Here is a 72,089-nt window from a genome sequence, read left to right on the forward strand (position 1 = left end):
GTAAGTATTTTAAACATTAAGGATGTATTTGATTTTTTTTTCCGCCACGTCGACTACTAAACGTCTGTTAGTCAAAGTCATGGATGAAAGGCCTTTTTTGTTCGATTTAAAAACAATAATGATTTTTTTGTGCTCAAAAAAAATTTAAGGGGTGATTTGTATTTTTGAGGAAATTTTGGAGGGTTTTCCTTACCTTTTACCTTAAATTTTTGGGAGAAATTGAAAATTATTTAAAAAGGAAAAAGTAATCCCAAATATACGGAAATCTCAAATTTATTGGGGTCAATACGTGATTAACTTTCAAAAACTTTTTTAACACTTAATTATAAAAATCTTTCTCACCCAACACTTAATCAGTGTTTGAAAAAGAATATGAAGAAATAAAATAGAATTGGAAGACGGCGGTGGTGAAATGGGGCCGGAGAAGTTGGCGAGCTGGAGCTTAAGCAGTAGCAGGTGCATGGAGAAGAAGAACTGGTGTTGTTTTGGTCAAGTCGATGATCTTCTAACCAATTCTACTAGGCTGAATACATAGTTTGACCCCTGAACTTGTACCCTTTTACCCATCTAACCTCCAAATTTAACGTCTCACCTATCGAACCCCTGAACTTGTTAAATAGCCCGATTTGACCCCCAAACTTGATAAATACGTAAACATTTAACCCCTCCGTACACAATTTCTTCTAGAACGTTTCAAGTGACAGGTGGACACAAATGGTTCAATATTTACATATTTATCAAGTTCAGGGGTTAAATCGGATTATTTAACAACTTCAGAGGTTCGATAGGTGAGACGTTAAATTTAGGGGTTACATGAGTAAAAGGGTACAAGTTCAGGGATCAAACTATGTATTAAGCCAATTTTACTGTTGGTCCTGGTCATACTGCTACCGCCCTTGATGTCAAAAAAAAAATACAAGATAAAGAAGAAAAAAAGGACTAGCTAGGGTAGGAAGATGAAGAGTGCCAAAACTAAAAAAATAGCTAATTACTACTTTAATTAGTTGACATGTCAGTACACATTTATGCTTTACTAATAGGTGGGTGGCTAAAAGTGTTCTAATGAATTTCATTTGACACATGGATTTCATGCAATAAACTATATTTTTGACTTTTAAGTTACTGTAATAATTAATATATATTGTACTATTATCTTTTTACATTAATTCTTAAACAATCAAAATAAATAAAATTCAATTAATTTTTATGAAATACACACGAAAAATACACATAATATACCTCGAGTGTATTTATTATTCCTTATAAAACATACACAAAATATAATAAATAAAAAATACGCAAAATATACTTATTATTTTCTATAAAAAAATATTTATTATTTACCATAAATATATATAAATGTATCAAAACTAATTATTTTGACATTACAAAGTATACACAATGTATATATAAAGAATACTTATTATTTTTTATAAAGTATACACAAAAAGTACATAGAATATATCTATTATTTCTTATAAGAACATACACAAAGTATACACAAAATATATAAAAAATATATTTATTATTTTATAAAAAAAGTATATTTATTATTCAAATGTATCAAAACTAATTATGTTGATATTACAAAATATACATAAAATATATATAAAAAATACTTATTATTTTTTATAATATATATATAAAAAATACATAAAAATTCTTATTATTTTTTATAAAGTATACACAAACTATATATAAAGAATACTTATTATTTTCTAAAGAAAGTACAAGATTTATTCGAAAATATATTCTAATTAATTATTTTAAAATTAAAAAGTATTCACAAAATATATTTATTATTTTAAAATTTAGAAGTATACAAAAAATATATACAAAATATATACAAAATATATATATTATTTTAAAATTACAAAATATACACAATAAATTCACATAGTATATTTATTTTTTTAAAATTAAAAATATACAAAAAGTGTATACGAAGAATACACAGACTGGAGTTACAAAATATACACAAAGTATAAAATAAACTATAATTATTATTTTCTATAAAGTATACACAAAAAATACATAAAAAATATATAGAGTATAATTATTACTTTTTATAATGTATACATAAAATATACACAAAATGCACTTATTATTTTCTAAAAAAATATAATTTATACAAAATGTACAATCAATAGAGTATACTTATTATTTTTTATAAAGTATACACAAAATATACATAGAGTATATTTATTAGTATTTTTTTATAAAAATATATATAAAATATACATAAAATATACTTATTATTTTTCTTCATTTTTAATTATTAGATAAACATATTTGTGAGTAATTACATACTTACAAGCAACTCAAATTTAAAACTTTTTTAGCACAAGTAAAGACAATAAAGTATACAATAACAAAGTATTTATCATAATGGCAGCAATTCATAACAATCTCCCTAGAGAGACTCTTTATTTTTACAGAAGCCAATACATATATAGTCATAGGTCTCATAAACAAGAAAAACCATCAACAAGGAACCAAAACATAGTAAACAAGTTTAGGTCCATTTTATAATTAAAACTTAGTTTCCTTATAAGTAGTAGTGTGATGCTCATGACCGGCGACCTTATTCTTATCATCTTCATCATGATGAGCCATACCAAAAGCACTAACCTGTATTTAAACAAAAACTAATCATAAGTGAAAGAAAGAAAGGAGAAAAAAAAGATTCACTATTTGTTAAGCCTTTTTATCAAACACATCCACATAAGTTTAGTGATGCAGTTGAGAAGTAACTGTGTTAGCCCCCCTCAAACTAGACATGTATGCAACATTTGTAGCTTGATAAGAAAATAGTCTTGCAACAGTTTGTAGAACAATAAAAAGCAGCAGAGAAGCATAATAGTGAAGCAGATTTATAAATATCAATACAAGAAACACTAAACATCTTTTTGACTTTATATCCATTAAAAGTCAAATCAATTTAGCACCTGACTGAGCTCAAAATAATCAGCTCCATTTGCTTTCATGTCCTTATTCTAGAACATCCAACGAATCCGCAAAGTAAACCATAATTGTAATGCTACAACCTTGTAATTTTTGCTTCTTATACCATGACGTTAATAATATAGGCAATGATCACAATAAAGGTCACTTTCCACTAATATAACTCAACTCTTTCCTTACGTATAAAAAAGAAACAAGAATTATGGAAAAGCAGCACCTCTCTTGTTCAGTGAATGAAATAAAACTTCTAATATGCATAGCTAAGCTCAGTTCTTGCGAATCTCATTGAGTCATTCTTAGATTATTCTTGCACTGACAAGAATAATTTCACAAATGAATTCCTTTGAGGAATTTTATCGATGAGCGTGGAAAAAAAATGTTTCCATAAATCTGTTCACAACTTGTTTCTATTGTTAAACCAACAACATCCAAAACTCATATGACAACAAATTAATGCAGCAGAGATTTATTTAAGGATCAAAAAAGTAAATTTTGATTTTAAATTTGTCTTAAACTTTTAACGTTCTGTAATTAAGAATGGGTTGTGGAGCATCAGAATTTGACTCTGAAGATCTATCGTTACCTGCCAGAATCCAACCGATTCTCCGACGGAGATTTGAGATAGAGAGAAATAATGGAAGAGAACGGGAAAAAATGGAAGAGAACGGTCCCAAACATATCAAGTCTATCACGTGACAACACGTATCCTTGGAATTATTTTCAAAAATTACGTGTTATATTTAATTTCTTCAATTTAGAAAGTGTTGATCCCAATTAAAAGACTACTTAAGTGCAGAGTGTAATTATTTTAATTTTTTAAGTGTACCGTCTAATTTCCTCTAAATTTTTAATACAGTCCAGTATGAAAAGAGTCAACGGTCAGTAAATATTTTTAATTGATTTTTAAGTTAAGGTTTGGAGATCTCAGTGAACCCGTGGACAGTCCTAATGAAAACTAGTGAATGGTAACATTTTTATGAGGGCACGCCTTTTTGTGCCAATTGAATTTGGGCAATTATTGTTGTTTATATGAAAAGTTATTATTCTATTTACATCTTATTATTTAAAAAGCCCGTACGGGTTTGGTCTAGTGGTCTAACCCTCAGCCATTTGGACGCTAAAGGTTGTGGGTTCGAATCCCGGCTACGCCCTTTCTCAATATGGAGTGGTTGAGGTTGGATTGCTGGCCATTATAGTCCGGATTTACCAGGTATGTGGGCTGGCGGGCGGTCCACATCCCTGGATTTGACAATGATATTGAGTTTCGGCTCAGTAGAGTGAGTCCTCGTCACCAAAAAAAAATCACCCACCTATAATTATTTTTGCGTTTATATTCTGACTTAAAAAAAAATTCAGTTCTACCTTTATTTAGATTTTTATATTTCACCTCTATCCCGAAACATTAAATTGATCTCTTTTTATTTAAAAAAAAATTAAAATAATTCTTTAGTTTTAACATGTATTCTAATTAAACGTTAAAATTATGTCCAAATGGTAAGCGGCTTGGTATCGTTTAAGCAAGGTCTCAAGTTCGAGTCCTTGTGAATGCAGAAAATTCCCACTGGCAGACTCACCCACCATGCCAGGTACGCGACGCGGGTCGGATCTGGATTAATCAGGGCGAAGCCTTGGAAACCGGATGAGCTTACAAAAAAAAGGGTTATTATTAGTACAAAGAGCATTTTTTTCTCATAAAATTTAATAAATTATAATGATTTCTTTATTTAATTTATATTAATTTTTAATAAATATTTATTATTAAAAACCGTAAAATATATTTTTCAAAAAAAATATTAAAAAAATTAATTATTGAACGGACCATCAGAAGGAAGAGGAACAGCTCCTACTTCGAGGCTGTTCCCCCTTCCATGGAAGGAGAAGCTGCTCCTCCTTTTATAAAAAAGGAACAGATCTTTTCTCCTTTTTGGAGTAGGAACAGACATGTTCCTTCTTCTGTTCCTTCCCTTGAAGGAGGAATAAAATTTTCTCCTTCCATGGAACGAGGATGGCAGCAGCTTTGAGTAATTCTGGCGGCGGATCCGAGAAAGTCGGGTGGCGGGTCTAAGGAAGTCGAGCTGCGGGTCCAATAGAAATGTTTTATTTAAAGAAAAAAATAAATTAATTTTAAGACGTACTTAAATGTTTCTAAACATAAACAATTTATTTGTATTTTTTTTAGCAAAAAAAACATGAAATAAGTTTTGTATTTAGTTATTTTCAATAAATTATTTTTTTTTATAAAATTTGGTGTAGAGATAAAACATAAGAACCTAAATAAGAGTACAACTAATTTTTTTTAAAATTACGATATAAACCCAAAAAAATTAAAAGTGAGTGATTTTTAAATGAATTAAGGATCATTTTACCCCCTGAACTTGGCACAAAATATCAATAACGTCCAAATTGAGAAAATTGTATCACTTTTACCCTGAACTTGGCAAAATTGGTACAAAAAACCCCCTCCCCACTCTCACCTAAGAGAGTGAGACACACTCTCCGGTTTTGGTTGTGGTTTTTTTGTTCATAGGTTGTTTTTAATGACAAAAGGTTTAAAATAATCCTAAATTTTTTAACATTGTATAAATTAATCCATAATAATTAAAAAAATGCAATTTAATTTTAAAATATTACATATCAAAATTATATTAACTAAAAATATAAAGGAATTCTTTATATATTTTGCCAAAAAAATTGATTTTTTTTTTAAATTTATGATGAGCAGCTGCCAGAAATTTTTCCGACAGCCGCTCACCGTCAAAGACGAACTGGGTTCATCACAGAGACGAACCCAGTTCGTCTCTTCGTCTGAGAGACTCGTCTATCAGACGAACCCAGTTCGTCTCTCATCTTTCGTGTCTCAGCCGCTGTGATGAACTTCGTTCATGTCTCATCCGCTGCGGCGGTGTTCCGGTTGTGTCGGATGGGTATTGTGGTGGTGGTCGGTGGAGGTGGAGGGATAGTGGTGGATGAAGATGGATTTTAATATTTTATTTAATTAAGTTAATTAGAGTTAATTATTTTAAATTTAGAACCTCACTCTTCATTTAAGGTGCCAAATCAGCATATGGGTATTTTTGAAACGGTTTTACCAAATTTAGGATAAAAGTGATCCGGTTTTATTAATTTGGATGTTTTTGATACTTTATGCCAAGTTCGGGGATAAAGTGATCCTTTGTTCATTTTTAAATAATTAAACCTTCTGTTTATATACTATGTACTAGAAAAAGTGAGCTTGTGGGCTCGCTCTTTGCTCCATGAGCATGAGCATTGCTAGCTGTCTCTTTTTTTTTTTGAATTCATCAAATTTCATTAAATCGAATATGAAACAGTTACATTTGTAAGAAATTCGGGATAATTCGAAAACGAAACTCGATGACCTGACATGGAACAGACAACATGCTGTCTGATTCGCAGATTTTACTTACGAAAACAAAAATAAATTATTAATTGTTTCGCTAATTAAGTGTAGTGTTCAATCAATCTTCAATCACACTTCATCATTCACCCATCGTCCGCAAACTCACATCATCTGATTCAACCACCACTTGATAACTCCTTCATAAAAAAGAGACAGCAAACCTTCCATAGAGGAAGGACAATTAACAAACCTTTCACAAATAAAGGACAAAATAAAACATTCAGAAAAAAAAACAAACAATGAAAAATAAATAAATCTAATATAACTCATAAACGATTTCATTTTGTTGTTGATGATCTTCAACTTATCTTCGCTTCTTGGTAATTGAATTGCGCTTCGTTGATAAATCTTAATTCATCAAGAAAAAATGGAAAAGAATTGGCTATTTATTATATATATAAAATTAAATTAACATATATAAAATGATGGCTACCGTCAACAGCAAAATCAAACCATTGACAGCTGCCGGAGAAAAAAAAAAACTCTAGACGGCTAGGGTTTGCTTTGAGAGAGAAAAAAAAAACTTTTTTAGGTTTATTCAGCAACGATTATATCATATTATTTACATAATAAATTAATAAAATATTTCAATAAAAGCATTTGATTATAAAAGGCATAAGGTATAAAAAAATCTCGTAGTTTTTCTAAAAGGACAAATCAGCCCTTAAACTTTTTTTGGGTACAAAAAAACCCTTATAGTTTTTAAACTGAACAAATAAACCCTTTAAAATTTTAAATCGAACAAATAAACCCTTCCGTCAAATATGGCAGTTGACAGAGTTAGATCTGTTAGAAAAAAAGGTTAAAAAATGATCCTAATATTTTCATTATTTTGCAAATTAATCCTCCAGGTATTTGTTTATTAAAAAACATTAAAATATGGACCAAATTGACACTTATTAATTATTATTATTTTAAAATTTAAAAAAATCGACGAACCTGGGTTCGTCGGAAACTGGGAAAACCCTGTTCTCAAACGAGCTTCGTCTGAGAACTGGGTTCGCTCCAGTTCTCTCAGAACAGAGCTTCATCTGCTCTGTTCTGAGAGAGCAGACGAGCTTCGTCTGTTGACTCAGAATAGATGAAGCTTCGTCTGTTCACTCAGAATAGACGAGCTTTGTCTGTTTTGAGAAAATAGACGAAGCTCGTCTGCTCTGAGTGAACAGACGACTCTGTCTATTCTGAGATCCGTCGAACGTGGTGAGGGACGAGTCCGGCTTGTTGATGGAGGACGACGGCGGAGTTCTCTTGAAGGTGGAGGCCGGCTGTGATTTCCTTAAGATGTAATTAGGTTTGGTTCATTTTAATTAGCTTAATTTAGGTTGATTTGATTTCTTTAGGTTTAATTTAATTTTGATTGGTTTCTTTAGGTTTAGTTTAATTTTGATCGGTTTAATTCGGTTTTGATTGACTTAATTTGGTTTTAATTTGTTTAATTAAATTTAGTTGGATTTTAATATGTTTAATTAGATTTAAATCGGATTGCAATTGGTATCGATTGGTTTAATTAGGTTTAATTAATTGGATTTTAATTGATTTAATTAGGTTTATTTATATTTTGATTGATTTAATTATGTTTATTTAGGTTTTATTGATTGGATTTTGATTGGTTTAATTAGGTTATTTGATTTTTGATTAGTTTAATTCGATTTAATATAATTTTAATTGAGTTGGTTAGATTTAATTGAGTTTAGATTGCTTTAATTGATAACCATATTTTAGTAAATTTTAATTAAAAAAATTAATCAATTAAAGTCAATTAAGAAGAAGGGGGTGAAAAAGTGTTAAAAAATTTATAAATTTAAAATTGGTAAATGTTTCAAACAATAAAGTTATTATTGAACATTTTTCCTATCGCCACATCATCGATTAACTGCAGTTTATAACATTGATGGACGGAAGGGTTTATTTGTTCAATTTAAAAACTACAAGGGTTTTAAGGGCTGATTTGTTCTTTTGCGAAAACTACGAGGGTTTTTTTGTACCTTATGCCACTATAAAAATAAATATTTCTGAAATCTCATGAGAATTCCAGCACAAATGCACGAGAATTGACTTTAAGATGATTAGTTATATGTGTTACATATTTGTATAAACAAAAACTTCTGCCAACTAAAATCTGAAAATAAAAAATGAGTCCAAAAGAAAGAAAACGCGTAGCCCAAATGCAATTGAGTTGGTTGGTTCATGTTTGGCTTCGTACAATTTTGATTTTACAGCTAAGCTCACTCGTTTTGCTGCACTTTTTTTCTATATAAACCTACCACTGCCTCATATCTCCTCAAACAAACATTTCTCATCTTTCAAATCAAATGGCTTCTTCAACTCCAATACTACTTATTGTTCCTCTTCTCCTGATGGTTGTTGCTTCTGCTAGCAATTTCTATAACGATTTTGACATTACATGGGGTGACGGTCGTGCTCAGATACTCAACAACGGCGACCTTCTCACTCTCAATCTTGACAAGGCTTCTGGTTCTGGTTTTCAATCCAGAAATGAGTTTCTTTTCGGCAAGATCGACATGCAGCTCAAGCTTGTCCCCGGCAACTCCGCTGGAACCGTCACTGCCTATTATGTAAGTTCTACTGCGAATCCATGCATGTTTTTGCTCAATTAATGTTCTACTTTCTTCTAATACAAATATTTGAAAATGCAGTTATCATCGAAAGGGTCAACATGGGATGAGATAGACTTTGAGTTCTTGGGCAACTTGAGTGGCGATCCCTACATTCTCCACACTAACGTGTTTAGCCAAGGCAAAGGCAACAGAGAGCAACAATTCTACCTTTGGTTCGACCCAGCTGCTGATTTCCACACCTATTCCATTCTCTGGAATCCTCAACGCATCATGTAAGTAACATTATTTCAATTGTTTTATGCATATATTTCAATGTTTGACATTATCTTCAACTGTTTCAGATTCTCTGTGGATGGGACTCCTATCAGAGAGTTCAAGAACATGGAGAGCAACGGCGTGCCATTCCCAAAGAATCAGCCGATGAGAATTCACTCCAGTCTATGGAACGCTGATGACTGGGCTACCAGAGGCGGACTTGTGAAGACTGATTGGACTAATGCTCCCTTCACGGCTTCCTACAGAAACTTCAATGCAAATGCGTGTGTTGTCTCCAATGGCGCTTCTTCTTGTGGTTCAAATTCGTCACCTTCTACTTCCGGTGGCAAAGCATGGCTTGCAGAGGAACTTGATTCAACCAGTCAAGAGAGGCTCCAGTGGGTGAAAAACAACTACATGATCTATAATTACTGCACAGACACCAAACGATTTCCTCAAGGCTTGCCTACAGAATGCAATTCGCCCTGACATAGATTTAATAAGTTATTTCATTATATTCTTTCATTCTTTGTGACTCATACATATAAATTTTGTATGTAACTATGTTACTGTATTCATTACGATGTACCAATTTGTATCATTTGTTTGAATATATATATATATCACTCAATAAAAATCAAACTCAATTCTTTTAAACATGAACATACACTTTTCATTTTTGATTGCAAAATAATGTCAAAATTGGATCTGTTAACACTTTTTTCCCCAACTTAAATCAATAAATCCAAATGCTAATGCCTTTTTTTTTTTTAACCCTTGAGCATAGTACATTGGTGTTTGATCTGTTGTTGATATGGAAATATTTTATTATTTTGTATGTTAATTTTTATTCATTTTTTGAATCTATTGGTATTAGTTGGATCAGTGAGCCAGTAAGGCATACATATATATATGTAGTGATATGGTCTTCTAGTTGAGAAATCCTTAGGCCATCTCCAACAGCACACCAAATTGTCAATTTGGTGTGCAAATTTTTGCCAACAGTACTCTATATTCAACTCTATTATAGTGTACCTTATTTTTTTACTCTATATATAGAGTCACTCTATTATAGTGTTCCTTAAAATAGAGTACTGTTGGAGAACAAAATAGAACAACTCTATTTTACTTTTAGTTTTCTATTTTATTATAAATTTTATTATTAAATATTTGTTAGTTTTTGTTACGATATAATCCAAATTAAGAATGTTTGATTTAATCGGAAATTTAAATATGTAACATTAAATAATTTTTTTTTGGATTAATTAATTGAACACTTTATAAATAAAGTATATTTAATTTTTTTATTATTTAATTAATATTTTTAAAATTAGCAAATATAATTAAAAATACATATATAAACATATTTAGTAATATATTATTAAAATTAATAATATATTTTATTATAAATAAATATATGAATGTATTTTGTAAGTGTTAAATAGTTCATGGGTGTAAGTGTAAAATGTTTAAAATTTTATTATTTAGAAATATGCTGAGAATATTCTTTTAGAGTGAAAAATAGAGTTAGTTGTTGGAGATTAAACACTATAGCAGTGTAGTTTTAGTGTAAAATTAACACTATTTTGATGGTTATTGTTGGAGATGCCCTTAGTAGCCGAATACTATACTTATGTATTTTCTTTTTACGAGAATAATGATATATTCGATCAAATCTAAAAAGAGAACAATTGTAAGAAATTTAAAAAAAAATGGCTAAATCACTTTTCATGACCTGACATGGAACGGGAGCAAAATGTGTTAATACTTATGTAGTTATGTTAATGATTTGTTCTCTTATAATATTATGTTTTATTAGACATTTTGTAAAAAAAATGTCTGATTTTAATTTGTAAAATTTGATTAATTGATCAACACAAAGCTTAATTTTGAAATATTTATTAAGACATCAAATTTTTTTCCAAAAAAAATGACATTATATTAAGATTTAAGAAAAATACCTAATCGCGAGAAATATTAACCTTTTCGACTGTTAGCGCGACTGAAAATAAACAAAAAAAGAGAAAAATACAATCACACCAGATTTTACGTGATTCGATTAATGTGATTTACATCTACGGGTAAAGAGAGAATTTTATTATATATATTTGTAAAGTTAGCTTACAATAAGACTATTACTAATATTTATATTGAACACTTTATATACAATTTAATTCATAATCCATTAAGGAATTAAACTTCTAATCCTAACAGAAAACCAAATGTCAAATAAAAATCTATATCTATATCTATATCTATATGTATTATAATCTTAAACTCCAAAAGAGCTTTTACACAATTTTGCTAAGGGAAAATGGTCATTTATGCCCTTAAGGTTTGGCTTTAAGATCAAATAAGCCCTCAACGTACAAAAAGGTTCAAATATGCCCCTTACGTCTTAGAAAATAAACAATCAGGCCCCCGATTTGAACAATCAGGCCCCTAACGTTTCATTTATGAGTCAAATTTAGGGTCCTAGTTGTCAACACTTTAAGATGTTAGGGGTATATTTGAACCTTTCCGGACGTTGAGGGCTTAATTGATCCTGGAGATAAACCATAGGGGTATAAATGACTCTTTTCCCTTTTGCTAAATATCTTCCTATATTTCATCCACGTATACAACTATATTTAAATTTATTTTAATTCTTATTTATATAATTTAATTAACTATTTCTTAAACACACTATATATAAATTTATAGTTATGAAATTCAAAGAGTTTAATATAAGTTATAAAATTTGAAGAGTTTTGTTTAATTATTTACTTTTTTAAATTATGATATAAAATATATTTTAAAAAATAAATTTGAATAAAAACGTAATTTTAAATTTAAAAAATGAAGGTTTAAATCCATTGCATTTTAAAAAAATTAAAATTATGAAATTAAAATTTTAAAAAAGAAATTTTATTAAAAAGATAATTTTAAACTTAAAAAATGAAGGTTTTAAATCCATTGTGATATAAAAAAAATTAAATTTAAAGAGTTTTTTTTATACATCATTAATTTTACAAACTATGAAATCAATTATTATTTTTAATTAGTTATAAATTTAATTAATTGTAAGTTTTTAAAGTCATTTATTATGAAATTTTAAAAATCTTTTATATTATTAATATTTGTAAGTTATGAATATGGAAAGACTATTTTTCTATATATAAATGAGAAACATCAACCAAATTTCATATACATAATTTCTTATCTTGTATACATGTATGCACTTGGATACTAAAAAAAAGGTATCTATTTTTCATCTTTTCAAATGATAAAATATATTTAGTTAATTTTTTATTTTTTATGCTCAATTGATGTGTTTTTATTGTAAGAGAAAAAAAAAGCACGCATATTATTAATTTATAGTTAAAAAGCATATCCGAATGATATTATTTTTTTATTTGCTTGGTGGTGATGTGCATGAATCATATTCTACATGTGTTCTTAGCTTTACAACTATATATGAGCATGTAACGAAAGAATTATTTAACTTTTTTTATTCAAATTTTTCATGTATCAAATAAGATATTATAAAAAAAATTATTTATTGTAGACTTTATTATCAAACCCGCGCAACGCGCGGGCATCGACCTAGTATACTATAATTCTGAGCTCTCAATCAACTTTTAACATAATTTTGACAAGTGGCACTCTGTAATTCTGAAGTTTATTTAATTTAATTATTGGTTTATGAGGAGTATAATTAAATTGTAATTTACATGCGTTTTATATGTAAATAAATGTATTAATTATTATAGTTTAAAGTTATCAAAGTAACTTAAACTTGAATGAATTTTACGTATAGAATTTAAAGTTGATAAAGTAATTTAAACTAGAATGAATTTTACGTATATAGTTTAAAGTTACCAAATTAGTAACTTAAACTAGAATAAACTTTACATGTATAGTTTAAAGTTAACAAAGTAACTTATAATGTAATTTAATGATGAAAATACCATAATAATATATAATGTTTGACAATCGATAAAAATTAAGAATTTATTCAAAGATAGATTATTATTTTATGATTGTTGAACAATATTAAGATATATTATTATTTTGGTTAAATATATTTAATTATCCAAAGATGGTAAATATATTTAATTAAAATGTGATAATTATCCATTATGTTTATATACATATATAGAATTTAAAGTATGTTGTAGTGTCTATCCAAAGAAAACCTACTTTATGAATACATAGAATTTAAAAGTATGTTGTAGTGTCTATACAAAGGAGACCTACTTTATGAATACATAGAATTTAAAAGTATGTTGTAGTGTCTATTCAAAGGAGAACAACTTTATGAATTTTTCCGAATTTTTATTAATTGTGAGCTTTATGCTAGAAATTCGATTGTTGCAATTCATTCATATGCATCATCTATTACTGTTATTAATGGTACAAACTTCTCTGAATAATTACTTGAGCAAGTTGATTTCCACTTAGACTTCATGGATTTGAACTTAGCATTATTGGAAGTTAAACCCGCTACTATTATGCTTTAAATAGTAAGGTTGATAAGTTATACCTTAAGGCATGGGAACGCAGTAACAGATTATGCCTAAACTTTTTTCGAATGACAATTGCCAACAACATTAAGTCTAATATTCCACAAATAAAAAAAAATTATTATAACACTATAAAGAATAAATGTGATATAATGAATTGGATGGCTTGTTCAGGAGGAAACAAGATTAAAAACTCAAAGAAATCACATGATCAATCTTGTGGGTTAAGGAGCTGAAAAAAGAATGAAAGTAAAAATCAAAAAGTTTAAAAAAACCAAAAGGCCGACTAATGTTTCTCAGCCGAAGAAAAGAGATGTAAGATTGGTAGATATCATTTCTGTGAAAAAGAAGGACACTATCAGAAAGATTGCTTAAAATGCAAAGGTTGGTCCGAAAAGAAAGGCAACTTTCATTATGTTTTCCAACTTTTGAATTAAGTTTAACTGGAGTTTCTAATAGTATTTGTGGATTGATTCGCGTGCTACTACTCATGTGTCATATGATTTATTGTTAGTTAAACTACAAACGCAACTAGTGATTTTTTATTTATAGAAAATTGCATAAAGGCACCGATTGAAGGAACTGTGACTCATTGTCTAAATTAGAATAATGGTTATCAATCAGATTTATATGAAACCATTTATGTACCTTCAATAAGTAGAAATCTTATTTCTGTTTCTACATTAAACATTTGTAGTTTTAGTGGAAAAATTTGGATCTAATATTATTAGTTTGTTTAAGAATTCTAAAATTATTGATTCTGGTTTTCTTGTTAATGGTCTATACAAACTAAAATTTATTATTATGTTGAATTCTTGCTCACGAAATTCGAAAATCGTTTCTGTTTGGGTTACGGACAACTAGTTTAGTATCTAATCTTGATAGGAAACCACGTGGCAAATATGAGCCATATAATTCAAAGACTTTATTAAATATATCTCAATCCCTTAAAAAAGGTCTACTGCAAAAAAAACCCAACTTTTACGACTTGTTGCAATTTTATCAATTTTTTTTAATTTTTGCAATAATATCCAAATTGTAATTTTTTTGCAATAATAGTCAAATTGATGGCTAAACTTGTTGTTTTCAATTAAAATATTAAGCTATTATTATTTTTTAATGTATAATAATATGTATAATAATATAATAAAAGTCCCAAGAAATGGCAAAAACTCAAAATCAATTCACATAAAAAGTGCAATTTGGCTATTATTGCAACAAAATAATACAATTTGGATACTATTGCAAAAATTAAAAGGTTTGGATAAAATTACAACAAGTCGTAAAAGTTCGGATTTTTTTTTTCATTAGGCCTTTAAAAACGTCATTTTTATCTAATTTTGATGGGTACATTTCAAATGTAACTAATTAGGTAATTTGTCAAAAAACATTAAAAGCTAAACATTTTTTTTATGACCAATTTTTTTAATTTCGTTAATTGTAACCTAATTTTGATAAGTATCTTTATATTAAAAAATTATAAAAGAAAATGTTCGGTATTTATTTTTTAGATAAATGTACCTAATTCACTATAATTAAAGTATGTGTATGAAAATAACGCTAAAATCAATATTTTTAAAATATTAGAATATAATGGAAAAACAATTAAGTATTTGAGATATTATTTATCAATTATGATAAAAAAAAGGGATAATTAGCGAAACAAATTCCAACGTTTCACTTTTTTAGCGATTTAAGCCTGACGTTTAAAATTTTACGAAATAAATCCTAAATAAAGACTACAATTTGTAAAAATTGGAAAGATTAGGATTTATTTTGTAAAATTTTAAATATTAGACTTAAATCGCAAAAAAAATAAAACGTTAGAATTTATTTTACCAATAACCTAAAAGAAATATGTTGTGTACATAATTAAGTTAGTAAAATAAATAAAGACTTAATATTAAATTCACGGCTACACCTAATTTCTAATTTTATTTGACATGACAACATAATAGATTAAAAATAACCTCATGACAGTAGCTATCTTTTTATGATAATATTTAGATATATTAGTAAAATGAAAACTATACTTCAAATGAATTTTCAATAAGTGACGAAGAAAAAACTTGGTCTTTGTCTAATACAATATTCTATGCGCACTATACATTAAAAAATTACTGAGAGTTATAATAGGTGAGAATAAAAGTTGGAGGTGAGCTACAATAAAAATTAAAAGTTGAAGAAAATAAATTATTATTATTTCACCAACCGGAATAGCAAGAGTCTTTATGGTCAATTTAGTATAGTATTAAATCGACCAAATTTTGTAAAAGGGCGAAACATTTCATAAAAATTTCACAAAAGTCCTAACCTTTCAATTTTATCGATTTTGGCCAGAATTAGATTATTTGGTTTCAATTATGGTCAACTCTCAATTTGATTTCAATTTACCTATGTGCCGCCTACGTGGCATGCACATATACTGAAAGGTCAGGACTTTTGTGAAACCAAATAATTCATTTTTGGCCAAAATTAACAAAATTGAAAGGTCGGGATTTTTGTGAAACCAAATAATCAATTTTTGGCCAAAATCGACATAATTAAAAGGTCAAAATTTTTGTGAAATTTTTAGGTGTGAAATTTTTGTGAAAAATTTGGCCTTCTTATGACATTTGGCTTATTAAATTTGGTCCAAAAGTTGACGCAAAGTACTATTTATTAACCCAAACAAACAAGAAGAAGAAGAAAAAGAAAAGAAATGGCAGAGACTAAAACGATGATGATAGAGGAAGAATGCTTTGATGTTCTTACTGAAACCGGAGAGAAAACCGGTATTTCCAAGCCCAGGCAAGCCCAATAAAACTAACTCTATCTATAATTTATTTTGCTTTCAGTACAATCAATATGCATCAGTTTTGTTGAACTGAGTTGCCAAAAGAATATCAGGTCAGAAGTGCATAGAAATGGAGATTATCATAGGGCAGTACACGTGTGGATTTATGCGGAGAGTACAGGAGAGGTGCTTGTTCAAAAGAGAGCTGATGGTAAGGATTCATGGCCCGGGCTGTGGGATATATCCAGTGCTGGCCATATTTCTGCTGGTCATTCTTCCCTTATAACTGCTAGGTTAGCTTATACAGAATCAATCTAATCTTATGCATAATCTATTTTAGTTTTTGTATGCTAATGATTTACTTGCAGGAGGGAGCTTGAGGAAGAGCTGGGCATTACCCTTCCTAAAGATGCATTTGAATTGCTTTTTGTATATCTTCAGCAGTGGTTAGTTAGTGTATCAATTCCAAAACATGCATTTGAATTCCTAAATGATTCATCTTTTAAACTTTACAAGCACCATGCATGTCTTTTTTCCTATATAATCCATTTGAATTGCCTAAATTTTCTCTAGTTCTACTCCTTTTAGCCTATAACTAATTAGCTCTTATGCAGCGTCATAAATGATGGCAGTTTCATCAATAATGAGTACGATGATGTCTACCTCGTAACAACTCTACATCCAATTCCTTTGGAGGCTTTTACTCTTCAAGTGAGTTTTTTTTTGTTTTGTTACTTTCTATACATTAAGGGTCTGTGTGCTTGATACTTTTAAGTTTAAGGATTTATCGTCATTTGTTGCAAATTCTTGTTGATGCACAATGTGCTGAGCCATTTAATTACCATCATTATTCATGTAAAGCTTCTTGAATTGTTTTAGGCCTGAACTTAACTTTGTATTTGTAGAGCATGCAACATCTTAAATCTGCATCAATTTTCTTCTTAATTTAAATCTAATATATGTATGATTTTAAACATGCCTTATTCTAGGCTACGGTAGTATCAAGTCTTGTTTATAACAAGTTGCTACAGGGCATCCGATTCAGTATCTTGTTACTTTTATTAACACAGAGATGTAAAACTCTGCGTCACTAGCTAATTTTAAGTGCTTGTTATCAAATGGAAAAGTTGAGTTTTAAGTGCAATACTTGTTCAAACAATGTTTGCCACATTTCATACTTACTGTTCTTTATAAGCTGAATGCTTTCATGTTGTTAAAGTAAGAACCTGAATGCATTTTTATGCTTCATTTATATTAGGAAACAGAAGTATCTGCTGTAAAATATATTCCTTTTGAAGAATATAGAAGCTTACTTACCAAACAACATCCAGATTATGTCCTCTATGATGTCAATGGGCAATATGGTCAACTTTTTGACATAATTCAGCAAAGGTATGTCAAGCTCTGTACTGTGCTTGCTGCCATAGCAAAACTTTACTTGTTATTTTTTTGGCAAGGGAACATGATTTAACAGTCTATGTTGTCTTGACCTTTTATCAAAGATAAATAGCAGGTACATGCTATGAACTTCGCGGCATGGAAATTTGAGTAGTCTGACATAATCCTTTTTCTATTTACATCCAAAGGTATAAAGAGAACCCCACAGCACGCAGCTTGACGCTACAGAAGCAGCTGTATCGATATGCTCCTGTTTCTCTTAGTGCGGAGGTTGTCAACTTTAATCTACATTAATCTCTCTGATAATTTTATTGCTACAATATGTATTTGACTTATAACCATAAAGCTTTGTACTCACTCATATATTCTATGACATTCTGGTATATAATGTGCCCCATTTAGTTATTGAACCTATTGTAACTTGATTTAAAATTCTACACAAACTGTTGTATGCTCAGGGTTAAGATTTTTGTGAGGTGCAAAATCTGGTGCTTAATGTCTGAAACAGCATTAGCATATAAAATCATAGACAACTGTTTTGATGAAATTTTATCCTTGCAAGGCTATCTCCATGTAGTAGCTCAGAATTTTCTGAACTTGTCTAGAACTATGACATGAACATGCTAATTTACTTATGTGCATATAATTTTTTAAAGCATTTCTTTCTTTTACACTAGTGAGTGGCTTAAAATTTTGATAGAATTGAAATGGGATGCATGTCTTAACTTTTCTTGTATACAGAAGCTCATTCAGCTAGTGGCCATCAGAATTATGTCAAATGGTCCAAGAAGATGTTTAGAGTGAAGTTGAATAACTATCGATTAATTCTATTTCAAACTTTTAATTATTCTAAATTATGCTACTGATGGTGTGTTTACTGATAATACGTTGTTATTGTCATTTCTGTTGTAAATATTAGCAATTTTAGGTACTTCTGTTTTCTCTTTGCTGCAGTTGTCGGATCTATCAGATGGAGACAAGGAAGCGTTAGATTTTCTCATTAAGGCAGCAAAAATTGTGGATGAGATCTTCTACTTGCAGGTAAACTTGTCTATGTTGAATTATTTACATATATATGCACAGTTACTGGCTAACAAAAGCTTGCATTTTTCTTAAGCTGCCGGAGTCCGGGAACACGTTACAAACTAGTTGTGCTTGATCTTTACCATGTCGTTATAGTATTAAGGCTTGGTTTTCAGCAAGTATCTCTAGGATTTCAAATTTCCTAATTTATGAAAAAAATAAAAAACAATGCAATTTCCTTATAGAAAAAGCAGTAAACAAAATTCCATTTTTCATTTGCTGCTTTATCTGACAATATTCACTAATTGCTATCAGCCCCCTGTTCAATTGTTCTCCTCTTACTTAGGTTTGGTACAACAACCCCTCGCTAAGAGATTGGTTGAAAGAGCATGCTGATGCATCAGAATTGGACAAGATGAAATGGATGTATTATTTGATTAATAAAAGCCCATGGTAAGCCTTTCTAAGTCTTCCATTTCAGTTATCTATTTTGTAAGCTCTTTTTTTTTAACAGACAATATACTGTATAAAAGAATTATGCATTGATCATAGTTAATACCATCTCAACAGGTCATGTCTTGATGAAAATAAGGCATTTTTGACTACCGCTGATTCAGCTGTAAAGCTGCTTCCTGAAGCCACAAAGCCAGTTGGAGGATGGAAGGGTCTAGAATATAAGTCAGCGTTTCCTATTCGAAAACCACCTGGTGCAAATTTTTATCCACCAGACATGGATAAAAATGTATCGTAGGAAAAAACTCAGTGCACATACTGTGAAGGATATTTTAATAAGATCTACCTTATATTCGAATTGCCACAAAACTGGCTTACTGCAGTGTTCAAGATTTATAAGCACTTGTTTTTATTGTATGCAGACCAATAATTTCACATGTTTTACCAGGAATTTGAATTGTGGAAGAGCACTCTCACGGAGTCTCAACAGAAAGATGCAACAGGATTTTTCATTGCCATCAAAAGGCGTACCGAATTTAGTTCGGGCTCCTCTCAACTAAACCATACAGTTGGGAGTACAGATCATTTGGTTGGTAATCATGATCTATCTAGCATTCCCTATTCTGAAGAGTATAATTCTCTTCTCACAAAAGCAGCTGAGCTGTTGCATAAAGCTGGGAACTTGGCTAGTTCACCAAGGTATGCTGTTTTATTTTTGTTTCTGAAAGCTCATTTCTTAGACATCCTGCAAGTTTCTGTTCCATACACAAATATTTGTTGAATATGTTCTTCTACTATGTAGTTTGAAGAGGTTACTTCATAGCAAAGCTAATGCATTCCTTTCAAATGACTACTACGAATCAGATATAGCCTGGATGGAATTGGTCAGTATCAAGTAAACTTTCTTTTTTCACATTCATGAAGACGGTTCTCATTGTTGTATCCTGTAACTAGTACATAATAATAGGTTCAACTAGAAAGCCCCTCCTGTTGGAATCAGGCCCTTTTTATGGTAAAATTTGCTGGAGCTGTCATGCAGAAATAATTCAGTTTTACCAGATTTAATACCCCAAAGTCAAGGTTATATATTTGGGTATTAAACCCTTCTATGCAAAAATTAGTTTATTAAGTCGCTAACTCGATTTCTGAAATGCACATCTACATCACCATGTTTTCAAGCAAATTTTTAATCCTACCGTGCATAACCAATAAATCTGGGATTAAAGCTTAGCTGAGATTGTTTTCTTTACTATATGTCTCACTTATTCACTTTAATTTGTACTTCTCCAGTAATGTTTCAATATAGGAAGAAAGTGTTATAATCCAGTTACTCTGGTTTGAGTGATGTCACAAGTACGTCTCGCTGGACATTTATTTTATTTGATTTATGCACTTTGCATGAGGGAAAAAGAGTTAAAGGAACTTTATAAAAAAAGATGTAATGTGAATAACAGTAAGAGTTTAAAATGGAAATCTGATTAATCTAATCCGAAAGCATATGCATGCTCTTCTATAGTGGCGATTAAAAGGTTTATGTTGATCTCTGATCACTTGCAGGATTCTAAGTTGGATGTGACTATAGGTCCATATATGACATATGAAGATAGACTTTTTGGATATAAGGTAATATATTTGCATGCCATGTGTTTATTTCTTCAATTACAATGATGCCAGTTATAGCATAAAACCACGGTCATTAGTGAATATATGCTGCAAATAATTGCTTACCATGCATTTGGAATATTCATGAATTCTTTATCCCATATATTGCATTCTGAAGATCTAGAATCTTAATAACAAAATCTTAAGATCGTAAGAAGTGATTTTTCATATTTTGTTGCATGAAAGATAATATTTGAGTTGGAGTCTCTGAAAATGATATGGGTGAAAATATGGTATAAGTACTTTTTCTAAAGCTCAAATGATAGGATACGAGTAAAGACATAACCATTTAAGTTTCTTCATGTTGTTTGCTTCTGTGGAAAGATTGACAACAATGACTTTGATTTGTGACATTAATTGTGTCCATAGTGCCATAACTAGAGAATTATGGATGATTTAATTGGCATGCCCTTAGTCTGCCCCCTTTTACATTTGTTCACTAACACTGATGGTGGTGTGCTAATTTGACTCAATGCCGAGTTTATTTGTTAGGCCTATGCAAATTTTTGAAGTTATAATACCTCTATAGTCCTCAGACATACTTGTTGAAACTTGAAAGTGCTAAAACCAGTTTACCTGCAATAGGTGCATCTCGTTAGTACAGAGCATATCGCCTCATCTTTGTTACTGAAGTTATATTATATTAATATTTTACATGCCCCCTTACCCATTTTAGATACACTTTCTGTCAAATATATACGGTGTTCATGCCCTGGAGAGCAAATATTTTTGTGCTTGAGGGGCCTAAATATGTCTTAGAAATTTGGAATAGTTATCATGATAAATGGAGCTGTTAATAAGCCCAAATTTTAGCTATTATATTCTTCTTGCTTAAGCTGAGCATGAGGATTGCCATTGCTCTTACCAATATATTCCACCTCTCCTCTCGCAGTGTATTTCGCATGCCTTTTTTAGCTATGTGCAAGGACAGTTGTGCGTACATGTGATGTGTGTGCGTGTATGTGTATGCATATTCCGTATGTTTGATTAACACGATTGTGCAGATTGAAAACTGTTCATTAGAAATAAGTTTTGTAACCATGAATTCATTTTCTCTCTCTTAATTCTATCTTAGTAAGCACATATATTTCTCATGAATTGCATTATTTTAAAATCAGGCAACTTTTGGAGCATACATTGGACTCCGGGATGACAAAGCAACAGCTCAACTTAAGCTCTTCGGTGATAATCTGCAGGTACTTAGAGTTATCTACAGACAAAGTTATAGCACCTTTTCCCTTATGTTTTTCTTCTTTAACAAGGAATTCTTTCTCTACCCTATTTATCCCCGTTATTGATGGACAATTGTACTTGTAGGTTTTGGAGCAAAATCTTCCAATGGATAATGCTTACAAATCAGCTGATGTTAGTGCTGCTCCTATTCGTGTCATTCAACTTATCTTTAATGCAGGGGTGAGTTGGTTGAAATTAATGCTGAAAATTCCATAGTTTGTGGCAATTAAAGGTGGGTTTGGTGGACTATATACTATAGACTTCATACTCTATGAGTCATCTCTATCAAAGTGATCAAAATTTTCTGTTACAAATTCCTGGCTGTCCACTGATGGCTAGCTACTTTTCCCTTGAAAGTGATCTTTTACCTGCATAAGAAACAGAGGCTAACGGGTTTTTGTTTTATGTCAGGATGTAAAGGGTCCTCAAACTGTTGCTTTTAATTTACCCAATGATGAGCGTATACTTAAAGAAAGAGGAACTTCAATGGTCATGCTTAAGAATGTTTCGCAGGCTAAGTACTTGTTGGAGTTTTTTGTTGTCACTCTATCTTGTTTGTTTTGTTGCTTTCCTTCAGTTCACGATTTAGGAAATGTTTTAAATGTTGGACATGACTATCCCAACCAGGTTCAAGCATATTCTTCAGCCCATAGCCGATGTGTGTATTACCAAGGAACAGAAGGAACTTGTGGATTTTGAATCTTTCTTTACACACACCATCTGTCATGAATGCTGTCATGGTATTGGACCTCATGCAATTACACTTCCAAATGGTGAAAAATCTACTGTGAGAAAGGTTGGTTTAAATCTACTAGCTACTCCTTTATCATTATTAGATTTCAACAACAAAATGGAATCACCGTGTTATTGCCGATTACAAGATAGATAATCATATGATAAACTCATTATTTCTAGGGCTAGTAAACTAGTTATTTATTCAAATTTGATATGATACGGCAGTATAACAACTTCAAATGGCATTCAATCATTATTTTCATTTTAAATTTAGCATCAAAATCTTTAACTTCCGTGTTTTGATACAATAATGCAGGAGATGCAAGAACTCTACTCAGCTTTAGAAGAAGCAAAAGCTGATATAGTCGGCCTTTGGGCACTAAAGTTCTTAATCAACAAGGTTAGTGACCTACTTTACAGGAAAGTGACTATGCTCTACATATGTGATAATCTATACTTTCACCAGAGAGGTCAGTTTAGTTGCAAATCTATTCTGAACTTGCTAACCAAAGTATTGAAACTCTTATAAAAATAGAACCAATACTGAACCTGTTAGATTCCATCTTAAAACCAATTGGTGTTAAGTGGAGGTGTCCAACCAATATTTAAACACATGTCCATTCACACACACAAACAATGTGGGATTTCCCACTTCAACAGAACGAATTTAGGTGCCAAACCAATCTGAACTTAGCCGGATCAGTTGGTTAAGTTAGGCTGGTTCAGTGGTTAAATTGAAATTTTAGAAAAAGATATTCATTTTCTTTTTACAATTGCCAACACATCTAAAAATTAATAATTCAGATGTTAAACAAATAAAATCCTTGCAACCAATGGCAAGGTAAGAGATTTTAATGAAAGTTGCAGTTTAGTTCAAACCCTGAACTGAACCACTGGTTGCGTTTGGTTTTCGCATTCCTGTTAGGTATTGCTCCCCCGTATTTTCACCTGAAGGAAACTTAAATTCCAGTAATACATTTGTAAAGGTGCATTATATGATGAGGTTTTGGTGTGAGTGGCCAAATAGTAAAGATGAACCTTTTAAGTTGGTCCAACTTCGAGTGGCTTTTTATGCTATTCTTATGTAAACTTAGCTCCATAAGTTGTTTAATATAACTTGAGGGTTAAGTCATCAAGAAGCCAGGTCACACTCCCCCTTATTCAATTCAATTATGATAGAAGATCTTCTAATTCGATAAAAAGCAGTTGTATTGCACAATATCATAATAGCTTTTATGCTTAGTAATAATAAGTACGGAAATTCATTATATAATGAATGTACTAGGTAAAATTGTATTATCTGTTTGTCTATATAACTGTTTTTGTGTGTCTGTCTGACAACTGCAGGATATGCTTTCAAAGAGTTTGGTGGAGTCTATGTATGTCTCTTTTCTTGCTGGATGCTTTCGCTCAGTTCGATTTGGTTTAGAAGAAGCTCATGGGTAAGCAAGCTATTCAGCGTTCTTTTTCCTATTGCTGTTCTGCCAACTTTTTCTTATCATTCTGTATCTTTCGAGCATATTACAGAAAAGGACAAGCGGTGCAGTTCAACTGGTTGTTTGAGAAAGGAGCATTCATCCTGCACCCTGATGGAACTTTCTCCGTTGACTTTGCTAAGGTATACTCTTTCTAGCTACCCTTGTCAACTAGGTAGCACAGACACTTTTATTCAGTCAACATGTCCCGTTCCGGAAACGTGTAGGACACTTGATGTTTCGGACAAGAAACTTCATTATTACATACAAAACCTTAAAATAACACCATTTCGCCATATGTCCGTGTCCAAGTGTCCTGTTTCCCGTGTCCGTGCTACCTAGCTTGTCAATAAATTTCTCTTACTGAAATGTTAAGATCATAAATGCTGTTTTCTATTGAAAGGTTGAAGGGGCAGTGGAAAGCCTTAGTAGGGAAATTCTAACTATACAGGCAAAAGGTGATAAAGCAGCTGCAAGGTTGCTGCTTCAGCAATACTGTATAATGACAGAGCCATTAAAACTGGCATTAAACAAATTAGAGGCTCTTCAGGTAGGAGTCTAAAATTATTCTACGTTTTAATATATATGTGCATCCAGTGAGAATTGGATCATCAATAAAAATTCCCTACAGTATGTTTAATGATCTAATCTATCTCTGAGAAGATAATTTTGATTGCTGCTTCTTCCTGATGCAAACTGCATCGCTGAGGACTTTGTTTTCTCAAATCATGCAGACACGGGAACTTAAAATGTCTTCAGAAATGAGAAATCAACGTAGTAATTAGTTTACATCGTCTAGTATTGTGTTGTAGATTACTGTTTTAGGCATGCTTAAAGAAAATTTCTTGGTAAGAGCAATAATAGTCAGTAGGAATTTGATATCCAGCAAGTCTTATGTCCAAAAGGATGGATGTTTTAGAAAGATGGAGAAGAACTAGACTCGTATTTTCTTACATAGCGGTATTGCACCTCTAAATATTGTTAATTCTGGTTACTTTTTTCCTTATGAGTTTGTCTATATCTGCATTTTTCAGGTGCCCGTGGATATAGTTCCCACATTTCCCATAGCCCATGAAACATTGGAGTGAAGGAAATGTTATATTACAGTGTTCTAGCATGGAATTCGCACAGCTTTCTTGCCCATGCAGATCAAATAAATGGAAATAATTGGAATTTCGGCTTGTCTAGCCAATTACTGGGAAAATTGGACAATGGCATAATCATTTTCATTATTCACACTTTTTGGCAGTAAATGTAGCACTCTTGACAAGTATCTTCAATGTTTACAGAAATAAATCTAGAACAGTTGATGTTTTAGCAATGTCATTTTTTTCCGCATTCACAATTGACCATAAATGTGCAAATTACTTCAGCTTATCAAGTTTCTAGAATTACTATAAAAATAAATCTTGGATCATATTGTTTTTTTACGTAAATTAATATGCATGCTCAATTGTTTTCTCCCTTCTTTGATAATAATTAGTTGAAAAATTATTAGACGCAACCGTTGCGCCATGTCATTCGTGCAACAAGCCAATGATGCGTTGGCCATGTGGAAAAAGTGATAATAAAAAAATTAAATTATAATTAAAAGATTCCCTATCGCAAATGCTCATTGGCTTGTTGTAAATATGACATGGCACAATTTGACCTGTTTTATCGAGACTCATGAGCTCCAAAACGGTGCAAGCGATGACAAAGCATGCGCGGCCTCTCAAGTATCTATGCACACAAATAAAATAAAATAATAAGATTATTAAATAAGTTAAGTTAATATAAACTTTTATAATTTAAACTATTAAATTACTTTTACTAATTAAAAAATTTCTAAAATTATGCATCGTCTCATTTTTTTTTTTATCTTCTTTAATGATAATACGTGCACTTACAATTAAATGAAAATTTTTAACTTTTAAATTATTAAAATAAAATATAATTTAGACTATTTTACTATTGATATATGAGTTAAGTTGTATTAATTTATTTTTTCAATCATGATAAAATATTAATATAGGAAGTTTAGGGACTATAGTTTGAGGAGTATCTTTTGAAAAATAAAATAAAAAAGTAAAAATAGTTTAAATAATTTATACATGGCTTCCAATAAAATATAGAAAATTTATACATGACTTACAATAAAATATAGAAACTAAAATTGTAACTTTTTAGGTATATTAAATGGCATTAAGGTTGGCCACTCAACAAGTGTCATGTTAATTGCAAAATTATAAAAGCCTAATTACTTAAAAGTCATCCACCTTATAACTTTTTTTCATTTATACCATGACCTTGGAAAATTTTCAATTGTACCCTATTTTCGATTTTTATGTTTCATCTGTACCACAAAATTAAAAAATTTGGCAATTTAATTAATGTAAGAATGAAAATGTTAACAACAATTAAATAGAAGGATTATATCATATTTTTTCTATTTGAAAAAAATACAAATGAAGGGCTAATTTAAACTCCTTTTTAAAGGAAAATAAGTCAATTCAATTCATTAGGGTAGAGATGAAACATAAAAATTGAAAATAGGGTACAATTGAAATTTTTTCTAGGTCATGTTATAAATAAAAACAAATTAAAAGGTGAGTGGTTTTTAAGTAATTAGGCCAATTATAAAATATGAAGTTTTTCATTTTAAAAAAGGCAAGGAAAACAACATTTATATGGATTGAAGATCAATTGACTGTGTTTTTCAATCCAAAATGGACAATTTAAATCTAAAACTAAAAGAATTGAATCTATTCATAGAAACAAAATAAAGTGGGACATTAATTTGTTGGTAGGACTTTGATGGAATACATTAACACAGTTACATACAAGAGTTGCGGATCACAAAGAATAGAATCAAATAAGTAATTTAATCTTGAGGACAAATTGCATTCTGTGTTGGGGGAATCTTTTGGCGTCTGTGCAGTAATTGTAGATCATTGAATTGAAGTTCTTCTGCGACCCATGCTTTGTTATTGGAAGTAGAAGGTTGATGAATTTCAACCGCAAGAAGATGCGCCGTTCGAGACAACACGCATTTTTTTTATAATGAAAAAACACAATCCAGCCTAGCTTCTTGCACTTCCTCTAACATTTATCGTATAGATTAAAAAAATATGTCTTAATCTATATATATTCATAATCATATTAATTGTAATTATTTTTATATTTGATTAATCTTTTTAATTTCACTACATTATTTATTAGTATAGATCAACGTGAAAAAATAGTGACAAATACTTTCTTAATTGTATAAAGTGACAGAATGTTATGGTTTAAAAAAAAACTTCAAAAGTGACAAAATTATAGATCATAGAGAGTGATAATGAATAAGTTACTAGCAGATTTAATTGCTTTACAAATTATTAATTTTAATGTGTTTTGTAATTTTAATACGAATTTTTAATTTTGACAATTTAATATGTTGACTATCATTTTATTGACAATAAACATTTGTGTCATTTTCTCAACAAAATATATATAATAATGGTCGATTTTAACCAAATCAAACCGGTCTTTCCAGTTTGATTCAGTTCAACTTTTTAAAACAATCCGTTTAAAGTAAACCATGAGTTAATGACCGATCCCACCGATAGCTCACCCCTACCACATCACATATGACTTCTAAGTTGTTAGCCATTTGGCAAGGAAAACACAAGTTCCAAAGCAAAAAAAAAAATCAACCAACAGATTCTTGAGCGCTTTTACATATTTGATTCACACAACAAAAATAACAGCTCCATAACTGACTAGCAGAGTAACTGGCAGTCAAAAATGAATGGGTCAGGTAGAAGCATGTTCAACTAAAACAAAGAAAAAAATTTATGCTATTAAGGGTACTGCAAACATGACTAATACAAGAGATAAAGCCATACCTATTATTGGAAAAAGGTTCCCCTAATCAGTCAAACGAGAAGAAGAAGAAGAGGGCCATTAGCTGAAAATAAACTCACCCCCTTAAGAATCTTTAATGTATTTATATAATACACCCAATGATGATAAAAGTTGTAATCAGAGAAGCTTCTTGCTAAGCAATAAGAGTGGCAAAAGAAACAACAAACTGTACATTATGTACAACAAGAAATTCTCTGATACCTGAATGCCCGGAAACCGTCGAGAGAGGTCTTTGAGACTTCAAAACCAGCAGTTTCATGCAGTTGTAAAACCTCATATACATTGCTGCGTTAAAAGAAGACTTTTGGCATCTTTCACTCTCTCACTTTGATACTAGCAAATAGTCTTGACAGCAACGACTTACCTAACTCCTACTCTTCATCATCCAATTCGACGAGTTGTGCCCGCCTTTCAGCTGCTTTCTTCCTAATAAAGAATCCCCATCTCATTGCAGCCTTGATTTTCAACCACCCCACAACAGCTTTCCCAGGACGCGCACCGCCCTCATCGTAGTTTGGCATTGGTGATGCCATAAAATTAGGGAATGAAAACCCGTCTTCAGGCATATTAACTGAGGCATGACCCCCCATACTAAAGAGGCGAAGCAAGTGTTGCATATCTTCATTCTCAAGCATCTCATGACTTCGGAGACGAATTTCTTCCTCATTAAAGTAATCATCAACTCCCTTATCCCGGTTGTTGGTCCAGTCATCAAAAGGATTGACATTGGATGGCTGCATCGAAGAGCCAAGAGCTTGAAAACCTGAGCTAGATGACTGGGGAGGACCAAGAGCTAGGCCAACACTGCTATCATTTCTCGTACTTTGAGTCGGGTGAGAGTTATTGATCAAAGGTTCATGTGCCAAGAATGAGGTGTTGTCGTACTGCGGACGTGAATTTGGATTCATAAACTGGGGCTGAGACGAGAATCCTGTTCCCATACTATCGTTGTACACTGATGCAGACAAGAAAACCCAATGAGAAGGGACAACACAGCAGACGACATATATAGGCCTGTCAAGTAGCACTTGTTATTGATTATCAAAGCAGACAAAATAAGGACAAACCTCCAACATGGACACCCGAATGCACAGAAGCCTGCTCATCAGTAACCGAAGCTGGTAAGCGTGGTATTTGCATTTGATGGTCTAAAGCATGAGAGTAACCCAGTTGGCCTATCTGAATTTCATTTCGATAAGTATTTGACCTCTTACTTTGCTTGAAGTTCATAAGAGACTTGCCATCATATTCTACCACCTGATTCCAGTTCTCATATGCTTTTTTCACCAATGTATCCACATATACCTACAAATATATATTACAATGCATGAAGTTGTGTCATAAAATATAGAGCAAATTCCTCTGAGGTCCCACATATGTCATAATTCACAGTTTGGTACCTCTTATTTGAAAGTCAAACGATTTGGTACCTTACTTTTAATTTTGCAAACAATTACAACCTTCTGTTAAATCTGGGTACCAAATCGTTAATGGAATTAAAAACGAGGTAGCAAATCATTTGAAAATGAGGTACCAAATCGTTATCATTATTGAAAATGAGGTACCAAATCGTTAATATAATTGAAAGTGAGGTATCAAATCATTTGAAAGTAAATACTAAATTATTAACGAAACTAACATAAGCCCTAATTGTTAAAGGAATTGAAAGTGAGGTACCAAGTTGTTTGATTTTCAAAAGATACCAAACTGTGAATTACGACATATGTGTGGTGGGTGGGGTGGGGGTGGGGGGGGGGGGGGGGGGTGCTTAGAGTACTTTGCTCTAAAATAAATACATAAAAGAGGTCAAGTCATCGACCTTCCAGTTTTACTTTACAAAAAATTTGCATCTACTAGAATAACAAGATTAGCTTCAAAGCAAGAAGCCTGGGGTGCAAGACAAATACCATAACCAGCTAAATATATTTTGCATAAAGCATAATAAGGGTCCTGGGATTTCTAAGAAGTGCTACATTTTTTTCTTGTGAAAAATAATATCTTTATTAACTAATAGTCTTTTGGCATTTAGTTGTTCCTACTCATCTATCATTGACTAGCTGAGCTTGTTTCAAATTGAACAGTGAAACTACGGAAATTTTGTAAACTTAGAAAGGAAGAACAGAAATATAGGAAATAACAAGTGAATCCACTTTCATATTCAGAGAGCACAAATTATTATTATTTTCCCTTTTTTGCAGGGAGAAAATCGAGTTAGAGCTCCTAGGTGGTCCATAATATTCATTTTTGTACATACCTGCTGCCATGTTAACAACTGCAGGCAGCAGGTGAGTAGATTAATTGTCCTTCAAATTACACATACACAATATATGCATAAAACCAACCTTTTGCTCGTCAGACAGAGAACCGGCTGAATAGTATTGTTCCCCAGAAATAAGGCCATTTAGCTCATAGATGTTATTAAAGACAACACCAACATTCCTTGAATCTTCAGGATAATAGACATAAAGCTTCCCGCTTAGGGCACAAGTCTTTGCATGCTCTACAAGAGCTTCCCACATTTTGTTCGACATACCAGACCCCAGAATCTACATCATAAAAAGGGTATTAGAAGATATATTAAAGGATAGTCCCATCTTACATCAAGAACCAAATCTAACTCACATTTCGTAAGTTTTGAGCATCCCTGACCAGAAGACGTAAGAAGTCTTCAACTGTGAAAATTCCTTTATTATTTAGCTTCTTATGAAATGAGCCATCCTTGCCAATTTTTTCCAATCTCCATACGTCATCATTTAATGCAGGTGGATAGTGCTTTTTGTATACTGTTAGAAAAATAATGTGTAATTAAATAAATGCCAAAAATTATAAAAGGACAGTAAAAATAAATAAAAGCATGACTGAATTTACATTCTCCTCTGTGATCTTTGACAGTGAACGCTTCTGTCTTTGCCTCACGAATGCGTATACCCTCACAAAATCCAGAGGCAACCTTCAATCCCATCCTAAACTTCCGGCTCCTTATCCAGCTTGAGTTATCTGTGAAAGTAAGATCCCCCAGACTTCCTACCCCTTCCTTAAGGATGACTTGCAAGTCCCCAGTCAACAGTGGTCGCTTTCCTTCCCTTTCTTTAACAACATGGGTTTCAAACTCTTCTTGGGTCCAGCCTTCATCATCTTCATTGTTGAAATCGCCTTCAAGCACCACAATATCTAGCTTTACAAAGGCTTCAGGACCAGAAGTTACAACATGACCAGTATTAGCATCAATCAGAACAATGTGGATTGCGGCACCCTGCTCCCCCTCTACTTTTCCTCCAGTGAAAAGAGGAAGAGACAACCTTGATCTAAAGTGCAACTGTAAGTTTCTTCCATCTGGACCTTCAATCCGTTTTGGAGAAGCCCTAAAATTAGACATGTTATCAATAAGTCACAGGTACCAAGAAATACACATCTACGGTAGCACCAAAATTAGTTGTCAATAAACTGAAAATCAAGCAAAAGCACCCCGAAGGATATGTCAGTTTAGTGAGAATACTCAGATGTTACAAATCAAGAGAACAAAACAAAAGTTCCAAGAAAACATTTAAACTCCTTCGCTAGTTTCACATTCATATAAAAATTTACTTTTAAAAACTGCAGAAGATACGCATTAACTGATTGTCCACATTATCATTAAGTAATCGACAGAAAAAAGATGAAGAACCATGTTAGAGAAACTCATCCATATACCAAAATAATTATCCCATGTACTAGATATGTTTGTGTTTTGCTATCGTATCCTCATAAAGACAATAATATCCGAGGGGATAAAGCTTGTATAATTACTAAATGACATAATGTATACACAAGTAGGTCTGGTCATAGGAGCTATCAGAACCAATCAAACTGGGGTCCAAAAATTCGAAACAAAACATAATTCTAGAATCGCAAATTAGCAACTTGTTGCTGAAAGCACTTCAGTTGTTGATTTCCCAACTACAAAGACCTAAAAAGGGCAAAGACATCAATCAATTTTGAAACTGAGCTACAATTATAACAATACATCAATATTGCAAGTAATACTAGCAATTATTATGGAAGCATTTATACTAAGTATCTATCCTAATTCCTAATTATTAAGTATTGCTTCATAAATAAAAAATCTATTTGTTTCTTACTTAGAATTAGTTTATGTTATCATAATTTAAGATTCCTAATTCCCATAGTTAATGTTTCTTATAAGTCTATAAAACACCCAGCCTTGTAATGTTTATTGTCCAAGAATTGAGAATTACTAAAATTTTAGCATTATAATACTTGAAATTCATTCAATCAATATATCCAAAATCCTAGGTGTGATTGCCTCGGACCTTTGAGATGTGATTGCCTAAAGTGTGATTTTTAGAAGAAATTTCTATTTTTTTTTTTTGGTTTCTCTTAATTTGTAGACCTGAGATTCTACTTTTGAAAAAACTGCTTCTGCTGATTTTTGCTAAAAGATACATAGAAATAACTATATAAATGCATCCTACATCAGTTTGATATCATAACTTCAAGATGAAATTTGTTACTAGATTTCCACAGTAATGGTGCCATTGTGTCACACACTGGATTATTTTGTGCAGACAAATAATGAAAGGAGCTTTACAAAATGACAATGTGAAATAGCTTTATCGAAAGCTAGTATGCAGAAGTTGCTTCAAAGAATTTCTTCAAATCCTAGTGGTCACAGCTTTAAATCTACCAATACTCAAAAGGTTCTTACAAGAGCCGGTCTTAAAAATTGAACAAACTTCACAAGTTGTCCACACTCCACAAGCTCATTGAAGAACGGGGGAAGCAACCAAAAGAGCACATTGAACAAGCAGTTCAATATGGGATCTCTTTTATGGTTATGCTGCTGCAGCTTATTTACATACCCTACCAAGGTGTTAATTACTAATTTTCTACCTAATCTGCGACTCTTCTATGAAATTCCAATTTTGTTGATCCATTGAGCATAGGCTACAAAAGAAAGTAGCTACTGCCTCACCCGACTTCCATTTTAAATCAAGTACAACTCCTTCACCGTAGAGGAATTGCACACCCAGGGTTATCATTAACCCAGGGAAGTAAAGGAGCTGCTGACGTGGGATACAATCCTAGAATTTCAGCGTCCTACATAATTTGCAACAGCCATGGAGCTGCTAGGCAAATGGCCAAGTTAAGTGATTTTCTTTTTCTGTGGACATTTGACATATCACGTCTCAGTACTCCTGCAGTTGACTTTACAATCCATAATTATAAAATTAGTGAAACTTATACATGTCAACATGCATCAGTGCAACCATCAAACACTTGTAACTAAAACCCATGAAAAACAACTCATGTATTAAAAAAAAGATCAAGCATTTCACCTTCCATTAAGTCTAGGAGGGGCCATCTTTGCCAATGCACGTTCTACTTCCTCGCTTACCTGATGCAGTAACTCAAAAAGAAGCCAAATGAGACAAGCTACTTTTAACCACTAAAAAAGGGAATGGTTTAATCAATGTGTGTTTTGATTTAGAAGAAAAAACTTCTCTCGACTATTTAAAAGAAGAATCCCCACTCTTCTTTTTTTAACCAACAGGATATACTATTGATATCGTTTACTGTTAATGAAATTAAATGTGCACCTCAATATAAGATAATCGCAATAGCCTCTTAATGTAAACAAGCAAGGAGTCCGGGAAAATATATTAGAATTTTAATCTATTATATACAATTTTTAACACCCAAAGGGTATTTCTGTATCTTTTAGCTTTGCTGGAATAGTATTTTAGGAGTCTTAACTGATTTATAATTTTTCTAGCTTAGGATTACTAATTCTAGTAGTATTACAATTTGTTTAGTCTTTAAATACTTAGTCTTGTATTATTTTCAAAGAGAGAAAACCAATAAACTTTCAGCATTATGCTACTTGAATACTGTTGATTCAATTAACCCAAAGGTAACAAACCCTAAGCTGAGATTACCTTGGACCCCTTTAGGTGTGATTGCCTAAGTCTTTTTAAGTGTTGATTCTTAAAGAAAAATCTACTTTTTCTTTGTTTTTTTCCTTATAATTCAGATTTGAGTGCTCATGTTCAATCATAGATTTTATCCTATCAAACCACTAGCTTCTGCAAATATACCCGTAGGATAGTTTACCCCAAGCTGTCCTACATCACCTCTAACCTCAGTGTCTGGGATGGGTGCATATTAAACTGGTAATTTCAGAGGAGGGAAAGGATGCAGAAAAAGTCAATTTAGGGGGAGCAAAGTAACCAAAACAACTATCATAGTACAAATAAGTTGAAAATAATTTTCTTTTCATCTTCTTGGGAGACGGTATTTCAATGACGCGACTTTGTAAGTCGAGATATAACGCTGTTAAGTTGACAGGCCCCCTCCTGTGTGGATTGTTGGTCCATTAGAGCACTAGATTCTCAACTTCAACTACCCCATTGAAGCCATTCACTATCAAGTTGCTTAATGAGAGAATTCATCATTTGCTCTGTTTATTTATTGTGACCTCTCCTTCTAAATATGAAGCAGTGAGTGCAGGTGATGCACTTAAGCTCAACAACATGTCATGCCATCCAAATATTGATTCCTAGGAATTGAGTCTCAAGCTAAGAATTTATCGCAACTTCCCACAAATCAAAGCCAAATCCGAAACTGAAATTATCCAATTCACAAGAAATATGATTGTGTATAAATCATTTCTGAACAGTTTGTAGAGCATTAAAGTAAATAAGCAGAGAACTGTTCTTACAACTCTGCGCAGGATAGGTTCCAAAGACGAGCAGAGCTTCTGAAGACTGTCCACCTTCAGAGCTTCTACAATGACACTGCATGAATTTTGAAACAAGAAAGTAAGTTTGAGGTGTAGTTGTAGAGAGAGAGTGGAAAGTTAGAAAGAAATAATGCAAAGTTGAAAACAAAGCGACAGAAAGAATTACCTAGCTAAAGCAGGCCGTTTACGCTCAGGTTGGTCTTCTTCACCTTCTAAAGCTCGTTTACCTCTAGCCATACTATTAGTCCTCTCCATATACCTTGTTTGCATTTTGTCCGCCACAAACCCTAACTTTTCAGATCTGCACAATTTTACTTCAACATAAAAGGAAACCAACACTCTTTAACTACAGATCCCACAAAATTCAGCTCAAACGCAATTAAGTAGTAAGTAATCAATTCAGAAACAAAAATCAAGAAAAAGTAAACAAGTAAAACGGAGGTTACCTTTACCGGTAATATAACTGATAAATTTTCTTGGATTGAATTGACAGAAACTTAAAGAGAGAAGCAGCAAAGAGAAGACTTGTAATGTTTGGTGAAAGAGATAATAAAGCAATTTATTTGCTTATTACTCTTTTTCGTCGACGCTCTTTGTCGAGATGAAGTATTTTTTTCTCTGTTTCAATATACTTAATAACAAACTTATTTTCAAATTAAAACATTAATTGCAACATAAAGATTTGGACTTTAAAGTTATTTTGCCTTTGAATTATAGTAGACCGATAAAAACATGTTTTTTTAATTACAGCAACAATATCTTATATTGTACTCCTATATTTTCTTTGTACGTATCTATTTGAAAATTTTACTGAACTGTTCAAATTTTTAGAATTTAATATATATCTACTTTTTTTGTTTAGAAAAGACCAAATATCGTTAAAAGGCCAAAATTTGCATAAAAATTTCATAAAATTCTTGACCTTTCAATTTTGTCGATTTTGAATAGATTATTTGGTTTCAATTGTGGCAAACTCTCAATTTGATTTCAATTTGCCTATGTGGCGTCCACATATATTGAAAGGTCAGGACTTTTGTGAAATCTAATAATCCATTTTTGGCTAAAATCTACAAAATTGAAAGGTCAGGACTTTTATAAACCAAATAATCAGTTTTTGGTTAAAATCGACAAAATTAAAAAATTAGAATTTTTATGAAATTTTTGTAAAAAGTTTGGTTTTTTTACGACATTGGCGTTTAGAAAATATACTTTATTTTAAATAAAAGTAGAGAAGAAAAAGTAAAATACAAAAATTTGGATTGGTCTTCTCTGGCGACGCTGTGTCTGTATGAGTGTATATATCTAGGATGATAAGTGGAGAGAATGATCACGTACTTCATGGCTTACTGTGAGTCTTCATATAATCTATGTCAATCCTGTTGACTTTTCTTCTTGTGACCATGATACTGACCCTTCTTCAACTTTATTAACCATTCTCCATTATTGGCCGTCCATTTTGAGTAAATGGATCTTTTTATTAGTTTTTCTTGGCATGTCAGCTGTTTGTTTTTTTTATTTAGTTTTATGATGTCATATTTGTTGATCATCACGTAGACGTCACCTGATTATTCCCTCGTGTCCCTTTTTAAGTAACCTCTAAATCATACCAAAAAAATTACTACTAGATAAAAATATAACTCTAAAAATAAACTTTTAGAAATAATACTATTACTTTGTTTTAAAATTTTAAACTATTTAACAATATTGACAGTAAAGAAAATTAAAAAAGTTAAAATTAACAAAAATATTGTGAAAATTGTGACAGCAGCCAAAACATTAAAATAAAAATAATATTCCAAAAAATAGTTTTAAGGGCTCGCAGTTGAAAGACAGACACACATACATGCACCACGCACTTAATTTGTGACAAATCTGAACTTCAATTATGCTTGAAATAAATACTAATTTAAATATGCCGGCTATTTTAAACTAATGAAAAAGTTATGTCAGTGTTTTGATTTTACATACTATAAAAGTTCAAGTTGGGACAGGGTCTAATTAAAGATATTAAGATAATCTTGCCAGAAGAAATCTAAAATTTTAAACAAGTACCCACTATGACTAAAGATACAAGTAGACATGCCGTGGGTTCCTAACCTGAACCGTCTTGGAATGGATCATGATTCAAGGGAAACTGAAACCAGCTGGTTCCAATTTATGGTTCCGGCCAGTTGAACAAAATTGATTTAAAATTTCATATAAAAAATTCTTGTGATATGACTTTCATCTTTGTTTTGTAATCTTCATCAATGATTTACCTTTGGAAAAAAAAAAAAAAAACTTGAAAGAACAAAAAATTCCAAGCAAAGCAAAACCCTTAGTTGGCAGTAATTTTACAGAACTTTTATCCCCTGGTAGGTGCAAAAAAAACTCCTAGAAATGGCAGTTCACAGTTCAAGGAATTTGGGATCGACTCGGAACCGACAATCCCACAGTTGCAGGACGGTTTTGGTCAGGTTTAGGGTTTGACCGGGTGTGTTCACGGGCCGAACCAGCCCATGGCCAACTCGAACTAAAGATGCCTAATTTGAATGTGAACTGCAAAAACAACTTGATAAAAAGAACTCATGAGCAATTTATCAATTGGAGGCCAGATTTAAAGGTGGAAAGAAGTTGGACATTAATCTAACAGTTCAGATAAAAAAAAAAATCTGAAGAAAAACCACAGTTAAATATTTACATTAGAATAATTCAATAAATTTTGTGAGATATTATATAAATTAAACAAAACAAGAAAACTTTTTGAAGCCCGCCCCCATTGCTAACAGGAATAATAAAATCTGCATATAGCCTGAAATTAATCATCTTTCATCAACTATTAAGTATTTCAAACATTTATGTTATAAACCTTCCTAAGCCACTAAATGAACTAAAAGCAAGATTACATATTTAACATTCAAAAGCAAAGCTCACAATACACAGTTCCCTTTGCTGGAAAAAAAAAAAGTAACAGAAAATTACTTGATCAGTAATGGGATGCTGGCTCCTCTTTAATTTGCTCGAACTCCTCGAGTCTCCTTTGAAGTTTGATTAAGAGTTGACTGCAGGTTTCAGGAGCCGTGCAGGGTCCACACATAAGATAGATAACATTCCCCAAAGGTCTCATGTAAATTCCATCTTCACGGAGTTTCAGAATAAGAGAACGCGAGTACTGGGATGCATACCTGTACAATATCAGCTGGCATATCAGGAATTTATGAAATTAAATATTGAGAGAGAAAGTTACTATCAATCTTGAGTCCTGACAATAGAGCATTGCCATTGATGATTGTAAATGCTATGGACTTGAAAAGGCATTGTTGTAACAAGTGTGGAGATGACAAACATTTGTCGAGCCTAAATGGCAGATACAGCAAGTTTTTTAAACTGTTCCGTGTAAATTAATGTGTTTGCAGTTTGGTACCGAATCATATCATTCGTACACACCATTAAACAAGAAAATAAATTAATCATTAATAGAAGTTTAGCTACAGAACTTAGGGATTCTAGTTTTCATCATCAAGTATAGTCCGCTATATCAGTGAAGCTGTTCATGACATGCAAGATGAACAGAAAAGTTGGAACAACCAAAATTAAAATGCATAAACATGAAAGTTATGCAAGTACATGATATTACCAAAAGACAAAACAGAGAGCAAGTAAAGGGCATTACCCAGCATCACTCCCTTCTGCTCTTAGTTCTAGAGCAAATAGAGTTCCCAAAACCACAACTTTTTGAACAGAAGGATGTGATGAGATCTGTTGTATCAATTCCTCATTCCATAACTGCAATAAATACATGCAATATCAATAGATAACTCACTATGAAGTGTGGAAAAAGTAGTCGTTTTCTTCTTTTGTGGGTATTTTATTGATATCATCCACAATATCAATAAATTTTCCACTTACCTCCCTAAGCAATCTTCGTTCAGCAATGATATTAAAGTTTGTACTGGGATCCTTGAACCATTTGATGGATTTAGCAGCTGCTGTGCACCCCATAGCATGAGCAGAATATGAGTGTCCATGCAAAAGGGCCTTGAGCTACAACCATATGCATGTAGACTTTAGTGTACTACTTATGCTTTTTAAAAGCTAGACGTAAATTTGTTACAGTAGACTACCTTTGAGTCTCCGATAAATGAATTAAAAACTTCTTCACTGGCCAATGTGGTAGCAAGGGGTATAATCCCACCAGTCATCAGCTTTGCAAAGCAAGCTATATCTGGTAGACAACCAAGTAGTTCTATTGCACTCTGTAAAAAGAGCAATGAATTCACATAATTATGTGAAATTCACAGATTTAAGGATCAAAAGGAAAAATGAATGAGAATGAGAATTGATGAAAAAGATGATCAACCTCTACTCCAAGTCGCCAGAAACCAGTAAATACTTCATCAAATATGATTGGGATGTTTCTCCTTCGACACTCGTTTACAAGTGCTCGTTGGAAAAGTGGATCAATCATAAGCATTCCTCCAGCACCTTGAATAACTGCAGCAAGAATCCAGATTCCAGAAATTAAAACAGAAGATCAACAAAGGTCACCTGAGAATGCAAAACCAAGCCTAGAGCAACCCATACATTAAGCATTGAATCATCTAACATATTTGATAAAAGAACCATCAAGTAACCTTGTAGAAAATATTTTCGTAAAATAAACTTAACTATGGATAATAAACAGAACAAAGTGAAAACAGACAGAAACAACTAGAGATGTAACACCAAACAATAACAACTCCCTTGCCTGGTTCTATAAGCAAAGCTCCAATATGGATATTTCCTTCTGATCCTGTATATTGGTATAACTGCTGTGATATATAAGATGAATAATACCCATACAGATCTGAGTGGTCCCTGCTCTTATCAAAAATTTCATCACGAGATCTGAATGCTGTGAGAATCATAAACTAGAACCTTTAGCAAGTGGCAGTAGGAAAAAAATATTAAAACCCATAGTAAAGAAAAATAGAAAACTTCATGTTCACAAACCCATGATTTTGTTAGTTACACTTTCAGAATGCATTCCATCAGGAAAAGAAAGATTCCATATGCTATTGCTCATAAAAACAGTAGGAGGATCCAAGAAAAGACCTCTTCCACTGTACCTGTGAAAACACAAATGATAAATCAGTTTTGACCATTGATGTCCTTCATCATTTTCTCACTACTTGAAGGTATATATAACTGAAGTGTGCATAAATTCCTGAATGGCTTTGTGACAAAAGCACATAAGCCATAATATTTAATAGGCCTAGCTCGCAACTAAGAGTGTAAGACCAATAAATTTCCAAGTCAAGAGTAAGCGTGAGCCGGAACCGAGACCTGAATTGAATCTGACTAAATTGAGTCTATCTGGTTTATTTCTATTTCTCAGTTCGGTTTGGTTCATTTTCTAGATTATTTTGGTTAGTTCAGTTCAGTTCGGATTCTTTAAATAAAAATTAAGTAAACCAAAACAAATTGATTTTGTATACATATATATTAATGAATATAAAACTTCATTTATTTAATAATTTTCATCTAATTTAAAATTTCCCAAACCAAATTACTGAATTGAACCAAACCGACAACTCATAAATTATTTATATTCATTTTTAAATTACTCCAGTTAGATCAGCTCAGAATGACTCGTAAATTCAATTTGCTTCAGTTCAGTTTTTTAACAGCTCCAATTTATTTGATTTTGGCCATTTTTGACCGAATCGATCAATGTAAACTGATGGACAGTCCTAACTAAAGTGTGTCATTTCATGTACATTACAAACTGACAGAACTGCAACCCCTAAATAATATAGAGTTTAGGACGGACAATATTTTATATAGATCCCATATCTGATGTCAGCATCATTTGCAATCCCCAGTGCATGCCGCCGCCTCTATTCCACCTCATTCCCCTCACCTCACCCACCCTTATTATGTTAAGAGGGTGTTTGGCATTGAATTTCAGATGAGTTCTTTTATAGAAATATAATTTTTCATCAACTATTTTGAATTTTCAAAACTGTTGTTTGAGAAAAGTAGGTAAATAGACGCTGTTTTGAAGCAGATACAGAAAAAAATCACCAAGGGCCAAAAAAATTTCAAGCAACAATGGTTTCCATTAATAGCATGTTATGTGATCAGCTAGGAAACCATGAATATTAATGGCCAACTAGAGGTTCAAATAAAATACCACATAACATCAAGATCTCTTACAAACAAAAAGTATCTTTCCATAATTCCAAAGCTGCGCTAAAGCCACATTCTCTCCCTTTCTAAAAGAGATAAAGGAAGAAATCTTAACCACATTATCATGGCCACCCTTGGAATTCAGCCAAAGGTCACTATTGTGCACCACATCCCATTTTCTACAATACTTGATTATCCCAAAGTTCTATGCAGCGCTAAAACAATGTCCAAGCTAATACATGTTAGGAATGAGTAGTCAATGTTCATTGGTCCAAGTAAAATAACAGATCTTTGATTACTCCTAGCAACTAAACTGGACTCTTTTCATCTTTCGACCCATCTAAGTGGGAATGATAATGAATAAATATTTACATGGAAACAATAGTTTGTTACAGATATGGAGCAGGCAGACATTATCTAAAAAAATAATATTGCACACATTTTAGCTAGTAAACCGAAACTCGCATAAAGTTTCTGGGATTCGACCTAAATGTTAAATAACTAATGCATTAAATAAGTTTGACAAATTTTAATTGAATTACAATTTGTGCATCTGTTACTTACCGTTGCTAATAGATAACTTTTATGTACAGAATTTATGTAATCAATCAAGTATGTACACAGAGTAAATACATAGAACTAATGACATTGTGCAACAGCAGTAAGCAATTGTTGTACAAAACAAGAAACAAAAAAAGAAATTCTGAAAGAAACGAAATTAATTCACGGGATGGAAGTGTCACGGCCACCACAGGGGTGATTTTGGAGAGGGTCAGAATGCGATGCTCAAAGTGTAGTGGCTGTTATATCTGGGATATAGTAAAGTGTCCATATATGTAACAGTAGCTTAGACGTGACAAGCATCATATCCTCTTTAATGGGTTTTGATGCTTCATTTGTGTATTGCAAAGTACATAAGTACAAACATTTACAAGACAATGTTGCACATTTAAATGGCTTGCACCTTCTGGCTCTAGCAAACAAAGAAAACCATGCTCCTAGAACTTGAAGTAAAAAAATCCATACCATGGTTGCTGAAGGAAGCCAGTATAAGGCGATGGTGCTTGAGCTTCCATTGCTCCCAATGTATCACCATGATAAGATCCTTTTAATGCTAATACCTAGAATGCAACCATGTCCAAGTTGCCATCAGTTCAATAAAAAAAACTCATTCTATTTACGGAAAATTATGTACTTTCGATTATATCATGGAAAACCGTAAAATACAGAGGCAACACTCAAGCAACTTTACCAACAAATACTGGGTGTAACCCAGGCATTGTCCAGTCCAATGCTTAGATAAGCCAACAGTTCCAAATAGTTACTTCCTAGATTAATAGGATGTTCAAATTTGAATCTAGTACTTCGACAATGAGTCAAAAAAAACCGGAATAACATTTATGGAACAAGTTAAATTTTATACTTTAAAGTAACAAACGTATTGCTAAAACCGAATTACTTTGCTACATATCAACATCAACATCAAATAACTTTAATCCCAAGTTAATTGGGTCTGCTATTTTAACATTAGAAAAACCTAAAGTAAATAAGTGATCTTACAAAAAAATTGCCTAATGAAAAGCTATGACAGTCAACTATATCCACCTATGTGCCCTTGTTCGACAGCAGGTTCTGCTCATAATTTTAACAGTCGCAGTGAGCTGTGATGTTGGAATGGTAACAGTTGTAACCTATTATTATTTCTCTCCTTAATCTATATGTCAATGCTGAACCCAATTGGAGAAACTATTCTATCTAAAACCGCCGGGCAGCTGAAAATAAGAGCATAAAATGCAAGGTAAAAGGGTAATGCCGTCAAATAAAATTTGAAAACAATGGAAGAAACCCCCTGAAAGCTCCAGGTGCATGAGAGTATGTAGAAGGTAAATTGCCAACTTATCTTGGAACCATTTATTTAAAGAGCATACATTGATTTCAAAAGATATATGCATCTTTCTCCTACCAAAAACTCATCAGATTAGAAAATCAATTGAAATATTTATTTACTTATATCGTAATAATTCAACTTCTTTTCTTGTTAATTCAGTTTTATTTTAAGCCCAAATCGCCTTTCTAGCTAGCTGTCACGTGTTTGTAGGCACCAGCCTAAGAGAACCACTACGTACAATTATTACCAAAATCTTAGTTTACGGAAACTGTCAACAGAATTTCAAGAAGCAACCAAATTTAACAATATAACACTCAAAGGACTTTAAATTTTTAACCAAAAGTAACTTAGTTAACCATATATGAATACTTCAGACACAGTACATAAGTGGAAACAAGCTAAGCTTACAAAAATATTAGATGGTCATTCCACCATCACTTGCTCATACAATTAGTAGACACAATTTTGGCCATCAAAAACCATTTATTAATGCTGGACTCTCTTTGCATGCGTCTCTGGCAATGGAAAAATCAGCATGATCAATTTTACCGCTAGAATGATTAATAAGGATCTAACTATCCAGCAACAAATTCTATTTTTCAAAGACTGGTACAGTTTTACATAAAATTAATTAACCTAGCACATTTTTCTTTATGAAACCAGATCTATAACAGTACAGAGCAAACAAGAAGTAAACAATTAAACATAACTCTTTAGCTTGATATACAAAGAATGAGGCAAACCTTTAGCTCGATGGATCTTTCAGCTGTATTGTTACTGTCATAATCTAAAACAAACCCATTATCAGAAGAAAATTTCCGAAATGCCATTTTCAGGGCAATTTCGATAGCTGTTGATCCATTATCCGAAAAATATGTCCTAGAAGCCCAGCCTGCCCAAGAAGAAAACATGTACTTTCACATCTAGCATACGTAGGTTAAAAGTAATATAACACAGTCCAGAAATGATGAGACATTGCAGTATAATGTAAAGGATATAGTCCATGAAGAAATTATAAATACTTTTGCACATTAAAACAGAAAAGAGAAATGAAAGGGAGCATCAAATGAGCATAAATTTATAGTTAAACCATATGCAACACCTTTTGCATTTGTTGATTTCATCTGTTAAGCAGAATTAAATAATATGTATTCTGGTAATCATTCCTCATAAATGGGTGAACAAATACTAAGACATTTGGCTGAACTAAGATCCACTAACCTTTGCCCACACCCTCAAGCAAAAGCTCAGCACATTCTAGAGCTGGCTCATAAACATTCTCAGGAAACATTACATGGCCAAATCTTCCAGCAGCATAACCCATATCTCTAGCAAGCTCAGTCTGAAGCCACCTAAGCAAAATAACCACATTAAAGATCTTCAGATTGGTCACTGTAGTTCAGATATATGAACTTTGTGGAAGTAAGGAGAAAATTCAACTAAAATTGAATGCAGAAGAGAGGGAAATATGATATGCCAAAATCCAAGAACATTAAAATTGTCAGCTGTCAAGGAAACACTCCCTGTATGATACTTCCTAGGGTCTTGAACTCTTTATATTTTTCTCATTTTCTTATGACATTCAGAAAGCAATAAAAAACGTTTGTCTACAGGTATGGTATTGAAAATTCATAGATTTTAGAACATGTTGTTAAGAAATAAACACAATAATAAGTTTACACAAATGCATGCATTAAAGGACATCCTATTAACAGCTTGACAGCTTTAATAACTTTCATCTTAGTCGTGATTTCATAAAGAGACCTGATCAAAATAATTAATTAAATCAATCAAATAAAAAGATTATAAAGACAACAGGGATTGAGACGAAACAGATAGTAAAGATAGAAAATAAATAGCAATCGAGATTGTAAAATAGTATCAATCTGGTTCTGGAAAGCTATAAAATATCAGCAAAGAAAATCATAAAGAGTGCAAAGAAAATGTCAACATGTAACAACATGGACCTGTAGAGTGGCATTAGGTCCTTGAGTCCACCAACTAGCACATCCATCAAATTGTTCAGTTATGAACTCATTATCTTGGGCCTGAAATTAGAACATGACAAGATTATCTTGGAATGTTATAGAGACGGGTATTTTACATAAGATTTTAAGGCACAATCAACAACATCGAGAGAAGCATTACAAATTTGTCTTTAAACATAAAGAAAATTTCAAAGGACAAAATGTTGTATTATGTAATAAGCCTGAATACAAGTTGAAAACTACATAAAATAATTAATGTGTATGTTACGAACCTTGTAGACTGCAAAATTCTCTCCACACCTTGAATCAATAACAGTAATAGAATCTTCTGGTATAAGTCTATGCTGAGTAAATGGCCACCATAAAACGTCTCTAGCCTTCTTAGGCATTTCATTCAATCTTTGTACTCTCTTTGAAAAATCAGATAACATTACTTCCTTTAACGAATTAAATATTTTTTCAGACTCAGCAAACCATTCCACAAGGTCGTTTGACATATCTTTTGGGACAGGAGGCAATAAAATCACGGGAACCCTACAAGAAAACACTCCACTGATGAGACAAGAATTCAATTTTACATGTCATTTTATCTTTGTCCCTAAGTTAAAAGAATTGAATTCTAACAACTAAGAGCTTTTTTTAACATGAAAAGTAACTAACTAGAATTCAATTGAATGCATTTTCAGACCATCTGAACAAAGACAAACATAAGTATAAAACACAAACAAGCAAAATAATTTAGCAAATTTAGCTTCAAAACGATTTTCGTGTAAAACAATTACATTACCTATTGCGCAAATAGGATAAGAGAGGGACCTCGTTTGTAAGGCCATGATCTTCAAAAACAACAGCAGCAATATCATAACCTCTAAGTTTTAAACTTTCATAAGCCGAAATTGTACCCGAAATACCTCCAAGCCTCCCATCTCCCACAAGTACACCGGGAAATCGAAACGGCCTATAATTACAATATTTCACGAGACAATTAATAAACACATAAAAGTGGCAAGAGAAGATCATGAACAATCATGAACATCACGTACCGGTATAAATCACACTGCAAACTACCAGAAGGACCAGGACTAGCAACACCACCGGCAGTTTCAATTATACAAAAGGAATTTAAATATCCATTTTTAATCTTACTAAATAACTCCAGCTCATTCTTTAAACACTCTAAAACATCAGAATCCTCCACAACTGTATTCTCTCTCTCCGCAGCTAAATGTGGAGAAACGGCGTCGTTCCAGGCAAATAAAGTTTTGCAAATTAACTCCGAATAAACATTAGTGAACACGGTCTTTTTCTCCTCGTGGAAATTCAACTCATACATTCCGCATTTAGATTCAATTTGACTGGCGTTTACGGATTTCGAGGCGGGATGAGAGGCTTTGAGGACGGAATTGGAGGAGTAAAGAGAATGTGCATTGTGATTGGGAAGGGAAGAGGCGAGAGAGGAGAGTTTAGTAAAGAGGAAATTTGAGTCGGAGTCGGTCGGGAAACCGGTTTGAACCGGTTTGAGGTAGAGGAATTTACGTGGCGGTGAAGTGGCGGTTGCGGAGGAGAGGAGGAAAGAGGAAGCGAGGCCGGTGGAGATGAGGGTTTTGCCGAGAGATGTGTTGGAGCCCCAGATTATATAAGCTGGATGAGAGAGTGGGAAGGATAATGGTGGTGAAGGTGAGGTTGTGGTGGAAATTAAGCGGCGGAAGCAGTGCTGGTGGTGGCGGTGGCGGAGGAGATGGAAGAGCATGGTGTATGGCGGAGGAGGAGCGGAAACCTAAAAAGTAGTGGCTGGTAGTTTACCTAGAAGAGAGTGTGAAGAGTGAGGCGGGAGTTAGTTGGAATGGAGGTTGGAAATTTGAAAGGCTTAATCTAATGGTGTGTCCATGCACTTTAACTATTTTACGTAAAAGGTCCCTACACTATATAATTCCTTCATTAAATCCCTTCATTTTGAGTATCTATCAATCCGATGTTCTTCTGTTAACTTCTCTTGACGCGTGTAAGTCATGATTTGTTGATGAGAATAACAAATACAGCCTTCAATTCATGTCATTATTGTTTTGCCAAATAAACACGCCGCCACACAAAACCAATATATCCAAACAATTAAAAAAATGCTACTCCCTTTGTTCCAATAGAGTTATCCAATTTGCCTTAATCACACAGTTTAAGAAAGTAATTATTATTTATGGCTTTTGTAAATAAATTCATACTTTTCTTATCATGCCCCTATTTAATATAGGGTCTACTTGCAATTTACTTTCATTAGTGGATTTTAAATAGAGGTAATATAAGAAAATTGAGTTTATATGTCATATGTGTATAGTTATTATTTTTATCAGGTCTCGTTCGAGACCACAAGGGTCTCGAACGAGACCCTTTCTGTTTTTGCGCTCGAGAACTTACTTCAGTTTGTATAAGTCACGTTTCTAACAGCCCTTTATATATAAACATTCCTCTCTTTTTCTTTCACCAAACACATACTGCTAACCCTAGCCGACTCCATTGCGTTTGGACGATCATAAACAACACAACCTCATCTCTTCTTCTTCATTGATCTTGGTAAGTTTCACGTTTCTTCTTCGTTGTCCTTAATTTTCTATTTTAACTTATAAACGGCACCTCCGTCAATTGAATCGTTCTTGCTCGTTGTTAGATCGAAATTGTTTCCGTTTGATCTCAAAGATTCTAGACTCACGTATCTACGATTCCCTATCTCGTTTTTACTTAACGGTACGTAATCGACCTCGTTTCAATCGCCGTTGTTTTATCGTATTTGTGATTTTTCTGTTTCATGATGATGTTACTGCCGTTAACTCCTTTCCTTTTTGGCCATGATTTTGATTGTTTATGATTATGAATCTCTTAGTATGTTAGTTGTAAATCGTTTTAGCTCTCGGTTTGAGATTGTTCCGTCGTTATTGATATTCTTGATTTGCTTCAATGATAGTTAGTTTCGGTGTTGTTAATACCAGGGTTATATTGAATTTGATTTGGTTTAAAGGTGGTTTGATAAGAGTTATGAAGATTTTATTTGAAACATTGGTGTTGCATGCTTTTAAGTTAGTTTGAATTCTTGATTTGGTTACTGTTTTATAAATTGATTGATGGGCTTAGGCAGGTGAATTGCTACTTTGAATCAAGAAGATGGTCAAATGACCATTTTAATCATGTAATTGTTTTGATCAAATTAAATTAACCCCCTAAGTTTAACTTTACCAAATAAATTGGATTTCATTTTAATTTATAATTAATATGTTGTAAATTATAGTTATTTATAAATTAAGCTAATATAATTACTCGGGTAACTATAATTGTCTTCGAATATCGATTTGACATGTAAATTGGTTAAATTATAATTTAGTCCTTGAACATTTTTATAATTTATTTAATTAAGTTATTGGTTAGTAACTTTATATTTTGTTTTTAATTATAAACAAAAATAAGTATATTAAATTTCGAATATCAATTTGCCATGATATTGGCTAAATTACAATTTTAACCTTTGAATATTTTTAAAACTTATTTAAGTAAGTTTTTGGTTTGTAACTTGGGTTACTTGAATTCGAAGTTATTGAGTTCTGTTATATTGGTTTATTATTTTTATAAATATAAACTCGGGTTTATATTTGATATACGTTTGAGTCGGGTTAGACTTGAGTCACCCAACAAGTGAGGTTACCTTGTTAGTTATTGGTAACTCGGCTAACCCACTATTTGGAAATTATTTATTATTTAAAGTTTATTAAATAATATTTATAAATTGGATTTTAAAATAAGAACTCAATAGACTTGTTTTAATTGTGTGTTGTTACCTTTTTGTGTATTTTGTGTTGTCATGGACTGTGTTATTACGACGTGTTATTTGTGCTAATCCTATGTGGTGTCTAATACTCTCTAGAGTTAGGGGCCGGTTTTAATAAATTATTTTATTTGTCTAGACCCGACTACTGTTCGTGCTTCAGAGGCGAACCAGGATTAGTTGCTTGCCAGTTATCATGTAGATTAGCAAGCAGTGAGTTTGTACTTATTATTTACCGCTTTATTAAGTAAATTGTTATTTTAATATTAAATATATATACTGTACGTATATTTCAAACTGTTTTTATATTATGGCTCTTAGTTGGAACATGCTACCTAATGGGCATCATTAGGACTGCGTGCGCACCGGTAATGATCTGGGTAAGGTTTATATGGAAATGTGGTAACTCGATGTGAGCATAGCTCTCGGGACCAAATAAAGTAACTCGGTGTAGCACAGCTCTCGGGACTCTGAATATGGTAAAAAGTGTGGTCAGTGGTAACTCGGTGTAGTTTAACTCTCGGGACCAGGCCTATTGGATTATGAATATATTTAGAATTGTGGATTAGGGTTCCAACTATTATTCGTAATATCGTTATTAAATGTTTTAAACGGTTTTAAAGGTTTTCCACTTGATAAATGTAATTAGTGGTATAAACTCATCTCAGTATATCTGACTCCGTTGTTTTCCCAATTTTCCAGGGTTATGATTTGAGAGAGTCTGCTGATCTCCGTTCTTTACTTTTCTCGGAGGTTTCATTTATTTTGATAAACTGTAAAACTATTTTATTCTTAGACCGCAGTAGTAACTAGACGTCTTTATTGTTATTACAGTTGTTTGTCGGATTGGTTCGACTGGATTATTTATCGATTGGCATGTTACATTATTACGCTGATTTATGAAATGCCTTATTTACGATTCAATATTGGAAAGCATGTTATATTAAATGTTGAATATTATAACTGATAGAATTAGGTTGAAGTCTCAGTTGCCCTCGAGCATTGGTATTATGCAGGTTATTTTAATTGTATGATATAAGAAAGGTTAGCTACAGGTGTTTGTACTATATTATCCATGTCCTAGCGCCGGTCACGATTCATGAAAATGGATCGTGGCAAAAATTGTGTATCGTTGCCTATATAGAATCATATTAATTAAATGGTAGAACATAATACCTCTTTAATATGGTTCAGCCTGATTTTTAAATATATATGTGGGCTTATTATTTATATATTTTACTTAAATGATTTAAATGGCGACCGAAACGGTTGAAACGGGAACCAGTGGCCATGCTAGATCAGCCGCCGGTTCAATTTTTAAAATACAAAATAATGAAATATAATATACAATTTCTTTTTTTTATGGGTTAATTTAAAAAAAAATCACGAATTTTACACGTCTTCTCATTTTAATCACGCAGTTTAAATTTTCTCATTTTTATGCACGAACTACCAATTTTTTTCAACTTCATGCACGGTGCTGAGGTAACACTCATTCATTGGTGTAAAATGACCTCCATTTCAGCGAATTACACTAATGGAACTGTGACATCTCAGCACCGTGCATAAATAAAAAAAAAAGTGGTAGTTCGTGCATGAAAATGAGAAAATTTAAACTGCGTGATTAAAATAAAAAAACGTGTAAAGTTGATGAATTTTTATGATATTAACCCTTTTTTTTATTTCATGCAAAAGGTTCCACTTTGTCTTTTGTTTTTTCGACATGACATCCATCAGATTTATTTCTTCATATAAAAGACTTCGACTTCGACTTTGTCTTTTCTTCTTCAATAAAACTGCCAACACAATTTCTTCTTTTTCACACAAAAATTTCGTTTTGTTTTGAAGCGACAACCATCACAACTAGTTTTCTTCACATAAAGACTTTTTTGACTTCGTCTATTTTTCTTCAATGGGATAATTGATCGAACAACCATCAATACGATATTATTTTTTCAATTTGGTATTTTTTTTGCCAAATCCATTCGGCGGTCTTTCTACTTAACAATTTTTATTTTGAAGGTCCTCTATCTGATTTTGCCGTTAAACTGTCCTTCTATTTAGATATGTCGAGTTAGCATCTCGGTTCAAGTTTAGCCTAAGCATTTGTTTCTATTTTGTTCGATTAAAGCAGCGACCACCTAATATTTGAATCCTTTCATTAAGTCAACCGGAAATCATCTATGCATGGAGACGACCACCGCTGGAGGCCACTGCTGTGTTTAGTCACTTACCGGACAAAATCATTGATTACTATTCGTGTCAAATCAGGTTCTTCTATTCCTAAATGACATTCAGTCAACAAATAAGAACTTTCATATGTTTTTCTTTCAATTTAATTTATATGTTGATGATTAATATTTGTGTAGTATTGATTTTATAATTATTGAATTGCATGATTATTTAATTCTAAAATGGCAGTAATTCTCGTTTTTCTGTTTTTGTCAAACAATGGTTCTATTTTTTCTCATTTTTCATATTTTGAATGATTAAATGATCATTTTTCAATCCTCACTTTTTCTTCTAATTCTTATCTAATTACCATACTACTAAATATTTGTTCAATTGCAATTCAATCAGTACTATAATAACAAATTAAAAAATTATCTCTTGATGATATTACTGATACTAAATACAGTGTATCAAATTGAATCATAAAATAACTACTATCTTTGTGTTTTAAAATTGAACAAATCTTAAAACTTGGATAACTGTGTTTTATGGGTCATTCACTAATCAAAAAATTTGTCTCTTGATTGTTCTACAATGCCACATGAATTTTATTAATCAACTTGTTCTTTGAATTTGATCTCATTATTAAGTTTCAATTAACAATTTGATTTAATTAGATATTTCATATCATTGTCAATTATCATCAAGTTGCTGTTGGTAGTTTGTTGTCTCTATTGCATCCCCAATTGGCTGTTTATTTCCCCTTTATAGGTGTTTATATTACATATTGATAATCTTTTATAAATTATAATTGCTAATATTTTCTTTGTTTGTGTTTTTTGTTTTTTTGGACATGTACTTTCTAAATTGGGATCTCCCAAGCATTATTTCTCTCCATCATCAATTGGTATAACGCTTCTACTATCAGTTCTATATTCTACAAAATCAAAGTAATACGTATATTACTTTAATTGCTATTAACGGTAAGTAATTTTCATTTTAAATTTTATTATTCTATATTACCGTTCGTTTAACACATTTTTACGTATTAGTATTTTAATTTGTTAAACGAATGTGTGTTTCGATGGCTCAATTAGTAGCCGCGAAGTCCACTTTTATTTTCTTGCTTAAGAATGGTTCATTATCTTCATGAGATGACCTTTCTTCATATAGATTTATATATTGTTACTGCTACATTAAACAACTCCTTTGCGAGAGTACTAGGTAAGAGCAGCTGATATGCGACATAGAGATATCAGAGTAGGAGCTCCTCTGCTACATCCGCTGAAAGCTCTGTTACCAGTTCCGATCGATGGGATGGGCGTGAAGGCCAATCATTCCGGTTATCTGACTTTCCCTCGACAATGCCGGAGATGTTCTCAGATGCTCTTAGATCGAGGGGTTGAGGTGGCATATCATAAGGAGTAGCCAGTTTCGATAAAAAAAGCCGAAGTTAAGGAGAAAGAGAACTACTCGACTAAGAAGTCAGTGTTGGAGGAAGCGGAGCTCTCTTCTAGCCAATGCCTGGGAAAGACTTTCTAACCAATTCAATTAAGAAGCTAAACTTTGGCAAAAAAAAAGTTAGCATCTCACTTGATAGATGGAATAGAGAAAGTGTTAGGGGTGGGCATATACCGGTTAACCGATCCATGAGGATAATTTGTATATAGGTTCATATTAGTACGGTTTTTAAAATCAAAAACCTAACTCTAAAATTTTGTACGGTTAACCATTAAATCGGTTAACCACCTAAAATGGTTTGGTTTTTCAGTTTTACGGTTTTTAACCTCGTAACCGTTAGAAAAATTAGAAAAAAAAATTAAGTTTTAAATATGGTCTAAAAATTAAATTTTATATTTTATTCTATTTATTTTTTCTAAAAAAACAAAAAACAGTTATACAAATTCAAACTATATATAAAAAAATTACAAATTTAAACTATTTTTATAAATAGTTAAGGCAACTCAATTGGAAATTATTAAAAATTATTATTATAGCAACCAAATTCCACTCTCCAGATACATAGAATGTATACTAAATTAATTTTTAATAGAAATATAGTTAAAATTTGTGAATTGTGGTATTACTCATGTGAACTATCTACTATATATATATATATATATATATATATATATATATATATATATATATATATATATATAACCGGTTAACCGGTAACAGTTGTTTTTAAGAGTCCAAAATCAAAACTAAACCATTAACCATACAAATTTAAAATCAAAACCTAAACCTAAATTCTTCGACTTGTTAACCACATTTACTAGTTCGGTTTTGCGGTTTCAATTGAGTTAATCGGTTTGACCGGTTTTTTTGCCTGCCCCTAAAACGTGTACCTTATTCTCCGTTAATGAGAGTTTGGAAAAAAAATTGCGACGTTTGAACATAAAACATTGCCACTTTGCCAAAAACAAAGTAAAAAATACATTAAAATACTTGTACTTAGTCTATAATACTTGTGATTTTAATATATTTTACTCTTTTTTTTAAATTACCAAAAAATATTAATTTGTTAAAACTAGAGATCAGTTGAGTCTTCAATCCAAGCCACATTAAGAACATATAAAACAACTCCCAAACTCAAACTAAAGTAAATCCAAGATGATATTTCATGTTTCCCCAATTCAAAAACTATTGAATCCACTTCCACAATCATTTTTCCTAGCTGCATGTATCTGCATCTCTAATGAAAGTTCAAATTAAGAATTTCCGAAAAGAAGACACAACAAAATCTGAGTTTCATCTACTTAATTTTACGGAATTTAATGATTTTGTTTGGTTTGTGAAGGTGGGTATTGGAGCTACTAAGAGAAATTGTGTTCGGTTAATGATTGAAGATGTCATTTTTATTCTTTTTCTTCTTGGGTTAATTACATATAAAATCACCACCTTTACACGAAATTGCAAAAATAACACGACCTTTAAAACGTGGCAATTCAGGGCACCACCTTTCATTTCTTTTCAAAAATAACACGGGCACAATTTTAGTGGCATTTTTGCTGACGTGGCGTGACACGTGGCACTCTCATCGGGTGTCCAAGTCAGCAAAATTTTATCAAAAAACGTGTCCATGTTGTTTTTGAAAAGAAATGAAAGGTGATGCCCTGAATTGACACGTTTTAAAGGTCGTGTTATTTTTGAAAATTCGTGTAAAGGTATATGTAATTAACCCTTTCTTCTTCAATTTTTCAAATTTGTATTAGAGTTTGGTTTCAATGGAAGATGCAGTGCACTATTTGGATTTACAATGTAACCAAAAGACCACATCACCACAACTGATCCCAAAATTCACCTGAAATCAACAATAAGACTCTCAAGACAATTCCTCTCCTCTGACTCGGTTTCTGATGAACAACCCCAATTCAATTGACACGTCTGCTCCTCCTTTGACATAATGTCGTCGCCGTAGAAAAAATGCTTATAGAATTTTCTAATTCCGGTCAGCCGAAAGTTGAAACTTTTCAGCATCCTCTTTAATTAAGGTCGAATATATAGTGAAACTTATCACTATTTTGATCTACCATTTTATGTAAGCTGATTAAAATAGTGTCTAATAATGGAGGAATTAAAAAAAAAAGGATTATCCAAGGAAAAATAAAAGTAAATATGAAGAGAGGAGGAATATCTATTAGTAATTTGTAATTGTTGGATTTGAGTTTAAATTTAAAGAATTTGAGAAAGGGTTATGTTTTTTTGGAGAAGATGATATGACCTGCACTATATTATACATGTTGATTTATTTAGGTGGATAAATAACTATTTTAGTCCCTTAAATTTTCTTTAATTTAAAAAAGAATCGTGACGTGTCATTATTTAACGAATTCTTTTTATGTTTACAACAAGTTTTAATAATTAATGGAGAGTGGGGTTACACTCTCTCTATTCCATCCATCTATGGGCTTGTTGACCATAAATATCTAAGTAGAAGGACAAATTAACGACAAGATGAAGTAGAGGGACCCCCAGAATAAAAATTAGTAAATAGAGGGACTTTCTAATGGATTTAGCCAATTTTTTTCATTAAAAACTCTTCCACATGCCATTGACGATACTGAAATCTTGACTCTTTCCTTGTTGAACTTCCTCAATTAGATGCTTCAATTGAGGGTCGTCCGCTTGCAACTCTTTGATCTGATCTATCAACGTCGATTGTATTGTTAGCTGAGCCATTAGGTTTCCGAGAGATGAAATCTCGAGCTCTACTCCTTGGCTAAACATCGTATGAATCTCGTTGATTAACGGCCTCCGCCAGGTCATTGAGACATGCGCGAGACTTCCTGCCGACTTCCTGCTTAAGGCATCCGCCACTACGTTGGCCTTGCCTGGATGGTATTGTATCGTGCAGTCGTAATCTTTTAATAACTCCATCCATCTCCGCTGTCTGAGGTTCAATTCTCGTTGGTCTAAAATGTACTTGAGACTCTTATGATCTGTAAAGATCTCGCACGTAGCGCCGTATAAATAATGTCTCCAAATCTTTAGCGCAAAAATCACCGCTGCAAACTCTAGATCATGCGTTGGGTAGTTTGTTTCGTGCTTCTTGAGCTGTCGCGAAGCGTATGCAATCACTCGACCGTGTTGCATAAGGACACATCCTAGTCCAACTCTTGACGCGTCACAGTATACTGTGAATCCTTCTGTTCCTTCTGGTAGCGCTAAGACTGGTGCCGTCGTTAGACACTCTTTCAGTTTCAGAAAACTGAGTTCACATTGGTCCGTCCAGTTGAATTTTGCGTTCTTTTGAGTTAACTTTGTCAAAGGTACAGCGATCTTCGAAAAGTCCTGTACGAATCGTCTGTAATATCCTGTTAAACCAAGGAAACTTCTAACTTCCGTAACTGATTCAGGTCGTTTCCATTCTATCACAGCTTCGATCTTCTTTGGGTCAACCTTAATGCCGCTTTGTGAAACCACATGACCTAAGAAAGCCACTTCCGTTAGCCAAAATTCACATTTAGAGAATTTGGCGTAAAGCTGATGCTCTCTTAGCGTCTGTAGTACTATCCGCAAATGTTGTGCATGCTCTTCTTATGTACGCGAATAGATCAAAATGTCGTCGATAAACACGATCACGAATTGATCTAAGTACGGTTTGAATATCCTATTCATCAAGTCCATGAAGGTTGCTGGCGCGTTCGTCAATCCGAATGACATAACGAGAAATTTGTAATGTCCATATCGAGTTCGAAAGGCAGTCTTCTGAATATCACCATCGCGAATCTTTAGCTGATGATAGCCTGATCTCAGGTCAATCTTGGAGAAAAACTTCGCTCCTTGTAACTGGTCGAACAAATCGTCGATTCTAGGTAACGAATATTTATTCTTGATCGTCACCTTTTTCAGCTGTCGATAATCGATGCATAGTCGAAGCGATCCATCCTTCTTTTTCACAAATAGCACTGGTGCACCCCACGGGGATACACTCGGTCTGATGAAACCACGATCAAACAATTCTTCTAGCTGATCCTTAAGTTCTTTGAGCTCTGCTGGCGCCATTCGATAAGGTTGTATCGATATCGGCTTCGTGCCGGGAGCCAATTCGATACAAAATTCAATCTCGCGATCTGGGGGTAATCCAGGTAATTCCTCTGGAAAAACGTCTGGATATTCCGATACAATTGGTACATCACTTAAGTTCACGCTTTTCTTCTCCACGTCTCGTACTATCACTAAGAATCCTTGACATCCTTTCTTCAACATGCGATAAGCTTTAATAGCTGAGATAATACTCGTAGAAGATTCCATCTTATCACCCTGAATTGAAACTGCTTCAATTCCATGCGTGTTAAACGTCACCGTCTTCTTCCGGCAATCCACATTAGCGTAGTGCTGAGCTAGCCAATCCATTCCTAGTATGACATCAAAAGCTAATACTTCGAGTAAAATCAAGTCAACTAACAAATCTCGTCCTTGAACTTTCACAGGACAAGACGGGTAAACGATACTAACTTCCACACTTTCTCCAACTGGAGTAGCTACAGACAAGGGATTCCTAAGATACGCTGGTTGCACTCCTAATTTACTAGCGAAACTAGGCGAAACAAAAGAATGCATAGCGCCCGGATCAAATAAAATTAACGCATCTTGAGAAGCGATAGAAAAGGTACCTTGCACCACTACATTGGAAGCCTGAGCCTCCTGAGGATTCAGTGCAAAGACCCTGGCCTGACTCCCGCCAGCCTGCGAAGTCTGACCAGTACCACGTCCTCCGCCATTTCTGCCTCCTCGATTTGCGTAACCACGGCCTCTCTGGCCAGTGAAGGTACTCCCTGTTTGATCATATCCTGACGCTGTCTGATGTGTAGTCCTCTGTTGCTGATAAGAAGGCTGTACTACAGTAGTCATCGAGCCTTGGGGTATCTGCCTCGGACAGTCTCTAGCAAAGTGACCTCGTTGACCACAGTTAAAACATGCTCCATTAGCAGTGTAACACGCGCCATAGTGCCTCCTATTACAGTTCAGACATAAAGGGACTCCGCCTCCCATGTCACTCATCGATCTGGCACTAAATCCGGTGCCTGAAGTACTGACTCTAGTTCCATACCGAGCTCTCTTATTTCTCTGTTGGCGTGATGGGGGTCGAGAATAACTCCTAGCATATGATTGGGTAGGTGCGCTCTGTACGCTGCGAAACGTATTATCTCTCACAGGTGCAACATTGGAAGGGTCAGGAATTCTTCCAAAACGGATCAGAGAAACTTCCATTTGCCTAGCGCTATCAATCAGTTGCACTAGGGTTCTTCCGATATCAGACGTCAGACTCACAAATTCAGCTCCTAGACCCTCTACAAACCTCGAGTTCACTCTGATTGGGTCTGTAGTCAGGTCTGGTGCAAACCTACTCACTCTGGTAAACTCTGTCACATACTCTTGCACAGACCGATTGCCTCTACTCAGGGTCAACCACTGACTATGATAACTCTCCGTCACCGCATATGGTAAAAAGTATTCCCTAAAGTGATTTGCAAATTCAGCCCAGGTCATAGTGTCCATGGTTGGCTGAATATGCTGCTGAAACCAATCTTTCGCAGGTCCTTTCAATGACATTTCCACCATAATGATGGTCTGTCTCTCATTAGCTTGCAGGCGTCGAGCATTACGTTCTACTTCTTCGAGGAAATCGAGAGCATCGCCTGTACTGTCAAACTTAGTTGGCTTGAGGCGCATATAAGCCAAAACGATATCTCGATCAGTGAAAGCCACATTGCGTAACTGTTGCTGCTGTAGTTTCTCACGATGCATATTCTGCACCTCAGCCTGATTGGCTTGCATAGCCGCAATTCCCGTAAGAAACTGATTCAGATCAAAACCCACAACATTAGGTTGTTGGGCTTGCGCTTGCACTCCAGGTGCCTGCGCCTGGGCCTCTTGGCCACCATCTCCTCCACCCTGAACAGAAGACTCATCTTGAGCTTCTGGATGGACGTCATGCGCCCCTTCTATAACATTACGTGCTGCAGCAGCAGCTCGCTCTACTTCTTGTCGTTGGTCAGACATCCTGACCAAGACAAACAGCGTTACTTAGCCACATAATCGCATATTATCGCAAACGCATACCGTAATAAACGCGCATCTCATCACAAGCGAACACACACGTAAGACAGACTCACATCCTAGAGGGAAAGCTGAAAGTTTGAAAATCAAATGAATACATAACAAAGACAAGACTTGAGTCCTATGTGCTGCAGTAGAATCCTAGGAAAATCAATCACTCTTCTGACATAAGCAATGGTAACTGGACCATGCTCTGATACCAACATTGTCACGACCCAATCTCAGGGCCGAGACCGGCGCTAGGGAATGGGAGTGGTTGCTCCGAAACCCGTAACAAGCCTAAAAACGTAAAATAATTTTTCGCAAACTGTAAACGTCATGCATGACATACATAAACACGTGTCATGCAGAAGCACACATGCCAGGCACACATATCCTCTGGCAGTCACAATATTATATAACGCAGCAAGCGTAAAACATATATACTTTAAAACATTAAAGTTATATTTACAGAAAACTATATATTACAGCTGACTCGCAAAATACTTATCTACTGCAGCTCTAAGAGTAAAGTACTATTTCTTTACATACTCAAAAATACAGACTTCTGGGAGTAGGATAGAAGTCCGTTGCTTCAAAGCGTCTTTATCCTGAAAGGAAATCTGTGAGGGGTCAGTATATTGGGATATACTGAGTGAGTTCATACATTTACTAATAAGTATTCAAATAAAACATAAAATCGTAATCAATCATATGCAGCCAAGTATAGGATCTGATTGAAACCTTAATCCTCAAACATACTAATAATCAATCGATCAACCCAATCATAAATATTAATTGCGAGTCCAACTCGCTGGTGGCCCAGCCACTAGATACGGGGACTTCCAGGCTACACCGTAGCCGAGTTCACTCTCGTATCGAAATCATAACCCAATCATAAATTTCATATTCATCATCAGCTCCCAGCTGAGGCATATCAAAACTGGTGATCACACAGTCCTATTGTCGCCCAATAGGTAGCACGTTCCATCAGATCAATACTGGTTTTAAATCAAACATATGCAATTCATAAAAAGAATTCGCATATAAAACATGCAATTCAAATATAAAGAAATATAAAATATTTGCTTAAATAAATACTTTAAAAGCAAATCGTATAAACTCACAGAAAACGCTTATCCAAAATACGTCGGGGCTTTAGAACGTCAAGCTTCCCGAACTACTGGTCCAGCTGCTTCTTGCCTCGCCGGATCTAAAACAATTTTAAAACATTTGACTCATATCAGAATCCTATTCTAAGATTAACTCTAGACTCGAGACACGACACGCTAAACTTATTAACAGTTGTGCTCCTCACGCAATATTCCGATTAATGGTTTCTAACTCGTTTATAAATCGTATCTCTTTCCGAATCCATTCTCATGTATTGTGTCCAAATTTCACTTTTTCAAAGTCCATAGGTGAAAACCAAGCTGAAATACATCGCGTCGGATCTCGGAATACATTCCCCATCTCAAAATGGGTTTGGCATGTCGTGCCAGGCCCTCCTCACATCGTGAGGCATGCCCTCACGTCGTGAGGGACTGCCCTCACGTCGTGAGGGACTGCCCTCACGTCGTGAGGCACAAGCCTCACGTCGTGAGGAGCATCCTCACGTCGTGAGGACGTGATTCCGACTCCAAAACTTGATTCCGACGTGTTTTAGCTCAAAAACGACCAATTTCACATTCCCAATGATGCTACAACGCTTAGAAACATCCACAACATACAATCCAAGCTTAAAACGTCAAAAATCGAATTCAAAATCGTTGAAATAACAAAACCGCTCGAAACCTTAAATTTTAAATCGATTTTTCCATCGAATTCACTCAACCAAACACTAAAACGACGAGCTTACCTTGATTACCGGTTAAAATACGATCGATCCGAGTTATAGAACGTCGAAAACGGACGAGAAACGGAAACGTACGAAGGAAACGTAAACGAACGATGAAATGAACGAAAGAGATGAAGATCAGCTTCTGGATCCTTCATCCTTAAGGTTATATATATGTATAATTGGTTAATTTGCACTTTGATCCTTGAAACTTTTTAAAAGTTGCAATTTAGCCCAAAACTTATCCGCGTCCAAATTTTAAACAGTCTCTGATTGACTCGAAACTTTTACCACTAATACTATAAATTCTTTCGCGGACTTTGGCGAAATAATTTCCGTCACGGGATTTATAAATTATTTTATATTAATTTTTAAAGTTATATCCTTAAATCCCGCTAGTTGACTTATTAAAAGTTATTCTAAATTTCCGATATAATTAAACTAAATTCTCCTTAATTTAATTTATCGGAAATCAAGACACGTGGCACGACGTAATTATCTTAAAATATTTTGGGGTATTACATTCACCCCCCCTTAAAATAAATTCGTCCTCGAATTTAAAACTAGCCACGTACCTTGAGTGAAAAGGTAAGGATACTTCTGTCTCATATCCTCTTCTGTCTCCCACGTGCACTCTTCTACGGATTGACTTCTCCAAAGAACTTTCACCATCGGAATTCTTTTCGTTCGCAATTGTCGTATCTGCGTGTCGACAATTTGCACTGGCCGTTCTTCGTAAGTTAATTCTTCGCTCACGTCCACCACTTGTGGTTGAATTATTCGAGAAGGTTCTGGTACATATTTCCGGAGCATGGAAATATGGAAGACAGGATGAACTTGCGACATCTCTGGTGGCAAATCCAGCTTATAGGCAACTGAGCCTATGCGTTCTACGATCTGGTAAGGTCCGACATATCTCGGTGCCAATTTACCCTTCTTTCCAAAACGAATTACTCCCTTCATCGGTGATACTTTGAGAAATACGTAGTCTCCGATCTGAAATTCAATATCCTTCCTCTTGGGGTCCGCGTAACTCTTCTGTCGACTGGAAGCAGTAGTCAAACGCTGCTTTATCAATGGTACCTTTTCTGACGTAATCTGGATGATCTCTGCTCCAGTGAGCTTTCGTTCACCGACTTCGTCCCAACAGATAGGGGATCGACACTTGCGACCGTATAATGCTTCGTAAGGAGCCATCTCAATGCTTGAATGATAGCTGTTGTTGTAGGCAAATTCGACTAGAGGTAGGTACGTATCCCAACTACCTCCGAAGTCTAATACGCAAAGTCGAAGCATATCTTCTAGCGTTTGAATCGTCCGCTCAGACTGACCGTCTGTCTGAGGGTGAAACGCAGTGCTGAAATTCAATCGTGTTCCTAACGCGTCTTGTAAGCTCTTCCAAAAATGAGAGGTAAATACGGAACCTCTATCTGAAACGATTGACACGGGAACTCCGTGTAAGCTCACGATCTTATCGATATAAATCTCCGCCAACTTTGCGGCAGAATAAGTCGTCTTTATAGGAATGAAGTGCGCTGACTTCGTCAAACGATCCACGATTACCCAAATAGAGTCAAAACCTTTTTGCGTCTTGGGCAATCCAATTACGAAATCCATCGTGATTTGTTGCCACTTCCACTCCGGGATGGGTAACGGCTGAAGAAATCCGTAAGGTCGTTGGGCTAAATTGCAACTTTTGAAAAGTTTCAAGGATCAAAGTGAAAAACTTGATTCCGACGTGCACTTTGATCCTTGAAACTTTTCAAAAGTTGCAATTTAGCCCAAAACTTATCCGCGTCCAAATTTTAAACAGTCTCCGATTGACTCGAAACTTTTACCACTAATACTATAAATTATTTCGCGGACTTTGGCGAAATAATTTCCGTCACGGGATTTATAAATTATTTTATATTAATTTTTAAAGTTATATCCTTAAATCCCGCTAGTTGACTTATTAAAAGTTATTCTAAATTCCCGATATAATTAAACTAAATTCTCCTTAATTTAATTTATCGGAAATCAAGACACGTGGCACGACGTAATTATCTTAAAATATTTTGGGGTATTACAAATATCTAATTAAGAGTAGAAACGGAAAAAATATGTTAAATTCATGGATTGTAGTTATTGAACCAAATAAGATTAATAGAATAATTATGTTAAAAATCCATTGATTTTGCATTCGATCCAAACGATGGAATTTTAAAATCCATAGATTTCAAATCCATTGATTTCAAATCCATTGATTTTATAAAATCCATAAATTTTAAAAACCCTCAATCCAAACGGTGCCTCAATCTTTTTTAATCTAGCCTATTTTATTTTTTTGTTATGAATTTGCAAAACATGTATAAATATACAATGAATAACCAACAACCATAAATCATACAACAAATTTTGGATCACTTAAATTCATTACTTACATGCTTAAATATGATCCAATTACACTCACAACCCGAAGCAATGCAAATGAGTTTAAGTATTTTAATAATAAACCTTTGCAAATTTGAAGTTGAAAATCCGTAATATTTTCACTATTCAACTATCATAACCATAAATAAAAAAATAAACTACAAAAATGATATTCATTTAATATTGAAATAAAATTTGAACTATTTATTTTAAGATACCCAAATATTTTTTTGTCTTCCTTTGCCTAATGGTTGAGTTCATGCCAAATAATCCTTATGCATTTTGATATTGAATATGGTAATCTCATCCTGATCTTCATGGATTATGGCTAGCTTCTCAAGATTTTTGTGTAAACCCCCACTATCTCTTGGTCTCGAGAAATATTAGGATTAACATAGAAAAATTTAAGAATCTAAGTAATGTCTAACTGCATGCAAGGTCTATGGAGTTGTAATTCCCATCTATTAAACATCGAACAAAGGATCAATTTCACCCTCAAACTTGCGTCAAAGTATCAAAAAAGTCCAAAACTGGAAAACCGGATCACTTATACCCTGAACTTGTGTAAACCGGGTCAAAAAGGCTCTTTTGCTGACGTGGCGTCTTAATTGGAGAGCGGGGTTTATAAAAATCACAATTAACTCTAATTATTCACTTAATTACTAATTGACCATAATTAAATACTAATTAATCATAATTTAACTCTAACTAAAATTAATTAAATTAAACTAAAAGAATCATTATTTTTTAAAAAAATTATTTTTTTAAAAGAAGAAAATTCTTCTTTTAAGGAAGAAAATTCTTCCTTGAAGAAAGACCCAGCGCTGGGTCTTTCTTCCTTAATGAAGAACAGACCCAGTTGGGTCTGTTCTTCACAAGGAGCATTGCTCCTCGTTTTTGCGAGGAGTAGATGCTCCTTGTTGTCCCTCGGAACTGAGCCGGAGCAGCAGCTCCTCGTCGCAGGCGAGGAGGCTCCTCCTCCTCGCCTGAGATAAAAAAAAATTAAAAAAAATTGATTTAAAAAAAAACACAAAAAAGTCCTTGAATTTTTTAATTAATATTAATTTAATATATATAATTATAAAATAAAAATGATTAAGTTGTTCTTTTTTTATTATTATGTGTTAAAAGAAAAAATTTAAAAATATTGAGAATCATTTTAAACCTTTTTACTATCAAAAACCACTTTGCCAACAAATCCACTATCCAAAACCGGAGAGTGCACCTCACTCTCTGAAGTGAGAGTGGAGAGGGGGGTTTTTAACCAAAAATACACAAGTTCGGGGTATAAGTGATCCTATTTTCCAACTTTGTACTTTTTTGATACTTTGACACAAGTTCAGGGGTGAAAGTGATCCTTTGTTCATTAAACATCTCACCATATTTTCTTCCCTCCTTATAACTTCTCATGATTGCTTCTTTTGCTCTACCCATAACCTTACAAATAAAACTCATTGCATGCTTTTCTCACAATCAACCATTTTAAGCGCATGAACTAGAGGTTAATTTATCTTCACGATATAGACAATATTTTTTCAAAATGAAGGCATCAATATATTGGTAGTCACTCTCTTGCAATATGCTTCTTTTGCCGGTTTACTATTCGTCCATTATGTTGAAGTGAACAACTTTCTCAAACTATTTTTTTGTTGGAGTAAGCGTTGAAGTGTGAGATATGAAGTAGCAAATCTAGTGACACCACCATGAGCATAGTCCGTTTGACCTGTAAAATTCCTCAACAAATTGACGACTCATGGAAGAACTTAAATGTAAGCATTCAATCTCATTTGTTTCTTTGATATCATATTGAAAATGACCAACTTCCCAATATCTTCCATCATCAAGTCTAAGCAATGAGCTGCACATGAAATCTAATACAAAATGTATTCTATTTACTTGCAATAGAATTTCTAATAAACAATAAAATTATTATTAGTTACTATTAGATATAACAATTTAAAACGAAGAATATATAATAAAAAAATTGTTTATCCGCAAGTACATTGGCAGTTGCACTATCAATAACAATTGGAACCACATTTGTTTCTCCAACATGTTCCACAAGTCCATCAAGTAGGTCAGATATTTTTTGTCATATTTTTTATGACTAGAAGCATCAATTGACTTGATAAAAACTATTCCTTTATGAGAGTTCACTAAAAAATTTATTAGAGTTCTTTCTCTTTTGTGCATCTAACTATTCGCCATGACTGAACAACCGAATTGCTTCCACTCTTTTTCATAAGTTTTCATTAAATTAGCAACATTAACTTAATTTTCAAATAAGAAACCCTCACCTCATGAAAACTTGGTGGTCTCATGTCATCACTGTATCACCTATAAAGTTAACTATCGCGTCAAACCTTGGATAGTTGACAGCATCAAAAGATACTGAGCACTATAATTCCCATTAATTTATAATATACAAGCTCTCTTTCTCTCTCTCTCTATTCTTTTTTGCAGGCGTCATTGATGGAGATTTGTCTTGATGTCTTTGCCTTTTTTAATTTGATATGAAGTAAGACCAATATAAGCATCTATATGTCATTTTTGCTTTGATGTTTTACGCATGTTTACACATGTTTTCTTGTTTCTTTCAAACTCTTAGATTCATTAACCTCGCCTAAGGTTCTTATCACCTCCATAGACTAGATCCTCTAGGTTTTGATACTTTGTGAGCACCTATACAAGATGCATACTTTTTTCTATATAGTCTTATATTTCTCGACGTACTAAAGGTGGATATTCTAAACAAGCTGTAATATTTTTATTTACTCTTGCTAAATAATGTTTCATTCGAAAAATTCCATCCTTAACAAAAGTTGCAATTGAAATCATTTGTCTAAGGTGGATTAGACATATACGATATATTTTTTATTCTTGGGAGACTCGCTTCTACCTCCGTCAATTTGTATGAAAAATTAATTAAATTCAAATCATTTTTTGAATCAATTCCAAATCGAATTACTATTCCTATAAATTTTTAATAGGTTTCAAAATTATTTTTAGTTAGTTTCAAATTATTTAAAAATTTAGTTTCTAGAATGTTTCTAATTAATTACAATTTATTAAATATTAAAATGCATAAGGATTACCAGACATGAACTTAACTATTAGACAAAGACAAATTTTTCTAGTATAATAAAACAAAATAAATTTAAAATTTGATTTAAATTTCAAAATGAATGCCATTTTTTTAGTTTTATTTTAATATGTTAGTAGTTGAATGATGGGAATCTTGTGGATCTTCAACTCCAAATTTATAAAGATCTGATAGAAAAATACTTAGACTCATTTGTAGTGCATCGAGTTTTGTGAGCATATTAGAGCATGTAAATGAATGAATTTAAATGCTCCTTTATTTTTTATATGATCACGGTTGCTAATTCATTATATATTTTATATATTTTGTAGGTTCATAATAAAAAGTAAAAAAGTCTAACTAAAAAAATATGCTTGAATGATTTGGTATTCGTAAATTACAATCGAGTATTGTGACAACGATATGAAACAAGTGGTTATCTTGATCCAGTTTGTTTAAATGATATAGATGATAGAAATGAGTGGTTAATGGGTGTAATAAATAAAGACCATGATGAAGATGATTTGATTTTTTGTTGGTAGTGATGATTTAACATGGAATAAGGTTATTGTTGCTCTTAGAGTTGGAGAAAAGGTGTCTTTTACTAGATTAAATAAGACAAAAATAGTGGATCCACATCCATATTCACATCCACGTCAAATATAGGAAGTAGAAATATTAAAAATGCTACAACAATGTCATCTTTTTCGAAGAAGGGTTATTTCTTTAATTATAAGAGACGAGAAAGAATAAATTGAAAATAATGGTGGAGAATTTGTTGAACCATATAAAAATGATGATAATTTTATAAATCTTGACGACTATCAATTTTTTAAATAAATTTTAATAATATAACTATGGTATTTTTTAGTTTAGGCCTAATGCCTCAAAAAACTCCGACCTTTTAACCCCTTTCCAATCCTACACTAACTATGAAAATTGGTCAATTTTACCCTATTTTGTATTTTTGTGTTTTAATTATACCCTGAAATATTAAATTGACGTTTTTTTGGTTTGGAAAAAATTAAAAAATGTTCTCCATGTCTAACATATATTAATTGTATATGTTGAAAATTTATTTAGATTTAGTTAAATCATTTAAGAATTTGAATTAGTTTTAATTTGATTATGGTTTTTAGTTATTTTTTAAAAATAAAATACTTATTTGTATTTTTTTGAATGGAAATAAATTTAATTCTATTTTTAAACTTAGTTAATTAAATGATTTCATAATTTAAATAAAAAAATTGTGAAAATTTAAAACATTAGGGTACAATTGAAACGAGAAAATGTGAAATGGGGTAAAATTGACCAGTTTTCAACGTCAGGGTAGAATTGAAAAGGGGCTAAAAGGTCAGGATTTTTTGAAGTATTAGGCCTTTAGTTTTTAATTTCTAATTTTAACATTATTTTAAATATATGCGGTATTAAAATTATCATTATTATTCGATTGGAATAATGCCAACATTTAGCCGAATTAACAATCATATATAACAGTAACGAAGGATTTGTTTCTGTAATACCCCAAATGATTAAATTGTTTAATTGGACTACGTGTTCAGTGTTGAGTCGCCGGAGTGGCGATATCGGAATAAGTTCCGATAAATTAAGATAAATATAAAATTTTATCAGGACGGTTTCGAAAGGATTATTGCAAGAGATTTAATATTATATTTCAGTTCTAAAGTTGGAATTGGAACTAGAAAGGAAAAATGTTAAGAAAAGTCTCAAATTAGAGTTCAGGGACTAAAGTGGTAATTTAGCCATATAAATCCCGAAGTGAAGATTATTTCGCCAAGCTCCGCGAAATGTTTTATAGTATTTGTGGTAAAAGTTTCGGGTCAATCGGAGACCTTTTAAAATTTGTAAGCGGATGCATTTTGGGCTAAAATGTAATTTTTGAAAAGTTCAAGGGCTAAAGTGCAAATTAACCAATTAAGCCTCGAGAATAAAAATAAGAGGATTATTAACGGAAAATAATAATTTTTAAATCATATTATTTATTTGGATACAAATAATACGTACGTAATTGAATAAAGTAAATAATTAACCGTTTGGTTAAATTAGAAAGTTTAAAAGAGAATTGGTTTAAGTTAAAGAAATGAAGGATTAAAAGAGTATATTGGCCAATTAAATATAAAATGAGAAACATGAATGAAGGATCCAGAATCATTTTCAGAGCATTTTCATTTCCTTCGTCAAAATCGTCGTTCTATCGCTCGATCTCCGTTTCTCATCCGTTTCCGACGTTCTATAGCTCGAAATGATCGTATTTCGACGGCGAATCACGGTAAGCTCGACGTTTTCCTGTTTGGATGTATAAATTTCTTAATATATCGAGTTAAAGTTTTAGGCCACGAAACGATTTTATCGTTTTATCGATTATAGGATTGAATTTGGATGTTTTGAATATAGATTAAGCGTTATGGATGCGTTAGGAGCGTTTTTATACCTATAGCACGTCGGAATACCCCAAAAAACTATTCCGGGGATCGTGCACAGGAGGTGCACGAACGTGAACCTATACATGGTGCACGACCGTGCACCAAGGTGGACGAACGTGCACCACTAGAGAGTGCACGATCGTGCACCCCAAGGCACGAACGTGCACCCGGACCCTTGTATCTCCGATTGTATTGTTTTGATACCGTTTCCTATTCGCGTATTGAGATTATAATCGATTAATTATCGATTGATTGAATCATTAACCTAATGGGGTTAAACGTGAATTGAGTTAGAAAGAGATACGATTCGTAAACGAGTTAGAAACCGTTTAGTAGTACTCTGACGTGAGTCAATTATTTTGAAATAGTTTTAGACCCGGCGAGGCAAGGAGCCGCTAGACCAGGAGCTCGGGAAGCTAGACGTTTCTGAGCACCGGAGTATTTTTGGATATAAGCGGTCACTGTGAGTTTGTTTGTTTACTTTTCAAGTATTTAAAAAGTATATTGTTTTACATCGCAAATGCTTTATATTATTTATTTACATCGCATTTGCTTATATCGTGAATGTTTATATGGAATTGCATTTATATCTGAATTTGAAACCAGTATATATCGGATGAAACGTGCCTTCCTATTGGGCGGTAATAGGACTGTGTGATCACCAATTTTGATTAGAGAAATTATAGAAAGGGCCCATATTATCGAATATTGAATATCGTATCGTATCGAAGTTGAATTACATATCGAATTGGATACGAGGTTTAACTCGGTTGAACTATCTCGGGACCCGTATCCAGTGGGTTTAACTCGGTTGAACTATCTCGGGACCCACAACTTGGGATAAAATAATGGTAGTGGTTGAACTCGGTTGAATTATCTCGTGACCTTACAAATTGGATCGATCGATTTGATTATTATATATCGACATATATTTGGAGAATAGGGTTTCATCCGGATCAGTTGCTCGGCTGCATTTGATCGAATAGTTTACATTATCGATTTTATGTTTTATTTAAATGCTTATTAGTAAATATGCAAACTCACTCAGTATTTTCCCAAATACTGACCCTTCACTGTTGTTTTCAGGTGACAGAGTCGGATCAGACAGACCATCTCCTTTATGTCAGAAGTCGCTTGGGCTTGCACAAAGTAAGAATTCTTGTAGAGCTGCAGTAGTCCATAAGTGTCAGTATATGAGTAGAGTTTTGATTTCTATACCAATTGCCATGAATGGAATTGGTTGTATTTATGAGTTGAAACAGGGCAGTGCTGGATGTGAGACATCACACTTTAAGACCCTGGTTCCTGCGAATCATGTTGCATTAGTTTTCAGAAAAGAAATATAAGATTTCGATAGGAGTATTTATATTAATTAAAGATGCTTCCTAACAACGTTTTTTATATAATAATATATTTATTTGCGAAAAAATTATAGTGGTTTTAGGCTTGCTACGGGTTCCGGAGCTATCACTCCCGGTCTCGGCTCAATCATTTGGGGTCGTGACAGTTTCAAAATAGGTAATAAGCAATCCATATTTTATAAATCAAAACCATTAAGAATTATCAATTAGAACAAGGGATATGAATAGTCATAATCATGATTGTTCATAATGCCATACATTTGTCACAACACAAGCAATAACAACAATTAACAACCACCATTAACAATGAATAACACAAGGACAAGTCCATGCAATGTCAAGCAAGAAGCTGCCCCAACAAATTGTCCGGATTAGTGAAGCAAAACAACGCAACGAGCAAGAACAACAGACCAAATTAATTTCGCAACACGAACCCACTTAATGAAATCAAATCCAAACAATCTTAACAATCAAGTATGATAAACAACAACACATCAGAACCTCAGAAACCTAACAACAATGGCAGTAAATAACACAAAGGAACGACAGCCAATAATAACGAAATGATTTAACGTAAATTCGAGAGATTTGAGGTACCGTTCGAATGTAACAAAGCTAGATGATTTCAGAGATGTTTCAGCTGAGATTGGATGTGAGATTTAGGGCCTAAACACAACAAGAACCATGCCCAAAAACAAGTTCAGAAATCGGCAGCAGCATACATTCAAAAGCGATGAATCGAACAACGCATAAATAGAAAGATTGAACGTACCGAATTGGATTACAACGCCTAAGGATTAATGAGAATGATAGGGGCTGATGTAACGATGAAACCCACATCAAATCGATGCTAAAGCGGAAAGGATATGAGTTAAGAAACGACAATGCAATAATGAACGTATTAAGGAAAACTAACGTGAGAAACTTACCGAATCCAAAAGCGAATGAAAGGAAAGAAGGATATGATGTTTCAGAGAGTTCTTGCCAGTGAGAGTCGGCTAGGGTTTAGTTAAAGGTGATAGAATAGGTTAGGTCGAAATAAGGGGTCTATTTATAGGCAAAATAGAAATTCTGACAGAGGGGCGCGATGGATCCATCGTGCCTTTCTCAGCAAAATGAAAAAAAAAAATGCTTAGGGCGCGATGGCAGGCACGATGGACCCATTGTGCCTTCCATCGTGCCTCCCTGCACAAAGCTTTAGAAAAGCAAAAACTTACACAAGGCCCAACGGCAACGACTGACCAAACCCAAAGTATAACATGGACCACACGGAGCCCAACTAACACAAAAAGCGATCAACATGGTGACAGAACAACGCCAAAACCACACGGGATATCACAATCTCCCCAACTTATATAAAATTCGTTTTCGAATTTAAAAGAAAAACAACTGACGTAAAACATAACATAAAACTACATATCAAGCTGAACAAAATGCACATAACCAACATAAAAACGTATAAACAAGATACCCAAGGTAAACAAGGACATTAATGATAATAATTTTACATAACGAACTATGTCTCTCAAGATTATTCCTCAACCATTCAACCAACCCAAACTGTAATTATAGGAATTTCGTGCTTAACGACCTAAGCACTTGCTAAGCAAAAACTCAGTAGGTTGTTCCTCGAACGATAACTCAAAACCACCACTTTCACAAGCCGAACAATCTCAATTGGTCATAAAAAGTATTATACTAACTCCCACTTAACATAAAACGATAACGCAAGATCTAGGTGAAATCAATGAGGGAATACAAACTCTCCCAGATAAAGCTCGACTGAGATACTTAGTATAAACAAGACGAACCTCGAATATCTAATGATAAATCTAATCAAAATTTTCACCCAGAGAAAGTCAACACAAGAAGAAACACGCCAAAAACATATGGGACATTACACAACTAGACTCTAACTAACTAATTTAACTTAAACCACCAACTAGAGAAGAAAACGAAAAATGACATGCTAAAAACCTTCTCATGTGTGCCAATATTGCATTTTATTATTTTTAAGAAAAAAAGTGTAATTTACTTCTCTTATAAGGGGTTTTTAAGAGAGAACTGTTACATGTACAATATAATTTGCTTTTCTTTTATACTTATTATATACTCTAGATGCACTTGAGCACTTAGCCCAGTTGATAAGGGAGTAAGACTCTATATGCGTGTGAGGCTGGGGGTTCGACCCCAATTCTTCCCAGCATACTGTTGGGTATTTTAAAAATTTAAATTGGTATCAACTAATCACCGCTAATTTCTGTTAACATCTAATCTAATGTAATTTTAGTTTTGATAA

General features: G+C 33.1%; 4 protein-coding genes across 13 annotated transcripts; 2 read left to right on the top strand and 2 right to left on the bottom strand.

The window, feature by feature from the left end:
- The first annotated feature begins 8,658 nt into the window (after window positions 1-8,658).
- Window positions 8,659-9,873, top strand: LOC130014472 (probable xyloglucan endotransglucosylase/hydrolase protein 23). The gene is made up of 3 exons (XM_050364342.2): window positions 8,659-8,958; window positions 9,040-9,233; window positions 9,303-9,873. Exons 1-3 carry the CDS (start codon window positions 8,695-8,697, stop codon window positions 9,703-9,705), a joined length of 861 nt encoding a protein of 286 aa, XP_050220299.1. The 5' UTR covers window positions 8,659-8,694; the 3' UTR covers window positions 9,706-9,873.
- A 6,498-nt stretch (window positions 9,874-16,371) lies between these two features.
- LOC126668975 (nudix hydrolase 3-like) lies at window positions 16,372-25,797 on the top strand. Of its 5 annotated transcripts, none has more exons than XM_050362238.2 (22): window positions 16,372-16,511; window positions 16,611-16,790; window positions 16,866-16,943; window positions 17,112-17,208; window positions 17,756-17,889; window positions 18,084-18,168; window positions 18,850-18,936; window positions 19,265-19,371; window positions 19,489-19,660; window positions 19,820-20,070; window positions 20,174-20,255; window positions 20,339-20,383; window positions 20,929-20,994; window positions 22,152-22,229; window positions 22,351-22,446; window positions 22,678-22,790; window positions 22,894-23,062; window positions 23,318-23,401; window positions 24,349-24,443; window positions 24,529-24,619; window positions 24,880-25,026; window positions 25,511-25,797. In XM_050362238.2, exons 1-22 carry the CDS (start codon window positions 16,423-16,425, stop codon window positions 25,562-25,564), a joined length of 2,400 nt encoding a protein of 799 aa, XP_050218195.1. In that variant the 5' UTR covers window positions 16,372-16,422; the 3' UTR covers window positions 25,565-25,797. The 5 variants fall into 5 exon arrangements, with proteins under 5 accessions (XP_050218195.1, XP_050218197.1, XP_050218196.1 ...); XM_050362240.2 differs by having other exon boundaries at window positions 22,678-22,784; XM_050362239.2 differs by having other exon boundaries at window positions 18,084-18,165.
- A 2,477-nt stretch (window positions 25,798-28,274) lies between these two features.
- On the bottom strand, window positions 28,275-35,731 carry LOC126667681 (calmodulin-binding protein 60 B-like). Of its 4 annotated transcripts, none has more exons than XM_050360727.1 (9): window positions 35,556-35,731; window positions 35,270-35,404; window positions 35,083-35,158; window positions 33,701-33,759; window positions 31,233-31,726; window positions 30,987-31,147; window positions 30,707-30,910; window positions 29,432-29,669; window positions 28,275-29,319 (listed from the first exon to the last, which is right to left on the bottom strand). In XM_050360727.1, exons 2-9 carry the CDS (start codon window positions 35,371-35,373, stop codon window positions 28,736-28,738), a joined length of 1,920 nt encoding a protein of 639 aa, XP_050216684.1. In that variant the 5' UTR covers window positions 35,374-35,404; window positions 35,556-35,731; the 3' UTR covers window positions 28,275-28,735. The 4 variants fall into 4 exon arrangements, with proteins under 4 accessions (XP_050216684.1, XP_050216683.1, XP_050216681.1 ...); XM_050360726.1 differs by having other exon boundaries at window positions 35,270-35,417; XM_050360724.1 differs by having other exon boundaries at window positions 35,550-35,731.
- A 1,682-nt stretch (window positions 35,732-37,413) lies between these two features.
- Window positions 37,414-46,992, bottom strand: LOC126668024 (bifunctional dethiobiotin synthetase/7,8-diamino-pelargonic acid aminotransferase, mitochondrial). 3 transcript variants are annotated; one of them, XM_056104544.1, is made up of 15 exons: window positions 46,173-46,992; window positions 45,917-46,087; window positions 45,402-45,663; window positions 45,109-45,189; window positions 44,363-44,483; window positions 43,885-44,033; window positions 42,280-42,374; window positions 40,075-40,190; window positions 39,830-39,976; window positions 39,443-39,576; window positions 39,207-39,338; window positions 38,992-39,126; window positions 38,756-38,868; window positions 38,065-38,267; window positions 37,414-37,641 (listed from the first exon to the last, which is right to left on the bottom strand). In XM_056104544.1, exons 1-14 carry the CDS (start codon window positions 46,877-46,879, stop codon window positions 38,069-38,071), a joined length of 2,562 nt encoding a protein of 853 aa, XP_055960519.1. In that variant the 5' UTR covers window positions 46,880-46,992; the 3' UTR covers window positions 37,414-37,641; window positions 38,065-38,068. The 3 variants fall into 3 exon arrangements, with proteins under 3 accessions (XP_055960519.1, XP_055960520.1, XP_050217173.1); XM_056104545.1 differs by having other exon boundaries at window positions 37,414-37,653; XM_050361216.1 differs by lacking the exon at window positions 37,414-37,641 and having other exon boundaries at window positions 37,875-38,267.
- Window positions 46,993-72,089: the final 25,097 nt, after the last annotated feature.

This window comes from Mercurialis annua, linkage group LG2, assembly GCF_937616625.2.
Source record: "Mercurialis annua linkage group LG2, ddMerAnnu1.2, whole genome shotgun sequence".
NCBI lineage: Eukaryota > Viridiplantae > Streptophyta > Magnoliopsida > Malpighiales > Euphorbiaceae > Mercurialis > Mercurialis annua.

Coding starts and splice junctions, on each gene's coding strand:
- LOC126668024 (XM_056104544.1), bottom strand. CDS start 46,879: ATGCTCTTCCATCTCCTCCGCCACCGCCACCACCAGCACTGCTTCCGC. Junction 45,664..45,916: donor TTATCCTATTTGCGCAATAG/GTAATGTAATTG, acceptor GTTTTCTTGTAG/GGTTCCCGTGATTTTATTGC. Junction 39,977..40,074: donor TGTAACTAACAAAATCATGG/GTTTGTGAACAT, acceptor TGATTCTCACAG/CATTCAGATCTCGTGATGAA.
- LOC130014472 (XM_050364342.2), top strand. CDS start 8,695: ATGGCTTCTTCAACTCCAATACTACTTATTGTTCCTCTTCTCCTGATG. Junction 8,959..9,039: donor GAACCGTCACTGCCTATTAT/GTAAGTTCTACT, acceptor TTGAAAATGCAG/TTATCATCGAAAGGGTCAAC. Junction 9,234..9,302: donor TGGAATCCTCAACGCATCAT/GTAAGTAACATT, acceptor CAACTGTTTCAG/ATTCTCTGTGGATGGGACTC.
- LOC126668975 (XM_050362238.2), top strand. CDS start 16,423: ATGGCAGAGACTAAAACGATGATGATAGAGGAAGAATGCTTTGATGTT. Junction 16,512..16,610: donor ACCGGTATTTCCAAGCCCAG/GCAAGCCCAATA, acceptor AAAGAATATCAG/GTCAGAAGTGCATAGAAATG. Junction 24,444..24,528: donor GGTTTAGAAGAAGCTCATGG/GTAAGCAAGCTA, acceptor AGCATATTACAG/AAAAGGACAAGCGGTGCAGT.
- LOC126667681 (XM_050360727.1), bottom strand. CDS start 35,373: ATGCAAACAAGGTATATGGAGAGGACTAATAGTATGGCTAGAGGTAAA. Junction 35,159..35,269: donor AAACGGCCTGCTTTAGCTAG/GTAATTCTTTCT, acceptor AAATTCATGCAG/TGTCATTGTAGAAGCTCTGA. Junction 29,670..30,706: donor CTCTGTCTGACGAGCAAAAG/GTTGGTTTTATG, acceptor ATATATTTGTAG/GTATATGTGGATACATTGGT.